The sequence below is a fragment of the Sceloporus occidentalis genome, unplaced genomic scaffold, assembly GCF_023333645.1.
Source record: "Sceloporus occidentalis isolate IW3139 unplaced genomic scaffold, rSceOcc1.0.p SCAF_28, whole genome shotgun sequence".
Lineage (NCBI taxonomy): Eukaryota > Metazoa > Chordata > Lepidosauria > Squamata > Phrynosomatidae > Sceloporus > Sceloporus occidentalis.
This window is the reverse complement of record NW_028317008.1, coordinates 3,867,100-3,939,188: the sequence shown is the minus strand read 5'-3', so window position 1 is coordinate 3,939,188 and position 72,089 is coordinate 3,867,100. Positions and strand designations below refer to the sequence as shown.

The following is a 72,089-nucleotide window of genomic DNA, read 5'->3' as shown; positions in this document are numbered from 1 at the left end:
TCAGGTTTTATTTTTACTGTTTGCAAATTAGATATTTTATTTAAAAATGTAATAAAATATCAAGTTGTATGCCAAATTATTATATTTTATTTATATAGTGCCAAGAATTACGCAGCATTTTTTATAATACATACACTTAAAGTTTATTACCGGCATCCGTAAATTGTTTTCCATTATTATACAATTTAAATGGACTCTTTCATGGACAGATACTTAAAATAATTTACTTTATCTTTATTGATGATAAACAAAATGTTGATAAAACATTAACTGACCTTTCTAGCATGTCAAGTAAATATAATATTTTCTTAATGTTTAACCACATAAAACCAACACGGGATTTTAGGTTCCATGATATCATCCTATCAGTGCTGTCACTTGTGTCACGTGACAATGAACCAGTCCCCCAAAATCGTGAACAAGGCAAAACAAGGCAGAATTATTTGTGCAAATGGTTTAGGCACGCAGCAGCAAAATGAATTTTGTTTCTAAGGCAGTATTTGGTAATAAAAGTCTTATGTTTGGCAGAATCGGTGGAACATCTTTAAGCAGAATAAATTGTTAGTTTGTAGGTCAAATTGACAGATTTAATAAGAGCTGTTATAATATAGAATTGTAAACAACACATTAGAATGGCATGCAGGTGCAGCATTCACCCTGTTTTATTGTATTTAGAGGAAGCATGCCAGCAACCAGTAATGACCTTTGCTTTTGTACTCCAGCACTCCATGAGGTTGACCTCCCTTATACATCATCTTTCTTTGTTTATAATGAAAAACTGATTTGTTTTGTTGATAAAAAAAAACAACCCAGAAATGCAGTTCAGCAAAAGCACATGGCGCATTTGACTCAATTTAATGAGGCTACATGCTTGAGAAACAATCATCTCTAGATTGTAAGCTTTAGAGCAGGGCCATCTTTACCTAATGCATTAGGTTACCTAAGTCTATAGTTTCTAGTGTCGTCATTCCCCTTGAATATATGTATTAAAAGAATACCCAGCCATCAGCAGGGCGAATATTTATTCACTATGCGTCAGAAGTCATTTACTGTACATGAATGGATAGGGGTCATCATCTTCTCCCCAGCATGTACAACGTTGTACTTATCAATGATTAAAAACTAATTTCTTTTAATATAATGAGCACCTGCTATCGAGTGAGTGTACCAAAACTCTTTGTTTATTCACTTATGGGAAAGACAGATGGCCTTATTGGTTGGTTCTGAATACAAGGGAAGAAAACCATTAGCCGGAATTTAACATCTAGCTAAGATCTGTTTTCTTGTTGGAACGAGGCCCCTTGATAGTTGCTAATAGTTTTTATTCTGTTATAGTAATTAACATGCTGTATATGAGTAGGGTATCTACTAATTACGTACACACTAATTCTTATGTTCCTTTTCCCCTTGACGATAATGTTTTGGTACAAGAGCCTTAGTTTCGAAATGTATTTTACCTCTAGGAATGCCAATATGACAGAATGACTGTCCAGCATATAAGGTTCTCGGTTTCTGATGCATGATCAGGTCCTCTTATTATTTGGAATGATTAATTAGTCCAGGTGTGACGTTACATTCTCGCTCTAAATGATCAGTGTTAAATGTAAAAAATGTAATTAGCAACTTGGCTAACTCTGACATGGGCATAAAATGAAGGTATAACACCAGGAGGGTGTGAGATGGCAGTCAGAGATCTACCTAAAGGAAAACGATACTCCCAAAATAAGTGAGATGTTATTACATTTATAAGACTGTTGTCATTGTGTGCTAACAATTTATCCCAATGTTCTGTCTATAATATGTTTTCAATTCTATTAGCATAAGATCTATAAGCATCTACTGTAGATGCTAAATAAGTGATTTTGTTAATTCTAGGTTTGAAGACATTTAAAGCTAAGATTTTGCAATATTATTCTAAGGGCACATTATGTTAAATCCTGACAAAGCAGTGTCTCTAAATGTTGTTTTAGCTTTTTTTTATGACAATAACCCTCAGGCAAACCCAGCAAGGAAGTAGGGAGTTAAAAGAAGGTGCTGTCTACTTTTCTTGGTGATATGTGCTTTTTCAAATACCTTTCGTGACAATAGGTGAATAAGGGTTTCTCACTTGCTTTTGACGTATCCTGTAGAGAATATGCCTCAGGTGACTCACGGGGTCTATTCACTAATGTTTCTGTTGTTAACAGATATAACTTGACCACAAGACAATGCAGGAGCCTGCATGGTGAAATTATTCAAGTTGCAGCCGAGTTCATGCTGGTTGACATAGTGAGTTCATGTAATTTTGGAGTGGACAATAAGGACCCCCTGTTAGCCAGAAGAAAGCAAGAATAGGACACCTTGGTGGGACACTACTACTAATGAGACACACAGCATTACTGTGCAAAGGATCATGAGGTGGCTACTTTTCTTCAAGGTCTGATTATAGGGACCTGATGTTGATATAAAAACCTCAGAGACATTGTTGTTTCATAGTATTTTTATGATTTGAGTTAATTGGGTAAAAGTTAGGTTACCCAGGCAAATATGGTGCGTAGCCTTGTTAGCACATCCTAAAACACTTGCCCAATCTGAGACCAAATAATCTATATAGGAAAAAAAAATATCTTTAGGAAAATAGATTATTAGATAACCAAGGTTTTATTCATAGTAGGTTGAACAAACAACAAAATATAACTATTAAGAAATCTTTTGCAATTTATCACTTTATATTTTAGGAACCTTCAATTTATTGATAGTAGGTTTAATATCAGATCATTTATTAATATGTAGTGGCATTGATGGTGCTATATTAAATATACCTTAAGAGGCATTAGGAAACATTAGGACTACTGACCATTTAATGGAAGAAATGTAGAAGTATGACACAGAGGTTTACATATATATTATATACAAGAGGTAAACCATTTATGCCACAGGAAATAGAACCTAGTCCTTATAGGTATTAATGAGACTTTTTGCACTCTGAGCCAAACTCTTCTTTGTTTGATCACTGAGGTGATTAAAAGCATCCCTAATGACTAAGACCGACAGGTTTTACATTCTTCCTTAGAGATCTTTCAGATTAAACAGAGGAAAGGTGTGAAGAGGAGACAGAATGAGGGATTTAAACCATTAAACTCCCCACACATTAGGTGTTAAATAAATAGTCATCCTTTCTGAGTTGAGTGGTACTACAAAAACATGGCTGTGAGGTGGAAGGTCACAACACAAACATTGCATCTCCTCTTACAATCCCCCTACCAATACTACCCTCAGGTGCTTGAGGCACTAAACGGGATCTTTTACACAGAAAACAAGTTAATTGTCCCAAATGGCTCCAGAGTAACAACACTAACATGCAAGAACGCAAACATAGTCTGAGACTCTCATATCATTCTTAGTTAGCCAAAGAACCAGGGGGCATTAAGGGCCTTGTGTTTGCAGCTGATAAAATAAGTCCCACTGCATCCCAACAACAAACAATGATAATAGATCAGGGGACAGATTAATACTCTGTGGACATTTCCTGACAGGAGTTCCATGGGCATGAATAACCAAGGTACCCAAGGCCAAACACCTATCATTTGTCAACGGCACTAATTTGTTCCTTGTTGCAAGGCTAGGGATCCTCTGGGATTACTGTTACTGTTGACTACAATCCCCATGATGCACATCGTAGACCACAACAACTAGAGTTGCAGAGGCTACAAATCCCTTAATTGTGGTGCCCAAGCCCTATAGAATGTTGTCATTTTATGTATAAGGACACATGTGCATTTGGTCAATGTACAAGCCAACTGCTTTTATTGTTGTCCAAGGGTTTTTTTTTTAATCATAAGTCTTTATTTATGAAAAACAAAAAAAGGTTTATTCACTTTTCATTATGAAGGACCAATACTGGCAAGCTTTCAAATCACAAAACAGCAGAGGTCTATGTCAAATTGGCATTTGTACATACAATTGAAAGAAAATGTATACATCTACATATTAAGACAATTATTACGTATCTTTTGAATGATATATTAACTAACACATAACAGTGAATATAGGCAACAAAAAAAAAGCTGACAAATTAGATACATTACAACAATCTTAACTATTTAATACAGCCTTTGGTCTCAATGCATTTTAAAGTCGCAACAGCAGGACAATTGCTGGGAAACATCACATGATGGCTTTTACATAACACGTTGTATTGTCTGAATCCTATAACACGCTCAAGAAATTAGCAAAAATAGAACAGAAAAAACTTCTTAAGACTTTTGGTATTTTGTGTCATTAAACATTTATTGAAAATCAGGTGAATAATCTGTTTAAATTCATTTCCAAAACATGAAAAATTTATGTTTTCTCTTTGTTGATTAACAAGTACAGCAAACACATATTATGTCCCTAGACTTGTGTTCACAAATTTCTGATAAAATAAAATGAAATATCTCAAGCTTTAGTTACAGATATGGCTGTTGGCTTGGTGCAGCATGAAAATTAAAGCTGGGTGCTAGAGGCCTTCAAATGAAAGTATTATTATTATAATTATTATTATTATTATGGTGAGAGTGATAGAATGATCAGAGAAACCAATATATAAATATTATCTGATTCCCTGCTGATTTTGTACGTTTGCCCGCTGACAAAGACATGATCAGTCCATCATTTTAATGGTAGGTTAATTTGAACACAGAATAACAACAAACAAATCCAGAGTAACCCATTTCAAATAAGTTATACATTGATTTGCATTTTACTCAGTGAAATAAGTATTTGACCCCTTTGCAAAACATGACTTAGTACTTGGTGGCAAAACCCTTGTTGGCAATCACAGAGGTCAGACCTTTCTTGCACACTGGCTTCTTCTTGGGCCATTCCTTTGTTGCCTTGACCGTGTGTTTTGGGTCACTGTCATGCTGGAATACCCATCCACGACCCATTTTCAATGCCCTGGCAGAGGGAAGGAGTTTTTTTTTGACAGCACATGGCCCCATCCATCGTCCCTGTGATGCGGTGAAGTTGTCCTGTCCCCCTAGCAGAAAAAACACCCCTAAAGCATAATGTTTCCACCTCCATGTTTGACAGTGGGAATGTTATTCTTGGGGTCATAGGCAGAATTTCTCCTTCTCCAAACACAGCGAGTTGAGTTGATGCCAAATAGCTCAATTTCGGTCTCATCTGACCACAAGACTTTCCCCTAGTTCTCCTCTGAATCATTCAGATGTTCATTGTCAAACATCAGACAGGCCTGTACATGTGCTTTTTTGAGCAGGGGGACCTTGCGGGCGCTGCAGGATGATCCTTGTTGCCTTGAGATCATTGACAAGATCCTCCCGTGTAGTTCTGGGATAATCCTTACTGTTTTCATGATCATTGACCAAGGGAAATTGACAGTTATTTTGTGTTTCTTCCATTTGTGAATAATCACACCAACTGTCGCCTTCTCACCAAGCTGCTTGGTGATGGTCTTGTAGCCCATGCCAGCCTTGTGTAGGTCTACAATCTTGTCCCTGACATCCTTGGACAGCTCTTTGGTCTTGGCCATGGTGGAGAGTTTGGAATCTGATTGACTGATTGCTTCTGTGGACAGGTGTCTTTTACACAGGTAACAAACTGAGATTAGGAACACTCCCTTGAAGAGAGTGCTCCTAATCTCAGTTTGTTACCTGTTTAAAAGACACCTGGGAGCCAGACATCTTGCTGATTGATAGAGGATCAAATACTTATTTGCAAATCAATTTATAACTTATTTGAAATGCGTTATTCTGGATTTTTTTGTTGTTATTCTGTTTCTCACTGTTCACTGTCTTTGTCAGTGGGAAAAATCACAAGGGGATCAAATAATTTTTACCTTCACTGTATATATATGGCATTTGTGTTTATTTTCTCATTTTCTAATTGTGCTAGAGGGGATATCACCAATTAGAAAATGGTTGATTGTTAAATTTTACAAAAGATGTTTTTACCCAAATCACAATTAAAAAGAACAATCTTGAATGATTTATAGTTTTGCTTTGTAGTCACTAATCTGTAAACAAGATCCCCCAAAGACTAAAACTAGTTTCGCCCAGGATAGCTGGTTCCAGAGCCTTTTGCAGACAATTCAGTAGCACTGCTGTTATCTGAACAAACATTAAGAACATAATCCCCAATCATTACAAAGGGAAGAGAACAATATAAGTTAAGATAAACACTAACCAGTTTCTGCTACCGTCTGAAAATGAGAAATATCATGGATGTGTTAAGTGTCATCATCTCCCCATCAAATGCATTGTGAGGCACATGACGATGAATCCTCCCTTAATAATCAAGAGGGGAGCAACTGAGGCACTATAGAGCTGTAGCTTTATATGCTCAGTATGCCTGGGCCCTAGAATCATTTTTGTTTTCTTGAGCTGACCCTGGGTAGTGCACCAGTTTACCTCCGCAGCTATGTCCTCTTATGTATTTAAAGGACTCCAAGAAAGTTTACTATGGTGTATGTAGTGTATATATCCTAGTTATAAAGGAGATCTCTGGTCTCCCAAAGCTGCCCACGGAGCAGTGGCACACCCAGAGCAGGTTTGGGTATAGCTGGCATAGACTAGAATATGCAACTGGCCATAAAGTAAGCGATCTTATCAACATTCGCTCCTGGTCTGTTGAGTTCAGTATCATTTTGTGACATGTTCTGCTCACAGAAGCTGATACTTCACAATCTGATGAAAGTGCTTATTCCCCAAAAAATGAAAAATACACCACATAAATTATGGTGATGTTTCTCTCTACTTTTCAGCCCTTCAAACTTTTGAAAATAAAGGTATGATCCAACACATCTCCACAATATCATGGTATGAAAGTTTGAAAAGTGTTCCTAAGAGCATAGCAACCAATGGAATGATTGTGCCAAATAGATCATTTCATTGCTTTCAAACATTGCAGCAGAGTCTTATGTTATTTTAAGATGGTATTTTACTTACTGGCTAGCAAAAAGTAACTCAACAGAAGTAGTAATTCTATTAAACACAGTCTCCAAAAAAGACTTAAACCAGACCCAAAACCATCTGTGTGACAGGAGCATTATATTACCCAACCAATGCTGGCATTTATTAGAATCAAAATTTGGAATTAAAATTTTAGATAGAATCTGTCAACTGGTTCTTCCGCAGTGACACCTAATCTCACCACTAATACTGCAAATGATAAACTATTGATATTTTGCACTGTAACCTTAACCATATAGACTATTTTCAGTTGTTATTATACTCTCATATTATATTTTAATAATTAAAAAAAAGAGCTCTATTGAACCGGGGCACAGTGCACAATAGGATAGTAATAGTAGTCTTTACTTTAAACCTGTTTACACAAAAAATTGAAGGGTGCCAATATTCCTGGCATCGCATGTTATCCCTGACCAGACTAGATGTTTTTGCTTGAAACAAACACCAAAGGCTTTGTGTGGAAAGTAATGATAAGGGAACACTGATAATGGGTATTGATCAGCTTTCCTAAGATTTCCATTGTCCTGGACGTGACTGAAGATAACGGAAGAGGTCTATATAAATGTAGGTGTGTGTGGTTAGTCCAGTCAGCAAGTGATCATACAGTCAGCAAGTCAACCTTTCAAATGGGGATGGAGAATATGCTTTCACTTCAGGAGAATTCTGGATCCATGGTGCTCCTAACCAACAAAACCACTGTAAGTATCATCCACAAATTCATTTATTTTAACCAATCCATTCAGGATAACAACAAGGAAAACAATGTACCAAGTTGGGAAAACCAATACTGGGTCCAATAGCTAAAGAAACATACATATCAATTGATTTCTGTTTTTTAAACTTAAAATGTAACTGAATTTCAATGTGGTTTTCCTTAGCCTCAATATAGTGCTTCCATGAAACTGTTAAATGAGACTACACGTTCTCTCTTTACTGGAGTTGATACACTAAATGATTGCATTGATGCTGTTGTCTTGAGTAATGCACTTTGATTAGTGATTTAACTGCAGTTAAGGTATTGGATATGGTACTTCCCATGTTTCTGCATACATACAAGATAAGCATATGTTCATTCACAGGGCCCATTATATCAGGAAGATGCCAAGAGGTAAATTAAATACCAATGTTCCTAGCAAAAATCCACTTCCAAGCTTGGGTATAGTGGGTAAACACAGAAAATAAACTTATTATGACATGCAACAACAAAGACCCCTAGGGTTATGGCTTCAGTTTCATTCTTTTAGAGACTGCTGCTTGTGCACAAGGAGATGAGGTTTGCTGTAGTATAGAAGGTTGTTTATTTGTCACTAAATTTTACTATTATTTGTTTACACAGAATAATCCTTTGCCATTTGTACTTACTATTGGACATTTGCTATTTTGTTGTAACTCACCATTGTGTATTATGCATGTTAATTCACTTCTAAAATTATCTCCATTTTCAGCAGATGTCCAATAAGCTCTTGTCTCTGGCCAGTCCAAGTCCAAGAAGATCATGGAGACTGAGACTGAACACGCCATCGATTGGTGAGTAACTGTTATCCTGTCAACGGAGGACCCACTGCAAAATAAAACACATTAGTAACAGACGTACATATTAATTTATTGTTACTTGTTTTGGTAGAAATGTATTAAAGGATTGTAAGAGAAGTGTTCCCAAGTGAATACAATGTAAATCTTTTTGTTGTCCTGTGGAATGGCCGGAGTATTAGAGAACTTTATCATGATAGACATCTTACATATAGAATATATAACCTAATGATGCCTTAGTGAGAGATTTACTCTGCTAGTAAAGCAGTGTAAAGCTACAAGGTGAACAACCTTGTTTTAAGGCATGGCTATAATTCATCAACTTGAACGTCCATAGCATTCTCTAGCTTTTAACTTGTTTGTTATGCTACTGCGTTAAGGGAGCAATATAAGGGATAATAAGGGTCACATAAATAAATACCAAAAAGTAATTATTTAATACTTAGCAACATTTTAAACATGGAGAATTATTTGACACAAAATGTAAATGTTAAATGTTAATTAAATTAAAAAGAAACATATTTCATATAATATATGGGGAGAATTAATATTTCCTCGTGAGATTTGTATAGTGGTTTTGCCCACTATGCAATATAATTAGTTACTATACTGGCAAAGGAATGTTATAGTGTTTTATGGTGACAGTTTCTGCTGCCACTATTGTAATGAACACTTCTGTTCAGAAGAAGAACATCTGAAAAAACTTCTAAGAATCCCTGGCGCATACAATTATCGAAATCTGTTATTTTACCCATTTTGAGATTTTTCATATAGCCTCTACTAACATGAACCTAACAATATATTCTTGTGTTTGTAACCTATTAGTTTTGGGAGGCATGTATTTATTCCATAGGATTAGCTGTGTTTTCCCAGTAGTTAATTGTCACCATCCTTTAAGAACAGTGAACCAATGTGAGCCTACTCATGTGATCATGAATTACTGAGTAGAATATCTAATCTGAATGCCAGTTTTACAGTGCTTCATGTTTGTTGCCACAGGTATAGTATGGTACCTTCCTGCCAGCTGGTTGTGTCACATTTACTTGGAGTATACATGTGTCCGAGAGATGAATGTCCACACAAAGAGCTGCCTTGTTTCAGGTGAGTTAAACAAAAAAACATGGTATACATGGATACGCATGCTCCTTTCTTTTAACAATATCTTTTCCCGAGTGTGGTTTATGACTAATTGTCTGCATTCTGCCGACCCTTCTGTGGAATATTGTGCATTCTGTATCCTCCCATCAAACTTTAGACCTTTAGTCACTTGCTGTCTTCTTCCTTTCATTCATTTGCATTACTTTTATGTCTGTGTGGTGTGCATTTTTTCTTTATTTCATCTAGTATCCAGTACTTTTGTTCCATCCACTGGATAGCCCACATGTTTGTTAATGTAAAAATGGGAATTGTTTAATTTCATATTATGTGGTACTTAAATAAAATATATAATTCTAATTACACCAAAATGCCATTTTGTTTTATGAAGCTGCCCAGGTGCTGTTGGCGCTTTCTACAGCAGTAATGCTTCTATTCACGGTGTCTGCAGTCTTCAAAATGGAACAATCTAAAGTGGCTCCATCTTCTCAGAGTAAACTACATAAAAGACCAAGATGGAACCATCTTCTCCCAGCACTTAGAAGTCAAAAATATGTCCTTCAAGCGCTGTCAGCATTCTTACTTGCTAACAGTTACCTACTAGTGCAGCTCAGCAGGTCAGCAGTGGACCCACTGGAAAGAGAAGCACTTAATGGTAAGAGATCAAGGCTCTGTTATTCATTATGAATATGGTTCTCAGCTTCTAGGCCAGAAAAGACTACAAAATAACTATGAATATACAACGAGGAGGTATCAGTAATGAACTTGTACATTCGGAGAGAAAACATGATAATGTCCAGATTATCCTGTACTATTTCTCCTAATTTGAAGGGTCAGTCACCACATTTTACAGGGGCCACATAATTTTCACATATCTTAGAATATATATACATTTAATAAAACAATCTATGGCTCTGGATTTTTGTTTGCCATTTAGTTGAAATTTCTGGCATATCAGCTTCCACTAAAGGGGAGCAGAAGCCTAACAAAACAGGAGGTATAACTTGATGGGAGGGGAAATAATAATCTGCAGAAAACTTAACATGGCAGCCTGCATAGTATACATATAAATATGTTATTTAACAAATACTTTGCTTATTTTAGTACAGATATATTATTACATTGGTTTAGTTTGTGTGCAGAACAGTACAACATATAATCTGGGAAAGTGACAAATCTACTTTCAGGCCACATATAAGCAGGAACTGTTGTTTTACTTAAAAAAATGTTTCCACCATTTCATTCTATGGACCGTAGCAACAAATTTTAGGGTAATACAGGAAGGTAAAGCTGAGTCGGATTTGTATAGAATATACAATAGTATCAGAACAATAACAATGGGGGGACCAGTTGTCGATTGCTTTCATTCAAAATTACTGCAATTGTTTATTAATTATTAACTATTTTTATTCTAGGCTCCATGGACACTGACAGGGGCAGACACATTGGAAATAAATCAGAAGCCAATACATGGATGGTCCATCTTTTTCCATCAGAGGAAAGATTTACATATTTAGAGTATTGTGTACATTTTGCTATTCCTTTGATATTTCATTCTGTGCAAAATTCTAACCCGATATGGCAAAAAGAAAAGCTTTGGGGCATCTTGTATTCTACCACCTTATTATTATCAGCCATCAAATATTTGTCATCTATGTTTACCTACTTCCTTATTGGCTGGATGGCCTACCACTTCCCACAAAACCTTCTGTTTCCATGGTCTCCAGTGTGGGCCCCCGTTCTGTATGTAATATCAGTAATCTGTGTGTTTCTGTACACACTTTCCCTGACAATCTATGTGAATCTCAGTTTTAGAGTTGCTGTGTTCAACTCCTCCATAACTAACCTAACGTTGAGAAGGAAGGTCCATTCATATTCATCTCCTTTAGGAGTGATTCTGACAACACTCATTCTAGTATCCTGCGAGATTCCAGCGTTACTACACTTGATCCATTTTCTTTTGCATAGGAGAACAGAGTGGCTACTTATGTGTCTGCTGACATTCAGTTGTGGCCTCTCTCTATTGTTTGTTTTTGCATCACTAATTGTTGGTTTAAGGAGACGCTGTCGCCCTAATAAGGCCAAATCAAAACAAAGGCGAATTGATAGTGGGGTCTGCCTGGCAAACTCCTTTGTGTACCAGTCCAGCCCAAATGCAGGAAAATCCAGTACTTTATTGGGCTTGGTTTAGTAACTGATAGTAGGAATGGCACACATTATGTGTCTGGGCTAAGAGAACTGATTAGAAAAACAAAATACGTGCTTCTAGACCTGTCCATTTTGAGCAACAAATACCATTTCTGAGAGGTTTTAAAAAATATTTACTATTGGTTTAATCAAGTGTATTTCCACTGTAACACGATCCTTCAGTCTTACTGAATATTTTCACCACACATGTGGGATCATAAACTGAGTGAATCAGAATGGTTGATTGAAATATTTATGTATGTGCTTATTGTAAAACTTGAGGCCTAAAGCAATGTTTTGGTGTTATAATGTAATGCATTCTCAGGTATTCTTCCCTGGCATGTGGAATGTGGACACATCTTACTTGTGGGAACTTTTAGGCTCCGGGCTACCTGAAGCCTCCCCTTGCGGGAGTCTCCGGGCGAAACCTGAAGAGTTCCCAGGTATGCTTGTTACGCATCCTTCCGATCCTTGAAGGGTTAAAACATTGCCATCCATGTACTGTTATTTATACTAAGCTGCTGTGTATCTTTAATCTTTTTATTAAATTATTCATTTTATTTAACTTCTTTCCTATTATTATTGACATCATTATGTATTTTTATAGATACAACCTTTGGCGTATGACAAATCTAAATGGATCCGTTTCCAGTTGATAGATATGGAAGCTAGGGCATTAGTAATAATCTCACTATATTAGGCAGTGGACAATTCCACTAGTTACTGTGGTAATAAGACTTTTTTCCCCTCATGGTGGTGGCCCTACCCATGGGCACCTGACCTTCTTGTGTCTTGTGTTGAGTGGTTGCTCTACATTTAATTTGCTTTAAAACGAGTACAGGACAAAATAGATTTTAAGAAAGGAGAGAGTGAAAAGAGGGTTTTAGTACATTCAGTACAGACTGCACAAATTTTGCTCAAGCATAACATACCTGTCCTCAGCACTATTTAACTAGCAAAAATAGGCTGTGAAATAAAGCACAGAAACAAGGGCTGGATTTATTAAACTCTGCAACATATTTTAATGTAATGAAAATTAATCATTCCATAGTCCTTAACTTTAAATTGTTTTTAATTTGTTAATCTAAATACAAACACTATTAAGATTAACAAAAACCCACATGAGGGATGGACACCTGTCTTGATCCTCCTCCTTACTAGTAACCCACCAAATATCATCTATCATAACCAAACCCCAACAGTGGGTCAAGCACTACCCAACAGAATTCTGCAACCATGGGTCCCTTTCAACAGTGCTTGATCCAATCAAACACAGGACTAGGTTTCCCCCACCCCAGACAGGCTGACGTGACCCCCCAAAATCCATCTATTATAGACAGGAGCCCGACACCACAGGGGAGTGCTTGAACCCCTTCTCCATTGCCTCCAATCACCAAAAATAAAGACCTACGTCTGTCAGGAGCACCCAATGATGCAGAAAAAACAGCCCCTACTCTGACTTTCTTCTATTGTTAAAAGTTAACTATTGCACATTTTTTATATTTTAGTAAATAGTAGAAGTTTCTTAGACAAATTCATTATGTAGTAGGAAAATATTTCCTCAAATGGGTGGATCTTGATGGCAGAGGACATTTAGTATAAATCATTGTGACGTATATGCTTTAAGTTACAGTGTAATGTTTTTACAAGGCTCTTATATTTTTCTTAGAGGTAGCCTAAGGGTTATAGCGAGAAACAAGTGTTAGCTTGCATTGGTTACTAAATCATATGGCTTGCATTGGTTACTAAATCATATGCACAGAGTACTGCTAAAATAATAAACACAGTCATTAACCACCTGATAAACATTAGTTAATGTCACAGAGGTGCAAGCATAAGGACTGCAAAGGATGGACCATATATGTTCTTCTTTGTGCCATAGTCTACGAGGAAATTTCTGTGTTTTAACTGCATGAAGCTTTGATGACATTGTGCTGATGGGGCTAAGTATGCCAAGGTACAGTATGATGTCATCCCAATCACATGTGTATGCCTCCACACAATTCAGACCTATAAACCACTCACCAGGGATAAAATGTATGAAAACTGAAAGAGTAAGGATGTTCCTAGGCTTTTAGGTGCCCTACATAAAGAAATATTCAGAACACTGATTTGCAATTACTTTGGACCTAAGTTATTCTTTCATGCCTTGATGTCCCTCTTTTGCAGCATATGTCACAGCAAAAAATATACCTATGTACCCAAATGTATTTTATATTAAACTGTGTAAACAAAATAATTATTCTTCTTCTGAATGCCTTACACATATACATAAATATACATCTGTGACCCTGCTTCCTAGTCATGACCATACCTAGGAGCCTCAGGGAGTAGTCTCTGGCTCCTTTTTATAGTAGTCTGCTGTGATCTTGTATAAGACTCGCAGTTGGAGCTTTTCTCCCAGTATGTTATGGCTGAGCAGGTGGCTCAATTAAGTGTATCTTTAAATAATGACTAGTCAAGGTTTCCATGAAACCCAGAATTAGAGCAATTTGGTTAACACACTTAGTGAGTCACTACATAGAATCCTTATGATGTGTTATTAAAAGGTTAACATTTCAAGAGTCTTAGGGTCAGCTCATTTAGATAGTTAGGTATTGTCATGACCATAACCACACTTTCTAAAATAAATGTGTCTGTATGTGGACATTTAAAATGTTGGACGTGTGTTCTTTTGTAATTAAATTATATATAGATAACCACATGCTGGATTGTTACGGTATTGTGGCCTCTGTTAGCTGCTGGCTGTCTCATGTGGTTGGAAGCAGTCCTTTCAGAAAGACACTGATGTCCTTCAACTAATATTCTGAAAAACCTGTCTCTACAAACAAACTGGGCTGGAAAAAGCACTGAATCAACCTCATTATCTCCAAGTCTCAAAATCCACCAAAAAAGAGGCTATCAGGATGATATACAGTATATGTTGTTTAATAATGAACAGTGTGAAATGCCTATTACATGTTAATTTAAGAATTCCAAACTCTGTCAGGATTGCAGACCTCAAAGAAAGAGTCAGACACATAGGTGTTTAGATGCTGATTTATATGAAGGAAGGTAGTAACCGTGTGGCATGTGAGATTCATTATTTCCTAATGGGGGTCAGCATATTTTTATGACTTGCTTGGGGACAGGTTTTACCAGCCCAGCAGAATGTCACGAGTTTTCATTCAGAACCTGAAATGTTAGAGAAACTTCAAAGTCAACATGTATCTGAACACCTTCGGGGTAACGGGTGAGCAGTGTGCACTGGTGTTTAATTCTGGGATAAGATGTAACATGTCTTACCTGACACATTCTCACTGAGTAATGTCTTCCCTTTATGGAAACATAATGCTGAATTTGAACTTACGCATAAAACTTTGTATCTGAGACTTTAACAACAGTGAATGGAGTATTTATTTTTTTTATGTATTTTTTATATAGTGTTAAAATAAATACAGTGTATCATCCCTCTCCTAGAAGCAATATAAAATTATATATATATATATATATATATATATATATATATATATATATATATATATATATATATATATATTTTACATATATATAATAATAAGTTTTGCTTTTGTTTTGCTGTAGGGTATCAATCTGACAAGACTCTTAAGACTGAATATGTATTGTATAATGGTCTATGAATAAATGTGGGATTGGATTAAAAAAAGTGTTTTTTGTTTGGTACATTTGACAAAAATGTTAGATTCTAGTAGCCCATAAGGCAAGGGCCTTCCTGACCCCTTTTCAGCTCCATTATGGCATGTAGCTTCAAGTTAACATGTTTTCCCACTATAAAACTATGTCATTTATGTGGGTTGATATTACAAATATTAAAAATATTACATTATTTAAACAAAACCCAGAGTTTAACTAGGTCATGGTGGGAGGTTGCACCACAAATGTACACTTCAGCAAGCAGCTCCTGGTTTTCACTAATTTAGTTATATTTTCATTAGGGAACCCAACCATTACACGATACATGGTTGAACTGGCTCCTAATTTAGATTTTTTTTTGTTTGTTTAACAAGTGGAGTTTGTGGGTAACATGTGGAGTCCAAGTTGCCTTGCGTTTGTATCCAACAAGTTTATTTTTAGAAGCAGTAGCATTTTTCACGGACATTTTTATTGTCCCTTAACCTGCAGTACTGCAGTAATAAGCCCTCAAGAAGATTAATCCACAGCTCATTGTCTAGACATTAAAAGTTTCACATCTTACAGATAACCCTGTTAAAAGGCACGTTCTGTTGATCTGTGTAGCTCTGTTACTCAATACCAATCACCAAAGGCATATTATAAGTTTTAATACACTGTAATGCTGCCTTTCTGCCGGTGTTATTATTTATCAGGCTAAATCAATTCGCAACACCACCACCATCAATGTTATCTGACACTCGGCACATGCTTGTCTAACAGTGTATGCATTATACATGAATTCTTGGAGTGTCACCAAGACACACTTACACTAAAATTGGCTTGTAGGCATGTACCAAAACAACAGTTTAATCTAGTATCTCAAACTTACGGTATTTGCTCGATTATAAGACGAGGTTTTTTCCAGAGCAAATGCTCTGAAAAATACCCCTCGTCTTATAATCGGGGTCATCTTATAATCAGACCTCAAATAGGTCTGACTATGAGACTAAGATCCAGATCCTCTGCAGGGGACCTGGATCCTCCTGTGTTATGCCCCCCCCCCCACTTACCGGTGCATCTGAGTCCCCAGTGCTTAGTCTGGGCAGCGTGTAGAGCTCTACGCGATGCGCGTAAAGCTCTACACGCTGCCGGACTAAGCACCGGGGACTCAGAAGCACCGGTAAGTTTGGAGGAGGGGGGGGAGGGAGTGTTAAACGTGGGACATAAGGCATTTCTAGAGGCAGAGTGCTCTGTGAAATGCCTTTTTTAACCCCCTTAATGTCACTCTGCCTCCAGAAATGCCTTTTAACCCTCTATACACCACTCTGCCTCCTGAAATGCCTTATACCACCCTATATGCAACTCTGCCCCATAATATGCCTTTTAACCCCCTAAATGCCAGAGTGGCATATAGGGGTATAAGGCAATTCTGGAGGCAGTGTCACATATGGGGTCAAAAGGCATATCATGGGGCACAGTGGCATTTAGAGGGTTAAAAGGCATATCATGGGGCACAGTGGCTTATAGGGGGTATAAGGCATTTCTGGGGCAGAGGGGCAAGCCTGGGGGCAGATGTGCATAACTGGGGGCTCTCCAGGTTGTAAGAAAAGGAAATAAAAACAAAATATTTTTCTCAATCATAGCTTTTATTAACAAACAATTGTTCACATAGTTTAACTGGTAAAACTTTTTTCCTATAGGGTCGTCTTATATTCAGGCTTTTTCTTTTTTTCCTAAATTAATATTCAGATTTTGGATCGTCTTATAATCAGGGTCGTCTTATAATCGAGCAAATATGGTAATAACTAAGGCTGTCCATGTTAACAAGCTTCCTCTCAATGTTAACTCCTGATCTGGAAGCAAGGCTTTAGCTAGAAAATCAATGAATCAGCATCAGCTCGATAAACAATGTTATGCTGAACTCTAAGTAAGCGCCCAGGCAAAGGCAAGTAATGATCTAACTGGAAAGTGACCTTTCCTTTCTCTATCAGGGGTCTTCACCCTTTATTTTAAATGAAACATACATATAACAAAGAATATATTTAAAATGCAATTCATCTATTACATTATGTTTTTCTTTAACCTGTATTTACAAATATTGAACAATCCAGTAGATTTGAATTCCCCTTTGTTTTCATTATGTATAATAATAAGCATACTAAAAGAAATGTTAATATCCAAACGATGAAGTTGGACCAATTATGGTTAAGTAATATGTGGTGATTCCTGACATTTCTTTTTTCTACATTTTGCAGATATATTGATATCAAACATAACTTTTTGTTCTTTCAGTTTTACAAATGACTTTAAATGTAAGATTTCTTGAAGCAATAAAAGCAGAAAAGTTATGTATCACATTTTTTTCATACCTATTTACACTTCAGCCTTCGTTTGTATACTCAATGCATATATTTTAAAGACAAATTATCACATCTGACATTAAAACCATCTATCTCTTGTGATTATTTAATGTAGCATTTTAAATTATTCCAATGTATGTTAAACTCTGGCATCACATTAAGTACCACAAAAGCATCAAATTTTTTCCTTAATTTCCGAAGATCTCTTAAGGAAAAGGTCTAGTAGAAAGTTGTAACGCAGTTCCAAGACTCTTTGGACTGCAACAGACAGCCATGGGCCTTTGGCAACAGAGATTGTTTTTGCACGTTATCTGTGAAGATATTAAACACTTCTGTCACCTCTCAGAAACAGTGCAATAGAAAAGAGAAGAGATAATTTTTCACTTAAGTGAAAAAAATGATTAATGTGTTGTGTATAGAAATAAGGATAGGAAACCATCTTGAAAGACAGTTCCCCTTTAAGGTCATACTGACCTTTAAATTATATCCTGGGGGTTATGTATAAAAGATGATTCTGAAGTTTTAAAAGTGCCTTTCTTTCCAGAGCAACCAATAAAACATTACTTTGAATGAGATGACAACTGCTCTTTGATTGCATTAGAATCAGTTTTGTAAAGAATGTGATTATAAAGTCTTATTTTTGTGTGTGCACAAAAATAAACACTATTTGGTTTGCAATATGATCACCATGCATGTTTGTCCTTTACACGGTATGTCATAAGCATTGACTCATCTTTCTCAAACATGTGTGTGTTTTGTGTATGTGTGAGCATGCATGTGCAATTGCGTGTGTGTGTGTGAACAGAGATGTGTAATTGTGTGTGTTTGTGAGCATGGAGATGTAAGTGGGTTGAGAAGGAGTATGTGTTAGTGAGTAAATGTGTTTACATTTGTCGGATGTTGGAAGGGTGGGCAAGAGAAAAGCAGGGCAAAGACAAGTTGGTTGGGGGCAATGATGGCACAGGACTACCTGCTGAAGATAGGGGGCCCGGGGCACCAGGGCCCATGGTTTCTAGTTATGCCCCTGTGCTAAGCCTTCCATTATACTGGATAAACAACCTAATTTGTAAGGAGTCAATGTTTTTAGTTAGGACAAATTGATTTAAATTGTAGAGTCGTTAAATTTCAAAGGATACTTTTAATTGCCATAGTTTAAATTTGTGCTGGCTAAAGGCAGTGAATAAGTTAAACTAGTGGAATCCTCAACTTCCCTTCTGCCTTAAGGTCATACTACCCCAAAAAAAGCACATTACCACTTGGACAAAAAATATGGATAATAATGGCCAATACATTTCTTCATAATACCATGCCAGCACATTGCACATATAAAAACTAATTCTATGAGAGAAAACCCTACTAAGCACTGACATTCTCTAATGAATGTTTTCGTCACTCCTGCCATCATGTGAGGACAGCACCATAACCTCACATAGACCAGTGAGTACTAGGACTGCCTCCACCCATGAGACGACACAGCCCCAAACTCACCCATGCTTTCCTTTTTTTTATTGATTGTTACAGCTGCTTACATGGGTGATATCAGCATAGTCTAAATGGACTGGCTACAGGTTGAAAACGCTCTATGAAAAAAGGCATAATTCCTTTTTTATTTATCCACATAAAAACAGCCTTTGAAAACATGGAATTCAAACTTAAAAGGGATTCGTATGTTTTAATCACATTAAAAGGAGTTTTACACATATACCTCAAGATTGTAAGCTTGCAAGCAGGGTTTGTCTTAGTCTGTCAATTTTAGTCTTGTCATGCCCCTTGAATATATATATATATATTGTAAGTGCTGTGTAAATTCTGCTTCTGTGATATGTGCAATAAAACCCTTTGCATGAGAACCTTTTTAAGGAAACATCATATGTTTGCAGTAATGTTATTCATTCTATGCTTATGCATCACATATAGAAATATAGAAAATTCTATATTCTTGTCTGTTATTCTCCTGGTCCTAAATAGTGATTAATAGGGCTTAATTTCTGCAATAGCTGAAAAAGTAATTAAGGGCGTACTTCAAGCTAAATATTACCATTATTAGTTAGATTTTGAGGTGCTAATTTGTATGCAGGTTGCAAAGAACAGAGTGAAACTGTCTAATTTTCTTGTGTTACAATGCCAAGCCCTGCAGCTCAGATATATTATAATTAGCAGAGAAATGACACTTACTCATACCACATTTTATTTTTTCTCACCTCTATACCGAATCCTCTGAGGACATCCTAGTGCAAAAGACACATAAATAACTTAAGTATTACTTATATTTAATGTATTTGGGAAGTCCCATAGTCCACTTAAGATTTATCAACAATTAAGGGGTTAAAAATGAGGTACCTTTTCTATAAAAAAAAGCTGTTTCTTATGTCAGCGAGAAAAAAAATCTTTGAAGCCCGAAAGCAATCAATCTGTCACGGGGGCCCCAACTGATGCACTAATTATCAGGTCTTACCCACACCTTTTCTTTCACAAATTCAGGCTGCATCTGGGGTGATAATGCTTGCTGAGGTAGTCTGGAGAATGATAGCAATATCCCAGCCCCCTTATTTTTACCACTCACAATGCTTCTGGCTTTCTCATGGGTTTCTGGTTTTAGTTAATAACGGGATTTAAAGCTAGAAGTAGATTAAAAAGTTATTGACTGCTTATGGAAAACAAATTTAGTAGGTCTTGATATTTACAGTGCAAAGAATCAACTTTAGAAAGAACTCACAACAATTCAAGCCCTTCTTTTAGTAATGGTTGGGTTACATTACATTAGATATAAATATAGATATATATATATAAACTTTATTAGCTGCAGCAGATTCCGTAACGCTGTTACAATCAGTGGAGTAATGTAAAATCACACAGGATAGCAAAGAAGAAGAGGGCCTTGCACTTGTGAGCTTACAAATCTAGTCGGTGGTTGATGGGGAAGTGCAACAATAGGAGTTTTAGTGTTTTGTTGAGTGTAAGATTGTCACAGACATTCCAGGTGTATATCTTTCTAGGAATGGGGGATCAATTACATGTATGCCAAGGGCATGTGTACAAGCTTGGGACACCCTAATTTTTTTCCATGTCTAAGGATATATGGAGTCTTATCTGACTTTAGTGCCTAGTTGAACCTGACATTTTGCGCATCATACTGTAAATCTACATGTACTTTCATGGCACTACTCTCAAGTAGTCTATGAAATATTCAATGGTCAGTCTGTGTCTGGGTGCCTTTGTCTAGACCATGAACATACAGCCCCCTTTTCATATTAATTTCGGATCTACAAATACAGAAATGAATGTTTTGGACATGAATGGATAGGGCACTCTGAGATTCTACATTGGACTTGATCAGGCCTAGGGCAGCAGAAATGATAAATACATGACTGATAGATAAACGTAGTATACATTTCCCTAGTAAAAGGAAAAATCTGATGAACCTTTCTATATATTTGGAGCAAACATAACAGCCCAAAGCTGTTTATACAAATTACAATATACCACGGATTGAATAGGATCATCCCATCATTTCCTTTCTAAACAGGTTTGTTTTGTAATATATCTTTACTTTCAAAAATTCCATCTGTTCAAGAATTAGGCTAACATTACTTTCTTGTTACTCATTGGTAAGTAGGGAAACAAAGGTAATTAGAGATGTGTTGATGATGTTTAAATAACAAACAAGTCGAACTGTCAGAACTTACAAATAACTGATTGCTAGTGAGAAAAAAAGCCTGTTCTACTCCATTGTCAAAATGCAACATTAACTGGATTACAGCCCCTGACAAGTGGGATCAATTAAGTGCTTTGAAGGGCAGATTTGTGCTAGAGTGGATATGGGCTAGTGACCAGTAACTGGCTGCTGATGAGTAAAGGCCCTTTGCCTGGGGAAACACAGGTGTTAAATTTGCCACTAGCTATTGCTTTGGAAGTAAGGTATACTAGCAATTTTCTTTTCTCTTCTGAAAGAAAAACAAACAAAACCAGCCTACACTGTGTCCAAATTCAGAATTCAGGAAGTAAAGGTCTTCCTATTCCAGTGGCCCTGCCAGGATAAGCAGCCATCCACGAAATGACCTGTTAGAGAAAAACTGAGCCCGGGAGAGCTTTACAAATATATCTCAGCATCTAAGGCTAATAGCTGCTAATTGAAGAGGCATATAATTAGGCAGCTTTACAAAGCATAAAATGGACAACATTAAAATCTGTAAACACGTTCAAGATCTAGAAGAACTTGGAGTTCAACGAAAGCCATATTTAAATTATTCACACATTTTGTTATTTTTAAATAATTGATGAAGATGGCGGGCTTATGCTAAATTTATGAAATTCAGAGAAAGGTTTATGAACTTGTTATTGGGTGGGTAGAGCAGGGACCTCTTCTCTTTCAGTAAAAGTATGATTTAACGTGTGTTAATGTTACATTCATCATAAATTGCTGCAAGCCTCTAATGGAAAATAAACAAATAAAATCCTTTATAATAGCCTACATTTTTCAAAGTACTTCATACCATACTTTTTATATTATTTAGTTGATATGCTATGAATATAAGCTATATACAAAAAGTATCATAAATAGTAACGTCATCATTTATTTCTATGTTTCACATGAAAACTCACCTGCCCGTAATCATCAGCTATTCCTGAAGCTTGTTCTGGAAGCCTATTTGATATCAGAACATGATAGTGAATGTATGAATGTAATGTGATTCAACAATTACGTGAATATTTAAGCCACATCGACTGTGTAGATTCAAATGTGTTGATTTGCACATAATTAACACGGGGTAAACAGGAACAAACACTCATGCAAAACTTTATTTTAGAAACATATAATTTAACCGCTAAATCTTGATGGTACTGTGTGATATACACTATATGAACAAAAGAATTGGGACACCTGACCATTACACCAACTATTTTGACATTGCATTCTGAACACATAGACAATATGTATTTGTTCCCTCATTTGCAGCTATAACAGCTAGCTTCAACTCTTCTGGGAAGGCTTTCCACAAGGTTTGGGAGTGTTCCTGGGGGAATGTTTGCCCATTCATCCAGTAGAGCATTTCTGGGTTCAGGCACTGATGTTGGCCTAAAAGGCCTGGCTCACAATCTTCAAATCTGTTCAATGGGGTTGAGGTCAGGGCTGTGTGTGGGCCAGTCAAGTACTTCTACACCAAACTCATCCAACCATGTCTGTATGTACCTTGCTTTGTGCATAAAGCTTCCCCAACAGAGGTGCAACTGGAAACCACAGGCCCCCAGTGCCAACAATTGCCTCGGGCTTCAACAAGCAACATATCCAACAGTGCCATGTTTGCCCCCAAACAGGTGGTGAGTACCAGCCTTGCACCTCAAACAGCTTGTGTTTGTGTGTAGCGCGTGTATGTTGCACGAGGCCAGAAGGTGCAAGTCCTTGCCTAACCCCAGGCTCCCAGATTGGTATTGGTGCCCCGAGCTCTCATCCTGTAATAGACTTACTTGATTTTTAGTAGCCTGAGCTACTGTACTGCTGTCATGGACTGTGCTGTCATGTGACATGTGACCTAGGTTAATTGAGGAGCTACCAGACACTAGCAGAGAGGAACCAGTTCTACGCAAGTATGTATATAACCTTATTAATCCAGTGCAGCAAAAGCTTCTACAAGTGTCCATCTGCACCCAGTTAGGAAGAGTCCAATGGCTGATAGCATCTCTAGATCACTTTACGGGTGTTTTTCCACTCCTGTGTTGTGTGGTATGTAATATGATGTTGTGCACCACATTATATTTTGGCCAGTTTTCCTAATATGAATGAGACTTCCCTGAGCAAGAGTTCTGGAGAACAGGGTGAGACATCATAAAGTAATTTAGAGGAATCTGCAATAACGGGTTTTTTTGTTTTTCTTTACATTTATTATGTTTCATTTGTGATTATGTGGAAATGTGTGGAACTATTTGTAATTGTATAAATGCTCGAGTGCCCCAAACTCTTTAACCTGGCCTTCCTTGTAGCAAACAGTTCTCAAGAACTGCTTGTGGCACCCAGAGATTTAAAAGAATAGGTCACACCAAATATAGTCATATTTACTGCTTTGCAAGAGGTTCGTTATAATTATCAAAGTAACCAACATTGAACATTTCCAGGGCATGAACAATCTAGTATGTTGTCAATTAGGGGAGCATAATTACTTAATTAAATGTGCAAATCCATACACAGTTAATAAAACAGATTTGGCTGCATTAACATGATTTAAAATCACGCTCATAAGAGATCAAGCACAGAGTAATAACATGTTTGCATTGAAAGTTGAAATTTAAGGCTAGGAGTTACAGCAAACGCCAAATGTGAACAAACCACGCATAACATATTCCATGCTAATTTTGCGTGAAACTTGTTAGGCATGGTTTACTCATGTACAGTGTACGCTATGTACTCCTAGCATTAAATCTCACCGTTGGGTACAAGCACACTATTATTCTTTACTTGATCTCTTATGGATTTGTCTTGGAGAGTTGGAAGCCTGTGCAAGATCATATGCTGGAGTGTGCCATCAATGACTAAGCTGGGTCGGATTTCCTATTCATCTTTCCTCCTATTCATCTTTCATTAATATCAGACAGTGTGAGTGGTGTTATTCTCTCGCTTTTCCATCAAAATCACTCCGTCAAAAAAGGGAATTTTGTCTTCTCATTAAATTAACACCTTGATTAGGGTTGTTGCTTTGTCCTTTTTTTGATCACACAAAAAATCTCCATGCTTCTAATCAATATATGCATGTTATATTAGCAAGATATATCAGTACAAGCAACAGTTAATATTTCTTGAGAGGAACTGTCACACAAGCACCAATAAAGGTTGGTAGGCCACACAATCTCACACTGGTTTTAAGCTAGTCACAGAGGTTATATATAGAAAAAATATTCTGGGGCAAAGATTGGAGTCTTGACTGTTCAGTATTTAATTGCTATGGTAGGAATAATGATAATAATCTTTAAATGAAAATGCATACCTATACTAGTTTTATTTTAGCAGATTATTTTAGAATAGGCAGTGTTTCATTCTTGAAACAACCTTATGTGATCCACTTTAGAATGCAGTATAACTGGGGTGGACAAGTGTGCCTCAAGGTGGGGTAGAGCTAAACCTGGATCTTCCTTTGTGGCCAAGCAGAGATTGATATCAGGAAGGGACAACCTAATGATATCTTGAAGAGCCACGTGATACACCTGTAGGCTATATCAGTAGACCTAGTATAAAACGTAGTTCTCCAGACTGCTTCTGCTCCATTAAATTATATTACTTCCTAAAAAAAGACCCTGTTAATACAAAAGGATATTTTTGACATGGCAGGTTTATTTAGAACGTCTCAAACCTGTAATCAAATATCATTGCATGAACTCTCCAGTACTGCAGGAGGGACATCTCCCTGTCTATTCTAGTGCTGATCTCAGTTCTCATTGAAAAAGTGAGAAAATGTAATTATCTGAAATAGGCACTTAATGATGTGTTAATTAGTGAGAAGATGAAATGCTGGCTTATAAAGTTACTTACTTTGCTAGAGAAATTTGTGAATGTTTAGTACCACTGCAAATCGAATTCTACTGAGGTACAGCCATGGTAATAAGGCCAATAATAAAAGAACCAGAAATAAACACCTCTCTTTACATATATTAGTAACTCAGATCCTCTAACCAGATTCTCTGTGTTCTAAAAACAATACTTGAACCTCTAGTTGTTGAGGTGGAACTACAACTAATGCAAGCGTGGGAAGATCAGACATTTGGGGATGTATAGAGAAATAACTGTGGGATAAAAGTTTGAGGAGAAAAGACCAGCATGGAGAAGTTAAGGGAAGGTTATGTGTATGGGAGGAAGAAAGGCATCTTTGGATAAGTTAGGGGAATTATTATATAGATGAGAGGAGGGGGGCTATGCAGAAGTTGGGGGGACATTATGTGGAAGTAGAAATGGCAGTTTGGAGAAGTAAGAAGAGGAATTGTGTGGATGAGAGAAGGAAAGTAGTGTGCAGTGGACAGACTAGATCGGTCGAATTGTCCTTTTTTGCCACTTTCTATGTTAAAGAAGAAATAATCTGTGTTTCATTGCTTCCCGCATTTCTCATGCCAGCAATTTTGCCCCCAGGCATTTATGCCATCACCCTGCCCTTCTGGATCAAGACCATGATCTTTTAAGCAGAACATGGAGACGCCATGTATACTTTAATGTTGCCACTGATGGCTTTGCACTGTAGTGTATGGGGTTATATACAGTATTTACATTTACAAAGTCTGCTATATCAGGGAACAATTATAATGAGTATGATGCCATAAACTAAAAGACAAAAGCAGAGACACAGTTCATATCTAAAAAATAATTAGTTATAGACACTATCCATGGCAGAAAACAATGACAATTTGGAACACTGGTGTCAAAGTTACCGGTGGAAGGCACAATGAGATAAGGTTTGGATATACCTAATCACATTATAGCAGACAGAATGAGTAAGAATTTATAGAATTTATGGGGATTATGTACCTCTTACAGGGCTAGCATAATAAGCAATGTGACTAAACTGAGCCAGATATAGAATATAGGAAAGAGAGCCATAACTAGGAACACAGGTGCACATAAAGAGAAATGCATAAATACCAGCTTCTTATAATCAGGTAAAGTCTCTGAGGCATGGCCAGACCTGTGGATCGACCACAACAATCAGGCCCATATAGCATAAGGAAGCAGGTTAAAATAGGCCTGAGGTAATGCTGTTAGCTATCAGGTGCGTGATAAACGTAGTGTGTGGCGTGTGGGAAGTGCTTAGTTCAAAACTGACCATGTCTCATCAGGAAACAATCTCTTTAGACAAAGACAGAAACTGTCAGAATGATAATAAACCACATACCTCACTGTGTCTGTCCATAAACCTAAAATACCAGGAGCCATACTGTATTAAATCTTGAAAATAAGAGACAATATATTTTTTCATATTTTACAGAATGCATTGCACTACTGAAACTGCAATACAGGTAATATATGTAGCATACACATCCCTTTAATAACAGTGGGAATTTATACTTAATGGGACCCTGTTTTTAAAGGGTTGGGTATGCTACATATATTACCTGTTTTGTGGGTATATATACGTTAACTTATAGGTGGGTCACTTTTTGATGGGCTGTTTAAAATGGACACAACTTTGTACTTTGTTACTGCGTAAAAACATAAAATAATATGGATGCTTATAATTAATGCTTCTTGCTAAGCTTTATTGGTGCTTTATTGTGCTCTGTTTAGGGGCATTGATAGATATTTGGCGCTACTTATATTACTAGGCGCTTAGAACAATCAGTTGGTTTTTGACCAACTATATGATTGTCTATGTTGGCTTTTAAATTATCTTAATGCAAATTTGAATCAAGTTTTCTCTTTGTGTAGCAATTTAGTTGCCATCCTGATTTACAATGGTTCTATAAACCGTAAACTATCCAATTAGCAATTATTTAATGATTGCATGTAATTCGCGGCAGATAAGGCCAAAGTAGGCATTCATGCATGATAACACCTTATGCTGAGCCACTTACTGATAAACAAATCAATTATTACACAATCCGGTACAGTCTAGAAACAGGTGCTATTGCATGTATATAGAGTGTTGAAATGTAAAATCAGAATACACTTCAGATTAGTACTCCCAACACGCAGCCAGCTGTCACTGTTAAGGTGACAAAATAATTTAACACCTTTGCCAAAATAAATTAAGCAAGGACAAGGGTACATATCATCAGTAAGGAGGATGCAATATTTTACTAAGCTCCAAGTGTGGTCATATTTTAAGAGTATATTTTGATGCACGGTCCTTGTAGAATGTACAGCTGGGACAATTTCCTAAAATGAGAAGTTCCAGGTCACCTGATCTTGTGCTGTCACTAAGTGTTACCTAGGCTTAGTTCCCTCGCTGTCTCATGTCCCAAGGTTTTATTTCATTATTTAAATAAATAAAGATGAACAGACTTTGATTAAAAGTTAAATAGACAGTATAATGTCCCTGAAAAACCTCCCTATGAGGACTAATTTGCATTCTTTCAAAACAAAATAAAAATGGAAATAAAGCATGCAGTGTTCACCGGGCCAGTGCTGGAGATGACTGGATGTGGATCTATCACCGGTAGGGAGATATGTTCTGCCGAAAGGAGCAAATGCACTTAGGGGGATTCTGCACAATTAATATTCATTAAAGTGCATATGATGACTGAAGCGTCTCTATAACCTGCACTTTGTTGTGCATTGCCCATTCATCTATTTCACTTTTCCTTTGAGCATGTGGGATCATGCTTAGAGCACCCATTGGTGGTAAGCACCCATTGGTGGTACCTAGCTGACCTCCCCAACGTGTTATTGTGATCCTGCAACTCACCATTCATCTTCACTGCAACCCAATACATTGTGTTTTACAATTATCAGATCTACAATCAACCATATGCTGATCCATTTTTTAAGCACTTTAAGAAAATGTATATTGTCATATTGGCCCAATATGAAGTCTTTAGTGAAAGTTTATACCTTTTATTAGGCCAACATTGAAACAAAGATGTAAAATTACTTAATCTTTGCGGGCCTCAGAGATTTCTTCTCCAACAATCCTGGCAAAAGGAATAAGATTCTGATCTACGTAAATTAATCATTTTAAACAAATGGTATCCAATCGTTGTTTCATGTAAAACAGTTAAACAAAAGTTAATTTGTAATTATTATGTGGTGACAAATTAGTTTTGCATTTGTAGGAAAAATAGCTTAAAATGTAACTGTACATAATGATAGGAATAAATCTATATAATTATAAGCATAAATAGAAATGGTTGGCTTACTTTATGCCCAAAGTGCATTTTAGGGTAGAAAACAATAACAGGAATGTCACCTTTCCTTTCTTTTTGGAGTTATATAAAGAGAGGATTATGCAGATTAGCTTTTTTCACAGCCAGGCTTTAATTAACAAGGTGATACCTTTTACAATATTTGGTAACACGACAGATGCCTGCAGATGTATAACACAACAGGAACTGTGCTTTGAATTAGGAAATGAAGCTCAGGTGTGCTAATGAACACGCTAGTTCATTTAAATGAGGACAATCTGTTTGGAGACAAATTAATTAGTGTAGTCATTACAGTCAAGGAGAAAATAAATCTAAACCCAATGTTTAGATTCAAATAGGAAAGAATAACATTTGTTTTAATACAATCCACACAAGGAAACAAAACAATATGCAGTATACCTTATAATGAAAGCAAAATATCCTAGCGCTCCCATAAATACTAATGTAATGGACCACCTCCTTGCTCTCTATCTCTTTGTAGAAGTCATCTTCAAGAAGGTAACCATCTTCATGGAGGTTCATTAATCAAGCAATGAACTTTTGGGGCTGAAATGAGCTTGTTCTTCTCATCTTAGAAGAAAAGCCTTATCACAGTTACCAGGCATTATGAATGGCCAACCCCTGTTAGCTTCTCCTGCTAGATGGGTCAAACCGGACCATGATATTGTGTAGTTAAAGTGGTCATATGAAAATGAGTGCCTCTAGCACAATTCAGTCTGTGGATTAGTTCAGGGCTAGACATAGGTTCGGTACATAGAAACACAGAATGTAAGACACAATATGTGCCCAATAACATTTCACCAGGTGTGTGGCCTGGTCTCCTCCTATTGTAGCACTGATCATAAGTAAGGTATATGTAACATACTGGTCTAGGCTGTGTGTTGTCTAACAGTTGCCTATTGTTGTAGAACTGATATGGTATTATACAATATGATGAAATAAAAGATTCTGGGATGATACAAATGATGATGGTCCTAAATACCTTGAAAAAAAAGTAGCTGAAGTTAAACATGCCAAATACCTAAACTGTAGCCAAAGACACAGTTACAGCAAACTTGGGCTCCATGTGCATCCTCCTTAAGGTGCAAATGAACCCCAGTGTATCTAGGAATGCAACAACCACTAATGGGTACATGATTTTAGATAAGTGTGCATGTTTCTCACATTCATCCTATAAATTGCAAGAACTAAATCTTATACCAGCAGACACCCACATATTAACATCCATTAAGTAGACACTGATGGCCTAAGGTAGGCTAGGCAGCAACAGGCTCTGTAGAGACAGGTTCAGTAAATGCCCCATGAGCATCAATGACTTTCACAAGCCCCTTCATAGATTCTTTTTCCACATATAGACACTTGACCTATCCTGTTCAACAGCAAAGCATTAAATTAATAACCTAAATACAGGAGGGGCTGAGGGATCCATTATAAACTAGGGCCAGGGGAGGACTGCCAAGGGGCATAAGAGACAATTGTTCTCTGGCCTGCCTTTCTCTCCAAGACCAGCCTTTGGGTTGATAAGGACTTAAAAAAAAAAACATTTACACTACTGCAGATACTTTCTACACCCCCTTTCTGTAAAACAAGTGAGTTCTATACCCAGTGTGTTTTGGGCTTCAGTATTATTGGACCATTTGCATGGACCTCTTACCATGGTTAAATGTGGTCTCCCCTGCTACAGATTAATATTTCTCCCACCCTACTAGACAGGTGACACATGGAAGCAGATAAATCCTAGATCCTTTTGCTTTGATTATACACCCCCTTCACCCCATAATGAGCAGAGCAGTGGAATATAATGGAATATAATTGGAATATAACATAATAGCCTTATGGCTATTCCAGCAGGACACATTAAACATAGCCTCTGGTGTCTAGCAGACATGAACTGAGTCTAAGCTTGAATCAGTTCACCAATATTTTAAGATCAGAGAAACAGATGTTTCTGTCATGGCTGTCACCACCTCTAAGGGGAAAAAAATGTGCTACAAAAAAAATGAGAAATCACTTTGTCATCACCTGTGTCCATTCCCCCAGCCTGTCGGGAATCTTGATATAACATTACAAAATGAAATTTAGAAAATAAAGAAAATTGTGGGTATACAAGATTTTTTTCTGAAATACAATCTGAAAATAATAGTAGAGAAATTATGAGATATTTGACATAGTTTTACCAACTAATTAGAGAGATGAAAGAAACATAGAAGATGGTTTTGATTCATAGTGTAAAGTTCCCTCAGGACAATAATAAATTATATCAGGCAAAGTGTAGATTTAACTGAAAATTCATATTTATTGTTGTATTCCTTTTTTTACTAATCTATCTTGTATCTGCTTTTTCATGTTGAGTTTTATATTTATATTTACAGTCTGATTTTATGGTCCAGGTTTAACATCGTATTATCTTAGAGATAAATATAAAAAAGCACCGAAAGTTAGGATTCAGATCTACAAATCTAGGTGCAGCGGCCCCTTCCTGTGCCCTGGGATTTTGCAAGCTCTGGTCTAAGAGATAATTGGGTGCTGGTTGGTCCCTGATATTGCATTATTAAGTCAGAAAGTTGCAAGGTTATATTCCTCTAATTACAACCCTTCTAGCGAATAATGCCTTGGTGTATAAAAGTCAATAGTCAACTACAGCAGATAGGAATACAAGATGTCCATTCATGTAAACATCAATAAAACACCAGCAAGTGGTTGTACATAGTTCCCTAGTGGTCCAGGGCTCACATGTCGGAGACAGTCCCCTAAGGTCTCCCAAAAGATGTGACCACATGGGTCAGGGACCACAGATCTGAAGGACCACTGTTATGCAGAATGTTTTTGCAGTTTAATTTGAAATTTAAAATAGAATCAGTGGGTGATTACTGTTCTTTGCTTATCTCTGAATTGATAAACACACAGTAAAAGCACAATTAAAAATACATCAACACTAATTGCAAAACCCTCCAGTCAACATATAGAGACTCAAGTTATGATGTCACATCCTAGCGCAACGTAATAGTGGATATGCACACCTCCACACAAAATTTTGTTGTAACCATTTTGTTTGGAAAATTAGTAATAATGTTAATAAAGGTTTATTTGCATCATTTTCTGATCTTACCTAATAAGTAACTATATCCACTTGAGGAACCGATTTTGCATGTTTAGCAATAACGCTCATGTTCCTATGTTAATGAATTATGCAATAAGACCTTTTTAAGAGAAATGTATTCAGACAAGTTTACGGGTTGAAGAATAGAGGAATTTCACTTATTTTACATTGTGGATTGCTTGAGAGAGATCCCCAGTGCTTGATCGTAGAGTTCTTTCGTGTCCTGTCATTGTGATATTACTAAGCAAATTGGGCTGGCAGTGATACTGCTTGGAAGGACTTAGCAGAGTTTTGGGTAGGAAAACGTAATGCTTCCATTGGCTATTCCGGGAAACTGTATGCAGACTATATATAATGTATCTATAATATATAAGAGTTGGCAGGGCTAAGCCACACCAATGTGATACAAATCAATGGGAAAATGGAAGTATAGATTCTCTCTTTTTTGTTGATGGGCAAAAGTAGCATGTGTTAATAGTTTGCCATGCCATGTAGAAGGCTATTGAGTCCTACAATTGCTCATATATAATATATGAATGAATATATAATTAAGTAACTGTTAAGTGCAGTTCTATAATATCAATGAACGCTCCTCCGGGACAGATCTTTGTGATTTGGATCTTCACGTCAATGCACAACGCAGAGTGCCAGGATATTTTCCTATTGCATAAACTCAATATACAACCAATATGAAATTTAATGACATGCGTTGATAATATTATTTTGCTTTTATGCAAATACAAGCATTTGTTGTTTATTAAGCTAATTTTTGCAGTGGTCACTCATACAGCTCCTCAACAACAAGCTCACCTATTTGTAATCAAAGGGTTAAAAAATAAATGGCTCTTCTCTCACTCCTGTGGCATTCTGAAAAAAAATATTCCCACTGAAGAAAGAAGTATAGTTCTTTGAAGTGAAGAAAAAAGTTATGTATATGTAATTTTGGTTTTCCCCAGGGGACACGATTACATTTTCCTCTTGTCAAAGGACTGTGGACAGATGAATATTAATTGTGAGTATGGACAGCCCAAGCTCAACTACAGGAATTTGTAGAGGTGCTTTAAAGAACCTTAAAAATGAAAAATGACAACACCTTGCTAAGTCCTTAGATATACATTGTTAGTTTATGTTCAATTTAAATCATTGTGAATTTAGTAAATAAATTGGTTTATGAGAAGAAAATAAATGATAAAATGTTCAGAAATGGATTAAAAAAAAAAAAAAGTTATATGTAATGCATTTGTTCTTTAACTGATGTCAAGGGCTGACAACATGTGCAGCCCAGTCAGGTGCCACAGTTTTAGATTGTATCTGTGTTAGAAAAGTATAGGTATTAACTAAGTCATTCCCTTATCCCATTCATCTATATTTCTACCTGCAAATCGGTTGCTAAAAAAAAGGCTAAAGTGGACCTGTCACCAACAAAGCTTTGCAGATTACCAATGCAAGACCAGTATAACTATTGACTTATCTGTCCTGATCTCTCCTCCATTTGTCTCACCCTTCCTATCTCTAAAAAGGAAGAAAAGGTGTCAGGATAAGGATCCGCAATACAGAGTTGGTATCTCCTGGTACACAGCACAGGAAAAACAGGCGGGCCGAGGTCAGGTATACTGGAGCAGGACTTAAGGCTTCAGGACAGAGGAATAAGGCAAGAACGAAGGTCAATGTCAAGCAGAGGTCTGGCACACAGTTCCAGATCCAAAGGAAGCAGTACAACAGGATAAGGCAAAGTTGTGGTCAAGGCAGATCTCCACTTTACTTCACCATTTAAAGGTGTTCCTAAACCTGCTCCACATCATAAAATCCAAGATGCTCCATATGCCACATCAAATGGTTCCCTCTGTCCCCTGACACCATCATGTGTTGGATGTGGGCGATTTACACATTGGGTTTCCCGAAAGATCTTCCCTGTCTTCTACCAACCACTAGCAGGTTTAATGGAGGCCTAGGTATAACACACTACGGAGTATGTAATATGTCAACTGTACCTTACAATTGTTAAAATACATCTCAAAATAAGTTAACTCTTAGACACACTCAAATTGCAAGTAGCTTAATCATTTCTCCCTCTTAACTACTGTAACCGGGTCATGCCTTTCAACTCAATTATTTTCACTGCAATGACAGAATGAAAAGGGGTCTGTACAGTTATAAACTACTAACAAAAAAACAAAATCGTGTCTAAAATAAAATTAACTTTAACCTGCCGTGAAAGTGAAATGTGCATCAGGTTTATATGGGTGATAGGGTAAGAGAAGACAGCTTTGATCCAGTGTTTCTCATCAAAGGCCAGATGGTGTAATTTCAGGTACACAAGAATGCCAGGTACCTGATGCTAGGCTGACTCTACCTTTTTGGTGAATCAGAACGCACTGATTGTGAGGATTGTCCAATAAATAATTCATTGTATGACTCCCCCATATCCGGTATCAGTGTATTTGAAATATCACTTATTACACATATTGTATCACTACTATTTCTGCACGGTGGCTTACAAAGGTTGTTTTTTTCTTACCATTTAATCTAGTTTAATTTAAAGTTAAGTTTTATTTTAGACAGGATTTTTTTTTGTTGTTGGTAGTTTGTTATATTAACAAATACTAGATATATATATATATATATATAGATATGTGTGGATAGGTATTCTGTACTATTACAGTCTAGGATCATGGCATGTACAGCCCAGATTCAAGCTAAAGTCCTGCTAAGACCATGTACACTGATCTAATATAGGTAATAGCCTTGTCACAAAATTGAGAGCTTATAGTAAATTCCGATCAGAGAGCACTTGTTGCACTTTGATTGGTCTCCGTCCCATCCAACATTACAATACCCACAAGTGTCCTCTTCTGCCTCTTCTCAGCCCCTTTAGCACTCCTCTTATCCTCCCAGACACTTCCTACGCACTCCCTCCAGTGTCTCTGTGCTCTTACCCACCTCTCCCTGTCCCCGCTGGTCTGGTACACCCCATTTTTCACATGCTGGTGCATGTGAGATCATAGGTCTGCTCAAGATAAGAGGGAGGGGGAGGGGAGGAAAGTGAGGAAGAGGAGTTGACAGAGTGTGTGTATAGGTGTCTGTGTAGGTATGTGTTTGTGTGCATGGGTATATCTATATGAAAATGCATGATGTTGGATATATATATATATATAGTGTTAAGGTGTGTCTGTGTGATGGGTGGTATGAGATATGAGGGGGTGAAAAAAAACAGGATAAGAAGATGCAAAAGGAGAGAGAGATAGAGAGAGAGGGTGAGGAAGAAAGAGAGGGAGAGAGAGAGAAAGGAACAGAGAGAAGACAAAAGTGCACATCCTCTGCAAAGGCACATGTGAGCAACATTTGAGAGGTGTCCAACTGTGCTATTATTTCACTCCTTCAAGGCTCCTGAAGAATCAGTGTTTTTAATAAGGACAGTAATAACAATAATAAAAGTAATAACAGTATACAAGTTTAATATGCATGTGTGCCTTAGAACTCCACATTTTTCATGTTAAATATATATTTACAGTGGCTCCATTTTGAAAAGAATGGGGATTCCTGAGGTACATGTTTTCAAAGTTCTTAACTAAGAGCCAGCTGTCAATAGAGCTGTCACTCAGTCAAAGAAATTCATTTACAGAAAATAGTAACCTTCTGGATGCAAAATGCGGCAACCAAAGCAGTCAATGATCTACCATTTGCATGACTTAAACCTGACTGGGGATCATCAGGTTCTAGTTCAAGAAAAGCCGGAGTGCCATAAGATAGCTTTCCAAATTAGTGCTTTTAAAGGCATATGTCATAACTTTGCCTTCTGACTAGCACATTGTCCAGGTAAACTTTTGTTTGCAAAGCACCTGCAATTACAAACATGAACGTTCAGATAACCTGGGCATGATTTTTGCAGGTCAGTTGAGAGGGACCAAATCCAAGAGGTGTTCTTTAAGTACAGTCACAGACACAGATTTGTCATGAACAAATCTGAAAAACAGTTACTCGCTCATTTTGTAAAGCAGAGTTTGTCTCTGCCAAAGACAAGTTTGCCGTTTCAAGCCACAATGCAGGGTGTGTTGTTCAACAGATACGCTCTTAGTCATCTGATGTGACATCAATGTCCTTTGGGCTGTCCTGACATGTTGCCATTCTCCATCGGTTGGCATGCTGGCTGCTTTTCCTCTTTTGTTGAGAGTCTGGGCACTCTTCTTCTAGTTTCTGGCGCTTGTGTTTAGTCCTCCGGTTTTGGAACCAAACTTTTACCTGTTTAATATGGAAAAGAAGTTGGATTAAAGGTTTAAAAGCAAAGCAAGTTCATTCACATAATATATGTTGTTCACAGAAAATATAAGAATAAAATGTATTTCTATGTTCTGGTGCAGACAGGCATAGGTATTGTCAGGTTTTGTAACATGCACCATGAGCTTCATAGGCTTTATCACTTAAAAAAAAAACCAAAAAAAAAACTGTGACAACCTAGAGCTCACAAAAATGTTTCATGTTGTTAATTTTATGTTTTCCCTATGAACATTTTTCTGGGCCAGGTAATTTGTTGGATCTGCTCCAATAACCGATGGATTGGAATGGGCTATGCATTAGCCTAATTTTTCCATTGAGTGATCATCCACAGGAATGCAACCAGCTGTGCATTCACTATAATTAAAGTAAAGAGGAATTGCCCTGCCCACAGGATGGGAGCTGTCCTAACCAATATCATCCAAAAGACAAATTAAAAGATTAATAGTAGATTACAAAAACTACATACCTTGAAAAAAATTTAATCTCGGCTGATGATGTCAATTGTCCCCCATATTACAAAGAAAAGCGCAATTGCTATTAAAATCAACAGCCCATCTGTCCTATAACCTTTAAGATTTTTTGGAAGTTCTGCGTTATTGCCGTATAAAGATTTACACAAAGTATTTGCAATTAAAAGTGTCAAGAATTCCGACTTCTGATACAAACAAAATAAAACCTCTGAATTATAAGATGTGAAAACATATTCAAAGCTAATTTATGTCCTGTTTTTGTTAGGCAGTTTATTTTATTTGCATTGCCCGCTAGAATAGCATCACTCTAAATAGGGAGATTGATTAACTGTATGTAATGGATCTGCCAGTAACGGAATGGATTCAGTCTCTTGGAGTGGATTATGCCCTCTCAATTTAAATGGGTATTACAAATAAATAAAACCAGTTTATACTTCACAGACTAGACTAATTTTGTGATTTTGATAAATGCACAAAGAAGTATAGATTGCAAAAATATTTGTATTATAAGCGAAAAACTAGGGGAAATCAAGCCCCTTGCTTCCCCCACACACTTCGCTAGAAGCATAGGCATCGCTACAGGGGGGCAGGAATTGCCCTAGATTATTCTTCCCCCCCCCCTTTTCCCCCTACCAAATTTGGAAAAAAATATGTGGTTATGGGCAGGTGTGTGTATGGGCAGTCGTGTGTAAGGGCAGTGTATGTATATATGTGTCTATGGGCAGGTGTGTGTGTGTTTGTAAGGGCAGTGCATGTGTTTATGGACAGGTATGTGTAAAGGCAGTGTGTAAAGGCAGTTGTGTGTAATGGCAGTGTATGTGTGTGTTTATGGGCAGGTGTTTGTAAAAGGCGGAACTTTTTAGTGGTATCTTATGTGTCTCCACTATATATGGTTTCAGAGTCGCAACTGACTAGTGTAAGCAGTTGAGCAGTCCACACAAGAATTAAAGATGTGTTTTTAATACTTTGGCAAGACAGGGCAAAGAATATGCATCTACAGGAGTTTAATCCCCGATATCAGACACTATATTTTATCTGTTGCTGGCTGGAGTTATATTTGTAAATACTCAATAAAATCTCTTTCAAATTGTTATCCTGAGTTTTTATTGAAGGGGTTGGGCATTATTTATTTAAATGTTGGGTTTATTCATGTGGTTTATAATCATGTCTAAGATATGGCAGTCAAGTATTTTGGGCTCATCATAAAAATAGTCATTAATTAATATGCAGATTTTGAGTAGATCGTCATACCTGAGTTTCTGTCAGACACAAACTGTTTGCAAGTTGTTTTCTTTCTGTTCCCACCACATAATGGTTCTTCTCAAAGGCTCCTTCAAGGCGGAGGAGTTGAGATGGAGAGAAAGCTGTTCTTATCCTTTTGGGTTTGCGGGAAAAGGGTCCTTGAAGTAAATAATTATCTGGAGTATTTTCCTCACCTGAAAAATGAAATGCACCAGTAAGTACACAAAAGAAGACTAAAGAAAAGGTGGTTTCACCAAAAGCCTTGATACTAAGTTTCAAATAAAAATTGGGCGAGTGATGCAGACTATGAACCAATTAAATAATTGTGCAGTCCTTTACATTACTGTACTACAAATCATAGCCAATATGTCCCTGTAATTGTCTGTAAAGTTCAGAGGTCTGTAGTGTGATAAGGAAAAATGTGAACTTTGAAAACAATAAGTCGCAATTGTGTCACTTTTTGTTATTGTATTTGAAATCCTAACAGCAAAAAGGGACAGAGATAAAAACTAGGAGAGGACTTAGAAACAGCATAACAGCATCTATTTACACATCTTGTGTTATGTCTCAAATCACTAACAGTAGTCATCAAATAGTCCTAATATTTGCCTTCATGAACTTAGATTTATTTCTTAATTGAGTCATCTTTTAGAAATCAAGGATTCCACATACACTGCATTAAGGGCTACATAATCAATGTAGTGATAAATATATAGGAGTTCGCTCCTTATCCAAGTAACCCCTGGATATGCTTACATGTATTTTAATTCTGAGCAGCACCAAACATTTGTGATTAAAAAAAAAACCCTCTGTATGTCTCGAGTATGCCTTATCTATTACAGGAGACATCTATGCCTTGCTTTCTAGTCAATGCCTTCAGCCTCTGGGTAGCAGTTTGCTGTGGGCCCTCTGGCGGTATTTAGGATAATGCACTCCGTTTTAAGATTTCATCATCACTGAAATGCTGATAAGGTCAAATAACAAACAATTGACAAGAAGGCAGAAGACATTAAAAAAAAAGCCTACGGCTGCCTTGCTTCTGAGCTTCAAAGCTTACCTTCCAGCTCTAGGAATTAAAGTTTACCATCAGAGATAAAATAATAATTGTACAGATAAAATTACACTACATTCCAGATATCATCTTTCTTGTTAGTTATGTTTTATTTATTATTATTTATTGATGTTTTGAAATGTTACAGCTCACTTTGAAACAGTTACTATTGCCACATCTAATATTGGTTGTCAATAGGCATGGTATTAAATTAGAACAACCTATTCTTATACTATTACGCTTAATTTACACACACAAAAAAAAAAAGACTGGCTGCTAATTTTTGGCACGGTCTCGAAGCTGTTCCATAAACGCTCTATATTTAGAAAAAAACGAATGTGTTAAAATAGGATGTTAAAGATGAGGACAAGGGTGAGTAAATGTATCCGTATCCACAGATTGCTATTTCAGATAACATCATGATTGATAACAAGGGCTTTAACCGAAACTATATGAAAAAAATTATGGTAAATATAAATACAAACACACCTACTTGCTTCACTCGGATTTTATTTTTCTGATAATTGTATTTACTAAAACAGTCCACTCTCTTTGTTCCACACAATTAGTGTTTTACAGGGCTGCAGATAATATATTTACAGCAGTCATTTTGATTTCAGTATTAATACTATTTCCAGAAAAGTAGCCTTCCAGCATGGTAAATCAGTCTTTGGAAAAACTCAAAGACAAATGACCCAAAATAAACATATTTTGGCAGGAAATAATGAACAATTAATTGTAAAAGTGGTCCCTGGCTTCATCTGGGAGGATGTCAGAAGTGCACTGGGCTTATAATTGGTTTGTCATCCAGCCAGCCATTCTTGAAGGAAGCACATTATGCCAGAAGCAGGAGACCAAAGGAATGAATCAGGACAGTCGTCCACAACTGAGTGACTCTCCTGAATTAGGACAGTATGTAAGTATGCTATTTCATAGCTTAAAAAACATATCATGGTTTGTTTCCTTTTAATATTTCTGAGCAGAATTGTCATGGCATTAACAAAGAATAGAAGTTCCAACACTTTGTCATCTTTGCATTACTCTCAGGTAGGTGAAAACACCTATAAGGTCAGAGAATATGCAATTCCGCACATAGCCACAGGGGGCATCTAAAATAGTACAGTTCCATGGAGCACCATGTGCATTCTAATTGGATCCTTTCTTTACTCTGTTAATTGGCTTTTTATCAACATAGTCCAGCCCACTCCTCACCCACTTTCATTCCTATTCTCTGGAAACCCTACCCACTTAAGATTGTCTTGGGCTAGCCCTGTCTCCCTGTCACCACACACCAAAGAGGAAGAGCTCTGAGTAGCCAACCCTGGAAAGTTTCCAGGTATAGTGGCTGTATAGAACACAGGTAATCTTTAGGTAGGCCTAAGAGTTTGTACACTTTGTCCATTAACCTTCATACCGTATTGGCTCGATTATAGGCAGCACCCTAAAGGTTTGGTGCTATCTTAAGGAAAAAAAAAATTTAAGAAAAAATACACATTAATGGAATGGTAAAACAGTACTTTACCTAATACACAGGAATACGTGTATTTTAATATTTTTGGTATCTATTATGCAGTTAGTCAGCATATGTTATATACAAACAGTCATATGTCCCCTGATATACCACTCAGCCCCCCCAGATATGCTTTATGCCCCCTAGAAATGCCAGTATGCCCCCACATATGCCACTCTGCCCCCCCAGGTATGCTTTATACCCCCTTGAAATGCCACTCTGCTCCCTTGATATGCAAACCACCCCCAGACTTACCAATGCACTCCCAGACTCCCTGGTGTCTAGCGGGGCCGGCCGGTGGCTTCTATGACGGAGACGCACCGGGGGAAGTGCCGACAGCGGAGGTTGTCTACGAGCGTTGCTGCAGCCATTAAACGTCTGCACTTAGACAACCTCTGCTGCCGGGACTTCCGCTGGGGCTTCTATGGTGGAGCACAAGAAGGTTATGTCATGCCGATGCTCTACCATAGAAGCCCCAGCGGAAGTGCTGGCAGCGGAGGTTGTGTACGCGTATCAAGCAGACGTGCACTGACTGCCGGAGAGTAGGATCCAGGGCACCTGCACCGCTGCAGGGGATCTAAAATAATATTTTATTAATATTTTAGTAATTATATAAATTACTGGGTTTTTTTTATAAAGGTAGGCATTGGCCTGGAGCACAGATAGCTTGGGGGTGCCTCTCATTGATCACCCTCTAACAACTGGTTTCCCCACATAGCATAATGCTTTTGAACAAAATATCTTCAAATGAATTGAAAAGCAAAAGACGCAAGCTACAGATAATTTAAATACATGAATTTCACATTTCATTTACAGCTTCCCTTTAAATAAGTCATAAGATAGTTAACATTTACTGAAGGCAGTCTCATTCAATAAGATCTAGAAGTAATTTAAAAAAATGCCTCCATAGGGGATACTGGTAAGTTTTCACAGTAAAAAGGCAGAAATGTGCAGACTCTGACATCATACTTCACAAAAAGTTTCCTGAAACACCAAAAAATGGGCAATTGTATATAAGATTTACATCAGTGGAAACCAAACTGCAGAAACATGATTGTTTCGGCAGGAATTTCTCAGAGGTAGGAGCATTGCTTTACGTCCATTTGCAGAAATGAGTTAATTTTGTTCACCCTGCTTTATTTAATAACAGGTTCCTCTGAAAATAATATAATGTAAATTTGATCGCTTTTATTTAAAAAAAGATCAGTAAATACATAGCACCCCCCAGAGGTATGAAAAAGAAGCTGAAATATGTATCTCATTTTTTCTTATAATGGTAATAGGTGTGGACATTATTGGGGAATATGCATGCATGGGCACTTTCTAAATGAGCTGACCCTGAGACCCTAAAATATTAACCATTTAATAACCCATCATGAAAATTATATGTAGTGACCAAATGTGTTAACCAAATGGCTATAATACCAGTCCTCTGAACCTGACATGTCATTATTTAAAGATACGCATAATTGAGTCACGGTCATTCAAGCTGGGATACTAATAATAACATACTGATTGCAAACCCACCATACAATAGCCAATAACATTACTACACTTATCATCAACGCTTTTTCATTGCAGGTTCTTGATTATATTCCATGTTTTGGTCTATGTTTAATTAAATTTTTTGTCATTTATAGTGCTGGAATCCCAGTTTACATACAGGTGACCAAACAAATTACTGGTACATTTTTTTATCATGTCAGGTTAAAGTTTTTATTATTTTATTGATATTTTTCAGGTACTACATGGAATATTCATGATAGAAAATGTTTTTTAAGGGTTCATTCAGTTCTAAAATCCCCAGGAACCCATATGTCGGAGAGGGTAGAGAACGGGAAAGGCCTTTGATCCTTTGCATCCTTATAGCAGCACCCATTACAACCCATCATTCCATCTATAAATCCATAATCCCAAAAATTAAAATGGGCTGGAGAAATAGCTCTCAATGGAGAAATTATTCCCACTGGCGTAAAAAACCATTCAGAAGGTACCAGTTGACGTTAAGGTGTGAGAGCTATATATTTATGTATTGGTTCAAGGAGGTGACGCAATCTGTAGCTATGACAGATACTGACATGTATTTGTCAGACAACAGTTAATTATAGGCCAAAACCTGAACAGTTTACCTGTTAACACTTCAATTAGTTTCTACACAAACCTGCCCCGCAAACCAGGGAGAGTACTATTTCAAGAGAATTAGTATGGGTGAGGTGACCTCAGGCCAAACAGAATCTCCATAGAGGTGGCCACTATGACACACGTTGGAGTTCAGCCATCAGAACGCTGGCTATCGGCACTTTAGTAGAAACGTGGGATAATTTTTCTTGGTGTCGCTTGTGGGTGATGTGTGTGTGATGTATATAGTTATAAGTGTGTCAGTGACACCATTTGAACCATTTATAGTGAGGACAATAAAGGTATGGAATTCACAAGGGAGGTGGTGTTATCCAATACATTAGATACCTTCAAAAGGGTTCTGGATATTTTCTTAGAGAGGCATGACATATAAATAGAATAACATTAATATTTTAGAGCTTCTTGATCCAATGAGAAATCCGATTGCCTCTTGGAGTCAAGCAGGGTTTTTCTTTCCCCTGATGGCAGAATTCGAAGTAGCTTAATTAGGGTTTTTTTGCCTTCTTTTGGATCAAGAATAGGAAGGTTAGGTAGAAGGGTTGAACTTGATGGACTTGATGGGTCTTTTTCAACCTTATGAACTATGTAACACTGATATAATGAACACTGGTGAAGCTACAGGTAGGTTGGGGGTATGTTAAAACCCCTCAGGGTTATAGTAAATTCTGCATCATTACTACCCATAATGCATCATGTGAACCAGCAATAAAAACCTGAGGCACAGGCTGTCATGAATACTCATTAAACAGAAAGAACACATTCTGCATGGACATGTGCCGCCTGAGTCATCCATATATGTTTTAACCCCTTATATGTCAGAGGACATTTCAATCATTGTGATAGCTGTGCCCTTCATGTGAAGTGATAAATGTCAAACTACATATGTATCACTTAATAAAACTTAACATGTATCACATTTTATGTTTCATTCAATGAAAATTTGGTTCAGAGCATGAATGAAAATCATAACTTATATGCCAATATAATGGGCCAATATACATGGTTGTAACTAATATTTAATATAAATGTTTATGAAGTTAATGGTGCATCGGGGTTGTAAACTGCTAAACAGTATGTATTCTGTAAAAAAAATTCCCTCTAACACAATGCCATGTGGAAATCCCGCAAGCATAAGAAAACTAGGGTTCTCTGGTAGAGACCATGCAGAATAATATAATTTACAAATTATGCATAGGTGGTCCACACAAACAATTCCAAGGTGAGGATACAACAAAATAAAAAAGGGAGAAAAAAAGAAAAAGGAACAAACAAATAAGTTAATTCAATAGAAATAATACATTAATCCTGGTACTCAAACTAAGGATATGAAGTTTGGCCAAAGAGGAGAAAAATGTATGCATATTTTAGCAAGAATTTAAAAAAAATGTGTTTCTGCAAAAAAACCAACCACAATGAACACTTTGCAGATGCCACCTGACTATATTCAATACCTGTAAAGTATATCAATGCTACACAGACCATTTAATTGATAGAACTGATGGAATGTTATAAGAATTGGTGGTCGTATAAGTTGTTTACTCTTTAATTTTATAATACATAAAATACACTTTTGCTTTGCATTACATAAAGAGAGAAACATGAAATTGTTATTCTGCAATACAATGAATGACTATGCTTCGTTTAAGATATTTTGATCATTTTGTTTTTTTCTAAATAAGGGTATTACATTAGTTTGGGTGACCAAGCTGTCAAATCTTTTTATAGTTAAGAACGGAAGCATTTCCAGCACTTTTCATATATCGTTATTCAAGCCTAATTTCCATCATTCGTGTTTAGGTTACCCTCACTAATTGTATTTTTCTTTCCAGCACAAGTGTGGCCTTCTTTTGAAATCATATTCATACTTGTAACACTACTTATCAGAATGAATATGTAAGACAATTCATCCAAAATCATACACCCTAATGGGAATAAAAAAGTGTTAATTTACTTGTCTTGAAGTTAGAAAAACGTTATATTCCTGGGATTTCTACCTATCCTTGGCACTGGCAGGCAAACATAAGAATGTGCGCATCACTATTTGCAAGTTGTGTAATTTTTTTTTTTGGTATGCTTGAATTGTAACCTTAATTGATATACATTTCTCAAAACAAACAGCCTATATGCTATTGCGGAGAGCCTTTTGACTTCTTTTCATATAGCCTTTATTCTACCCACCCTTTAGAATGTTGCTTAGGTTTTTTCCATAGGATAGGTGCAACTGCTACAAAAAATATATTCAGCAACATCCTCCAAGTACAGTTATTCCTAGATATTTATGCATTAGTGAAGACATAGGACCAAAATACTCCCTAACACACTACACCCTTTTTTTAAAATAGTTTAAAGTTCACAGGCAGCAAAGGGGCTTACTTAATTTGTTTTTATTTCATAAGTCCACTTTGATTTACACTTTTTATTTCCCACTTATTTAATTACATATAAATGTAACTTTTTTCTGTTAGCACTGTTGTTCAAAGGAGAATAGCGCAACATGACTTGAGATCATCTTGGAGTGTTTGTTCACCTCCAGAATCCCTATTACAAACTATAGGGATCCCCTTAAAATATGTATTATTATTATTATTATTATTATTATTATTATTATTATTATTATTACTATTCTTGCCTGGTGATCACACTGTGTGTCTGTGTAGACTCTTCAGGGCCTCTGTACATAAAGTACTTATCCTTATACTGCAGGAAAGGAACTCAGCCGTTAAGTCTTTTACAATGCAACAGTTCTTAGTGTGAGCATTGTCTTTACGGGGCTAAAAGATCAGTTTTGATGATTTTATAACTGGTATTTTGCTAGGTATTATGTTTTACCTCCTTGATCACATAATCACTGAATTGAGGAATTATAACATCCCATTTTTCTACCTCTTGAAAAACGTAACATCCCGACCACTTCTCCACCACAATGGTACAGAATGAAGTTGTAATTAGTACTTTCATTATAAATATTGTATGCTGCTACTTATTTAGAACTGAGAGACTGGGACAGTTGGTTACTCTTTCCTGATGAAACATCATTCAAGTTCACAGACCTGTTTCAGAGTTCATTTGTGTGATATGCTAAAGAAATGTATGCAGAAAAGAAATGGATTAACATGTGTCATGTAAAAGAAGAATCACTACGCAAGACTTACAAAAGAAATAAAATAGTATAGTCTTTATCCATTGACTTTAACCTTTTGATATGTACAGTATATCTATGTATAATATATATAAATAAAAATAACAAATAGCCCTGCACCCCTACCTAAACATAAATAAGGTGACAAATACCAGATTCCTAGTTCAAAAAACATGGTGCCCAGTGCTTGGCTAATAGCAAAGTAACAATAATCTAAAAGTAGTAAAGCCAGCACTCACGCTCTTCAATAATGCTTCATTTTTATTTGCAAGACGCCAAGATGTCAACGTTTCAGTCCACCACTTGGACTGAAACGTTGACATCTTGGCGTCTTGCAAATAAAAATGAAGCATTATTGAAGAGCGTGAGTGCTGGCTTCACTACTTTTAGATTATATGTATATATATATACACACACGCACATGCATACATTTCCTCAAGATTGTAAACTTGCGAGCAGGGATCTCTCCAACTAATGCATCCGTTTATCTTAGTCAATTCTAGTCTCGTCATATCCCTTGAATATATGTATTGTAAGAAGTGCTGCGTAAATTGTTGGCGTCATGTAAATAAAAGATAATAATAATACCTAAATGCCATTATTAGATTGCATAAAAATAAAAATGTATGGTATGGTAATGACAATAATGCCTTAGAAAATAAAAAGTACACATACATTTTAGCATACACAAATAAATTGTACAGTGTTTTTAGATTTGTTTTCCTCAGTGATATGTATTGTCTTACTTATTGTCTTGGTGCTGATTTTATTTTTTTCTTTCCACCATTCCACTATCTTGTATTTATGATAAATTTGCTTATTTGGAAAACAATTATAAAATTTGAGATGCACGATCAAATGTATTTGTGATTACACATTGAAAGTGAAATACTGGTCGTTAAGGTATCCAGACTTCAAGGTGGCTATCTGGATGTAGAAGGACTGGCATACAGTGATTGTGTGTCTTTAGAAAAAAGCGAAAAAGAAAAAATGAGAAAGCAGGGAAGAGCCGAGTCCATAATGTAATGTTATAAAATTCACCAATTTTTCCACAATTGCACAACTCTATGACCTTAGGTTTTCAATTTCTTGACACATACAAAGTTTAATTAGTTTAATTTTGAACCTTTATATTAATAATATTTTGTTATTTTTATTAGTATGTGTATATATATAAATTGTTTTCTAAAATAAACATGAAAACCAAATGAACAAGACGTTTACAAAATTCAAGACTTTATCTAGATAAAAGTTTTTGCAAATGTTATGTTTCGCTTTGCAATCTATTTAAAACTATGTAAAGATAGAGCATAGTACTTTCACTGCTTGATGCCAATTAGTAGCCTAATTTGATTTAGTAATTGCTGTCGGAGGCTAAACTATGCTAGGTAGGCAATTATTGCTGTAGAACCCCTGTCCTTTGGAAATATGTTTCACCTCTGTCTATAATATCTGCTGATGTGCATTGGTTTTGTTTTATTAGTAACATTTGGGTGGGGGGGTAACTAGAAGAAATGTTGGAAACCATGCTGTATGTATAAGAACATTATAACAAATGTCTTAATGATTGCAATATTCTGTGTTTTTGGACACCTGTCTACAAATAAACAATTATTCAGTTGTCTAATTGTGTATTGCATTTTGCAAAAAAAATAAATTCATTATGATGATGATGATTATTATTATTAATTATCCTTAATGTCTATAACTCTACATAAATTGATACTTTTAGAAAAATGTTAGCAAATGTTTCCAAATAAAATATATAATTCTTTTTCAAATACATTAAATGCCTAAGTCCCAAATAAATTAAAATACTTTTTAATTTTTTTTTACTAAAAAGCAAATATATTCTGAAAGGCAGCAAATTGATAGCTCATAAAGATATTAGATTATATGGCAGGTAATGAATAATGCAAATGTGTGATTTCTTCTTTTTATGTCTCTGTAGATTCTTCCAATTGTTAAACTGCAGTAGACCAGTACCTGTCTCTTGAGACCCATTACAGGATAGCACCCTTAGTGGGGGCAACACTGGGTGTGAAATGGAGTTAATAAGAGAGGGCAAGCAGCCTTTTTCTGTTCCTGGGAGATTGAGCACCCACACAAAACCCTCTCTTAAAACAGATTATTTCACAATCTCTGATGAGCTAAAACAAAACACTTCCAACCAGTCTCACACTTAATAATTCATATACATGCTTATTGTTCAGGAATACTAATCGTATACACCTAATACAGAGTGCCTGTTGAAATAGCCCATTTCCATGTATATATATATATATATATATATATATATATATATATATATATATATACACACATTTATGTTTATATTAATTTGTAATGAAATGCAGCGCAGAGGAAATATATCCTGTATTAGCTGTCAGAAAAGCATAAATCACTAAATCCTCAGTATTATTATTTTTGAGCAGTTAATCTCCCCTAATTCGTTTGCGTCTATCATGTGAAGGAGAGGTGTATAAAGGCATATGTTGCTGTTGGTTTATGTATTTACAGATGTTAATTTATTGTTGCTATTACCGTATTAGCCGTATTATTATTTGTTAATAAACCTATTCCTCTCCTATTCCTCTCCCACACACATATATATAAACACACACACATATATATATATATATATTATACGAAATACGAAGGAAGGAAAGAAAGAAAAGAAAGATCCCTGCTGCAGATAGATAGACTTTGGAATAATATGTGACAGATCACGGTACGGCCACTCACCCGGCAGTCGGTGCCGTAAGATCCAGGGGCAGAAGCTGAGCGGGTCCCGGTGCAGGATCCGGTGCTGTGGGATGCCCAGGCCGTGCCCAAACGGAGAGGCAACCTGTTCCGGGAACACTAAGTCTGGGGCCCCGAGTAGGCGGATCCCCGGGCGAAGGTGTGAAGGGGTCAGTCCGGGTTCTGGGTACTTCAGGGCAGTGGGTCTGAGGGGTTCCTCGGGACTCCTGTCCGGACCCACCAAGGCCTCGATGGAGAAACCCTTCCGAACCGGGGGTAAAAACATGGTGCTGCCCTGGGGCAGATCACAGCAAGAGCGGCACTAGCATTAACCTACAAACAGAACGCTGGCTGGCAATCGGTGCAACTTGAATAAATCCACGAGGATACGTCTCCAGCTGTGCGGAAGTCCTGATCGCTGTATTTGCTCTGTCCAGAGGTAGTTAGCGTTTATTCAGAATGGTTCCTAGAATGTCAAAGGCTTGGCAGTCACAAAGTAGAGGAAGCAGCTTTCCTCTTAGATGATATGCATTTCAGTGAGAGGTCATTGTGATTTGCCCATGCTTGGGGCAGTTCTCGGTCCACTGATCAGTCTCTCTCCCAGTGGCAGTGGGCAGTTTCTGGGTAACTGATTTGATACAGTGGGCTGTGGAACTCGTAACTAACATATACAGTATCTGCCTGTCGGTTTACTGCTCTTTCTCTAATGCAACAGACTATTTCCAAAGTCGGCTTTCGCACTGATCCGGTAGATATATTATTACTCGGTCGCGGTACTGCACAATGTGGCTCTTGCAGCACTTCAAAGAGAGCAGGTCAGTGGCCCGGGGTGGCTGAGGGTGCTCAGGCAGGGCTGGGAGTTTCCTTGGACTCGGGTGCAATACCTGGGCGGGCAGGTCTTGTGCTTACAAGCCCCTCCTACGAGCACGCCCACCGATCCTATGATACACCAATAGGACTAGCTGTGGGAGGTGCCGGCATTGGGAACCGGTTCACAGGACATCTGTCACACGCTGAGAAGGCAGTAGCGATCTACCTGCGGGACCGGCACAAATGGGGCCACTTACCTGCTAATGACTACCATGTGACAGCCACTACAGGCACAATCATGAGCTTCAACGCTGTGGGCAAGGGCTCAAATGATGGGCAGTTTTGAAATCTTCTAGGTTACTCTAAGGTGCGTTCATTGCAGTTACTCAGCCCCGAGGGCGATGGCTTTTTTGCATATGTGCTCCGGGTACTTGATTATCCACTAAACCGACATGCACTGCAAACAACGGGCACATCCTGACACCGTGTACAACACTGATGTGAAAATCTCCGAATACAACTATTACAATCGGCATATAAATCCCAAGACTCCATTCTACACTCTAACAAAAGATTCCTCTACCTACACATGTACATATATATGTAGGCGTCGGGGCCGATGTATGGGAGTGTATAGTCAACGTTATATTTTTTTATATTATATATGTATATATATACCGGTATATATATATATTCATACATATATATATATATGTCCTAGCAGTTCTACGATTAATTATTCCAAAATACGAAGGAAAGAAGAAAGGAAAGGAAGGAAGACATGAAACCCCTTATGTACTAACGTTTACGTATTAACGTATTGCACTTTAAATGTCCCGAGGATTTCCCACTGTGAACAGATTAATAAAATAAACAGCAGGACAATCAGCTGGGATTTAGAATCTCCCGGACACTTACGGGACATGGCTATTTAATTAAAGACCGACCAAACTGGTAAAATAGCGATTGCCCCACTTTAACCATTTTGCGCCAGGACTGCTGCTTCTATATAACTCCAGTAAAGTGGCGATCTGCGTGTTTATATAGTTAATAATAGAAGCTCTGTCACACATCCCTATTGCCACAGCTTATTCACAAGAACTGCATTATTCATTAGTTATAAACGCACGTAAAACAATAATTATTCGTTTTGCTATTAACACTGTTATAATTACATATAATTAACCAGAAGGAGAAAGAAAATCACAACAGCCACTAACAGAGAGGCGTTTGTTCTAATAATTTCTTTAATTGCTCCTTTATTTGTTTCCAATAGAACGAGTATAATCAGAACAGGTTATATTGCTTATTCGTTTCTTTATTGCCATTTTCTAGGATTATAGTTTGATGAGTGTGGTTATGCTTAGATCATATATATGTATATACGGTATATATATATATATATATATATAGAGAGAGAGAGAGAGAGAGAAATATATATATAGATATGCATATATATATATATATATATAGTCTATATATATATAACTATACAGAGATATTTTTTATATATATATTCTATACATACATATATGTATATATATTATATATATATTAAATATAGAGAGAAATATTATATATATATATATATATATATATATATATATATATATATATATATATATATATATATATATATATATATATATATATAAAACACTTTCAAAAAGATGGTCAGCACTCCAGGTCTTTAAATAGACAGTTTCATTTTATTCAAAGTCAAGTCGACGTTTCAGTCATTACTGACTTTCATCAGGACAACATACATATATGTATATATATTATATATATATATTAAATATAGAGAGAAATATTATATATATATATATATATATATATATATATATATATATACATATCCATCTATCTAAATATATTCTACATAGGTATATATATATATATGGAGAGAGGGAGGGATTATAATTATATATATATATATAATTAATGTGACATCAACATACAACTATCATTAACACTTTACCTGCTAGATATGACTGTGTTAATAGCCTTGAAACTGCAGAAGCAATTCTCTGCACGACTTGACCTGACGTTGAATACAATGTCAACTCATCATGTTCGCTACCTATGTTTCTTGTGTTAAATACTGTGGAATAAACTTAACATGTAAACGAATCGTCCTAATCTTTTTTCTTTCTTTAAAACTTGTAATATTACTATTAATAAATAATAAATCTACGGCAGAAAAAAACAGTATTATATAAAGGCTATAAATTGTGCTACGGAAAAACACACGCATATTCTGTGTTTAAAATAAAAATTAAATTAAATGAAATCACGAGTTTATTGCACAAACGTTATTTTACCACTGTATCTTTTGTCAATATTATTACAATTAACAAGTGTACCAGTTATTCAGTGAATGACGTAATGATGCAAAACAATATACAAACTATCCAGTATAGTAAGAAAGGCAAAATCTCATTTTAGAATACTTCTGTATTTTTCTGTTGTAATAAATGAAGTCACCCTCCTTAAAACATACACATCCTTGGAATACCATACTCGACATTTATACATGGTTTTATGTATGACCCTGTAAATGTGAAATTCTGGGTATTCATACTTAAAATATTTCAAGGATAATATCTATATGATATGAAGGAATTCACCGTGTACACTAGGAAGTATAATTTATCAGTGGTATTTAAATGTAATTAAAGAAATTCTAAAAATGTAATTCAAATGCTATCTATTAATTCAAATTAACTAAACACAATAAAGTGCAATATGCATACATATTATACATAAGAATAAAAACTGTTAGTGGTATACCACATAGCTAAAATCTACTTTAAAACAATAATATCATTGAAAAAAGTGAGATCATATTGGGATTTGTTTTTATTTATTATTATTCTTAATAATAATAATAATTATTATTATTATTATTATTATAACTCTATGAGATCTGAGTCCCTGCGCTTCTGGAGAGTGACTGGTTGTAGCGATACCCGACTATTACAAAACATGGAGGAAAAAAAGTATAACCAAAAAATGAGTGTAAGCTCTGCTGGCAAAAAAAAGTGTTGCTTCTATAGCAACTAGACAATGACACTGCACATCCCGATGTGTTTTATTAATTAATTCATCGTTTTCAGAGATTACATAATAAAAAGCTAGGTAGGCACTGCTGAGATTCGAACTCAGGATCTCCTGTTTACTAGACAGGCGCTTTAACCAACTAAGCCACAGCGCCGTACATTCCGCTCAGGACTGACACACGCTAACGGGGTTGGGTAGCTCTTCTAAATTAGAACCTAACGGAGACTTTTATATACGTGATTCGGACGCAAACGTTAAAAAGCAGTCCTATCATCAACCTAAGCAGTGGTTTTTCCTTGCTGATTGGGCCATTACCAGGATGCTAAAAGCACTTTTTTTTTTAACACTGCGTCACATTCCCTTTCTTTACACCTTTTTTTTTTTTTTTTTTTTTTTTTAGCAATGTGTCAATATTACAGAGCAACTGGGTGATCCAAAATGTACTTTCAACTTAAAAGATATAACTCTGCTGATATATTTGGTCAATAATCGTTTTATAGAGAGGCACAGCCAATAACTGTGTCACTGCTGTGCACCTACACAGGCGTTTTTATGCCTGACTGAAATCTATTCCACATCCCGCCATTTTATGTGGCTGTAAACGAGTAATTGCATGAGGATTCTCCTCACACGCATACAGAAGCAGTCATGTCACACCAACCATAAACATATTATTATCTATGCAAAGTTGGAATATATTACATTAGATATATGACACTATATCAAACACAAAGGAGTTTATTCAATAAGGGAGAGTTATGGCTTTAACTCCCTAACCTTACTATCCATTATGGAGGGCCAGCACTTACAAGTTTTAGCAGCAAAAAGGCTGGACTGGCCATGGCTGATGCACTAAGAAACCTCACTGTTTTTTTGCTATACATTATACAGGGCCATATCACTTAAGGGCATTGTCTCTTCATAATGTAAATTGAAATAAAAAAGCTAGAACACGGCTTTAGTAAATAAACTCCACAGTGTTTAACCTTTTTTTTTGTAATGTGTTATCAATACTTGAATGGTGTATCAAGATTTTCATATTTATAAGGAGGTAATTTAACCCATGATATCTGTAACTAGGATTATATATATATATATATATGTGTGTGTACAGTATATGGCATCATCTCCCTATATCAGCATCTCTGCTATCTCCTCCACACTGTGCATATAGGCCTACAAGCTGGCTACTGCCATGATATAAGAGGTTATTGCACTACATTATTTCAATGTTATTTAATATGATATCACATATGTGTAAAATAAAATCAGCCAGATGTCCACAAATCTTTAATTAGGAGCATTAAAATCTAGGGTCTGTCCCTGTCTATGAAAAAAGATGGTCAATAGGAGGTGGGCTTCTTGGCTTGTGAAGCAATAAGGTGGAATACAAAAGCAATTCCAGTCTTTTGTAATTCCCAAATCCATCTTTGATTAAAGCATGTTCAACAGAAGGAACACAATAGAAAAGGGAAACTGTCTCTTCCCCTTTCATTAAGAGCTCTGGTGGAGAATAGGGATTGTTCATGGGCTAACAGCTTCAGGTCAACAGCCAAGCAGCAGGTGCTAACAGGGCACATAGGTCTCTTTATCTTCATTCAGGAAATAGACAAATTAGGGCGTTACCCTGGGGCATCACTAAGTCACTATAACAGTGGTATAGTTAGAACAATTTGTTCTATAGCATTTTATCACAACCTTTTAGTTTTTAACTTTTTTAGTATATGCCTATTAATTTGAGAATGAGAACATGATAGTGAGCCAATGCTTGTATTATTCATTATAGGGTAAATGCAAAGAACATTTGTGGCACACAGCCTGGCTACCTTAATTGTCCTCACTTTTTATGTTATGATAAAGTAGAAGGTAAGAGGTATGATCTCTAAAATGTAACGTTTAATAAAATGATTCATTTAAATTGGCCATTAGAAAATAAAATACCCTAAACAAGTTGGGCAGTAGTGATAAAGTAGTAAACCTCCCACCCCAGGCTCAGTGTACTGAAGAACCAGGGGAGAATAAACATAAGCTAACGCCCCTGACGAAGCTGGTACTTATACCAACATGTCCTACAGTGCCCCCTTTTCCCCAACCAGTGCCATCTTAACCCATAAACACTCTGCCTGTGCCATAATTGCCTTCAAACAGCTTAACAATACCTTATTTTCCCCTTGCAAGACATACTTTGGCACACATACATAGATACACTTACACAAATTTACACATGCTTACACTTCATACTCACTAACACACATCTACACAATCATTCTAACACACACATTCCCACTCACATCACATACACTTAAATGTAGACCGTCATGCTGCCAATAGGCTAGAAATTAATACTATATTTGCACAAGCTATCATCTCTTTGGCAGGCAGGTATAGCTTTATTCGTATCACCCAGACGTATACATTGTCTTTTCCTTTGGTTATTGTTTGTTTAATGACTTTAATTCCCTTCATATGACTAACAGGAATTTAGGCTTCATTCCTTTCTATTAATCATCATATGTAAAACTACCAAACCTAATGTGTGAGAGGCTAATTATTTTTAAGATATTTGGATTAAAGGGAACTATTTTATTCTCAGTGAAGCTGAGTTCCTTACCCTCTTTCTTCTAATTGTTAAATTTCCAGATTTTCAAACAGATATGGCTTATATCACTGGTTTGTGTGGTAGTTCTAGGAGTCTCTTCCCGTTGAACAGAAGTATATAAGTGAAATAATTGCTATGGCCAACTTTGGCAGTGATTGGTGGCCAAAGAGGTCCCAGGAATCAATTAAACAATGGAAAAATTTGGCCTTACTGCTGGTTCTCAAAGGGTTATACTTACATTGTTATCCCCTTAAAGGTGCTTGGGGAACTTTATTTTCAGCACAAGAAATGTTCAGCCAAACATTCCTCCTGACACATGGTTTAATTACCTACAGTCAGCTCCAGCAATGGCTTTGTTAACATCATGGAGTATAATGTGACAACAAGAATAGAATGGAAAGCATGCGGATGCGGGGGGCGCTCCCAGTGCAGCCCCTTAATGGAAATGAGGAAGTGAAAATATCGACTTGGATATTTATTTAATGAGCTATATGTTAGCTGCTAGCATAGAGGTAAAAAAGTTGAAAGTGTCCCAGCCCCCAGGGAGAAAATTTGGACACATATCTAGCAGTTAACTTACACTTTTTTTAGTGCAATATAAGTGTTCAGCCAACACACATCTCCTAGCACATGGTTAAATTACCGTCACTCAGTAAATGTGTGTGTGTGTAAGTGTATAGTGTTAACGTGTGTGTGGTGTTAGAGTGTATGTGAGCATATAATGTTAGCATGAATGTGTGTTAGTGAAAGCTGTTGGACCATGGAGCAGGCGAGTAGCTACAACTATGGAGATGCAGCTTCTCCCAAATGTAAGTGCTTTTTAACCTTTTAAAGAATTTATATTAAAGCACTCATTAAAACTGTTTTGTTAACTGCCATATGATTGTATAGAAGCGCCTGCCTGGAAGATACCATTGTATATCAGCATGGGCGTAGGAACCGGGGGGGATGGGGGGGACAGATCCCCCCCAGTAACTCATGCGGGGGGGACCGATAATGAAGAAATCCCCCCCAGGGCCATAGGACCCCCCCCATAGAAACGCCGCAAATGCGGCCCGCGAGACCTCGAGGTGCGGCCCGCGTAAGATCGGCAGCCAGGGCAACTGATCTTACGCGGTCCGCACCTCGAGCCCTGCTACTTACCTGCTGGAGGGTCTTCTGTACTGCACAGAGGAAGCGGAACCCAGCAGAGTTCACGTGACATCACATCACATCCTGCTTCCTCTGTGCAGTACCAGAGAACGCAGAGGGAGGCCGCATCCCCTGCTGAAGTCTGTGAGCGGCATCGAGGAGCTGCAGTGCAGGTAAGGGGGTGGGAGGGTGTTTGAATCAGTATGCGTGATTGAGGGAATGAATGAGTATATGAATGAATGAGTGTGTGTGTGATAGCATAGATGTGTAAGTGCTGGAACCTAGGCATGATGGGACTGTGATTGCTGTTAGCAATCACAGTCCTATCATGCCAAGTCAGCCAGTACATGCGGAAACCTAGCTAGCTGCCCCCTTGTGTATTGATGCTGCCAGCAGTATGGGGTCTGCACATCACTTACAGCCACCCTGTACCAGCATGTACTGGCTGACTGTGTGGTGTGTTACCTACTTTTTTAAAAAATGTGAGTTTTTATTATTATTTTTAAAGGTGGGGGGTCATTTTCGGTTTTGGCTAAGTGAACCGTGAATGTTTTGGTCCAGAATTTTCATTTTGGTGCATCCCTAGAATAAATAGAACAATTTCATTTTTAATTATCCTGAGTCCTGCATTTGTAGTCACAACACTTTCTAGGCCCAGAAATCAGTGAGAGGAAAAGTAAACGTTTTGTATCATTTACTTTATTTTAATCTGCATATTTTATTAAAGGCCATATTTTCTGACAGTGAAAAATGAGTGCGGCCCTCGCACGTATACAATTCTGATGAAGTGGCCCACTGCAGAAAAAACTTGGACACCCCTGAGGTAGACAGTGAGAAGGGGGGGTAGGGAGAGGGTAGCTAGTGAGAGGGTAGCTGGTGAGAAGGGACGGTAGGGAGAGGGTAGCTAGTGAGAAGGGGGCGATAGGGAGAGGGTAGCTAGTGAGAAGGGGGTAGGGAGAAGGTAGATAGTGTGAGAAGGGAGGGGGTAGATAGTGTGAGAGATGGGGAGAAAGTGGGGATCTGATGGGGGAAAATGCTATCCCCCCAGATTTTTAGGGGTTCCTACGCCCATGTATATCAGTACCTGCCTTGAGCATACCATTGTGTAGCAGAGCCTCTATGGAGGGACTGTTTCACCATTGTGACACAGCACCTCCATGGAGCTCCCTATTGCGTAGCCGTGCCTGCCTGGAGCTCACCTTTGTTTAGTAGTGTCTGCTTACTGCTCATTATTGTCTAGCAGTGCCTGCCTGGACTTTTCTTACAAGAAACTCATATTCCTATTTTGTGCATTAGCATTTAAAACCAGTTTAAACCTAGACAATGAGATAAGGAAAAGAAGAACTTGCATTCAGAAGAAGCTGCATCTCCAGCGCTGCAGAAAAACGCTTCCTGCATGGTCCACAAGTGACAACTTATGTGGCAGGCAGTGCTCCCATCAGGCTCTGAACGTGCATTGTAATTGATATGTATTACACCCAGGCCTTATTAGACCCCCCCCCCTTTAGGAATGCTCATGGAACAAGTGTTGGAGCTGAGTGGAGGTAAACAGGAAGGAAACAGGGAAATGGGCCCTATGGCCCTATGGCCTTACCTTTTAAAACATTTTGGGGTAAATATATTTTTGGGGAAGACATTTCTTTGCGTAGTGTAGAAGGTTAACATTGGTTTATACAATAAATCATAATTTTATGAAACAAATATATTGGAACTTAAAAATTATTTCAATAAATGTCATAATTAAAGCTGTTATCCCACTTATCCTGCTTAATATTTCACTAATCAACTAAAAAGAATCCCAAGATTTTATTTTTGCCCAAACACTAGCCAGAAATGTATAGAGCAAAACCTTTACAGTTAATTGTGATGAGCAAGGGTAATGCTGTTTGTGGGCGGGACTTATGTCATATTGGGTTAGCCTAATCTTTTTGAGGGGGTGGAAATGAACGGGGAGTGGGGTGTACCTAATTGCTCACATAGACATTCATGCTCACATACATATAAACATTCATAACGCCTCCCACCCGCACTCCCTTCCCTCTCCGGCAGCTGTCGACACCCTCGGTAACGTAACGTGACCCATTACGTTCATGTCTCCCCATGCCGGTTCAAAATTGTTTAGAAAGCTAGCTGGCAGAGAGTATCTACGCATGCGCACTCATGAGCAAATAGCTGAGGGAGAGCAGATGGAGATATAGAATTTCTGATTAATTTCTCTATGCATTTGTATGCCAAAAATGCTAAAATATAAGGTGACGCTAAGCTTGTATGCTATAAAGTGCATACAATGGCTGATGCATTATGATGATTTTTTTTTTGTTTAAGCTTAGTACAAAAACAGTAGCTGGGTACATTCATAAGAAAGCAGATAACACTAAAAAAAAAGAAGTGAATCTTCACAATAAACTAGCAATAATAAATATTTTAAATATACAATATTTATAAAATCAAATTGCTTCACATCTATTATCCAGCCTGTAAACATCTGTATTTTCCTCACCACACCAAGTCTCCTGAAATAATTCACTTTTCTTCCGGAATAGTTAACATTTAAATTATATTAAAATTGTGTGAATATGGGAAATAAAGAAAACAAGATTTACAACTAGAGATTATTCAAATACATAAGCATGTTGTAAATAGTCTGTTTCCACCATATGGTTTACAATCATCACATAAACCTGTGATAGTTTACACACATATTGGTGGTGCTAATTAATTTTTTTCTTCCTTACTGCATAATTAGGTTACCTGCACAATAAATGATGTAAATAATTCTCTTAGATCCATTCTCAAACAACTATCGTTACAAATCAATCTAGATGAACGTCAATGAATAGATGAAACTAGGTCTGGCCATAGACAATACCATTACCCAACTGTCAGCCTCACTTGAACCTCTCTTACCTTCCATGTTAACCCTTTCCTGCCCAGACACAGCAGCCTCTTTTTATAACAACACACTTGCTTCATCCCTCGACACCATAGCTCCAATTACTACAAGTTACCCCCGACAAGTTAAACGCCAACCATGGCATACCAAAACCACACGGTTTCTTCAGAAGTGCTGCCGCACGGCTGAGCGTTACTTCAGAAAATCCAAATCCAGCGAAGACTTTAATCACTATAAATTCATGCTCCACACCTACAACTCTGCCCTCTCTCTCACCAAACAGCTCTACTTCTCCACTCTCATATCCTCTCTTTCTTCCAACCCACGACGCCTTTTTTCTACTTTCAACTCCCTTCTCTGTCCCTCCACACCCACACCACAAACCTCTCTCACTGCCCAAGATCTTGCTACCCACTTCAAAGAGAAGATCGAGACTATTAGAAAAGACCTCTCTTCCTTACAACTCCCTCCTACACCACTCAACACCACTCTCTCCACTCCTACTATACTAACTGCCTTTTCCCCTACAACCGAAGAAGAGATAGCCACTCTTCTTTCTTCCTCTCACCCAACAACCTGTCCCCTCGACCCCATCCCTTCACACCTCACAAAGTCTCTATATCCATCCCTTGGTACATCACTTACCCACCTATTTAATCTTTCTCTATCATCTGGAACTGTACCATCTGCCTTCAAGCATGCGCTAATCACACCAATTCTAAAGAATCCTTCCTCAGATCCCGTCTGTTTGACTAACTACCGCCCTATCTCTCTGCTTCCTTTTATCTCTAAGCTGCTTGAACGGATTGTGTACAACCGCCTCATTAACTTCCTCTCCTCTAATTCCCTCCTTGACCCTCTACAGTCTGGTTTCAAACCCCTTCACTCTACTGAAACAGCTCTAACAAAAGTCTCCAATGACTTGCTCTCTGCCAAAGCAAAAGGTCACTTCTCTATTCTAATTCTACTGGATCTCTCTGCTGCTTTCGATACTGTTGATCACCACCTTCTTCTACACTCACTTACTTCTATAGGCATTCGAGATACAGCTCTCTCCTGGATCTCCTCATATCTGTCTAACCGTTCCTTCTCTGTCAACTTCTCTGGCAAGACATCATCACCCCTTCCACTTTCGGTTGGTGTCCCCCAAGGTTCAGTCCTTGGCCCTCTGCTGTTCTCTCTTTATACTTCCTCTCTTGGCACACTAATCAACTCATTTGGCCTCCAGTATCACCTATATGCAGATGATACCCAAATCTACCTGTCTTCTCCTGATCTCTCTCCATCTCTCCTGTCCCGTATTACCAATTGCTTGTCTGCTATTTCTTCATGGATGTCACAACACTACCTGAAACTTAATCTTTCTAAAACTGAACTCATTATCTTCCCTCCCTCCATCTCCACTCCACTACCTGAATTCTCTATCACCATTAACAACACGACTATCTCTCCTACTAACCAGGCCCGATGCCTTGGGGTCATCCTTGACTCAAACCTCTCCTTCATCCATCACATTCAGTCCCTCGCCAAATCCTGCCGCTTGCACCTAAAAAACATCTCTCGTATCCGCCCATTCCTCACCCAAGAATCCACAAAAACACTCGTTCATTCCCTTATCATTTCCCGTCTTGACTACTGCAACACTCTTCTGGTTGGCACTCCACTGTCTCGACTCTCTCCTTTACAGTCTATCCTAAATGCCGCTGCTAGGCTCATCTTCCTTGCACGTCGCTCCTCTTCTGCTTCCCCCCTCTGTGAAACCCTCCACTGGCTCCCAATTACCTTTAGAATTAAATTTAAGATCCTGGTACTGACATATAAGGCCATCCATAATACTGCTCCTCCGTACATTTCTGACCTCATTAGCAAATACTCTCCTACTCGATCCCTACGTTCCTCCCATGGGCTAAGGCTCTCCTCCTCACTCATCACCTCTTCCTTTTCCCGTCTACAAGATTTCACTCGAGCTGCCCCATATCTCTGGAATCTACTCCCAAGGAACCTTCAGCATTGTCCCTCCCTCCCAACTTTCAAGAAACATCTAAAAACCCACTTCTTCAGAGAAGCATACCATCTTAGCTGCTAGAACTTCCTTGTCATCGATACAACCCCCACAATACCTCTCACCCTTTCTCTATGCCTTATGTTTGTCACCCCATTTCCCTCTAGATTGTAAGCTTGCGAGCAGGGCTCTCTCCACCAAATGTATCGGTTTGTCTTAGTCTGTCAATTCTTGTCTTGTCATATTCCTTGAATTTATGTATTGTATTAAGCGCTGCGTAAACTGTTGGCGCTATATAAATAAAGGATAATAATAATAATAATAATAATGGTGTCTCAGCGCAGAGCTATCAAACAAGGTCTTGTATTTTCAAATAGAAGATGAGGTAGTAGCTTTGATAATAGAATTAAACACAGACAGATATTTCTAGTTGTAGCTGTACAAATGTAGAATTTGGGAAAGGAAAATAACTGGAACACATTTCATGCTGCTTTCACAACAAATAATTTTAAATAATTTGGACGCTGTGTTGTTATACATGGACACTGGACAGAGTTAATGTGGCAAAGTGTGGCATGCTTTAAGTATTTCTAAGCATGGGTTGGGCAACAGTAAAATGGATAATGTTGCTAATGCATTATAAGCAATTATAAATATTTTAGATGGGTGTACGTGGGCTATTTTTTCTTTTAGTGTATTTACAGAATGTAGAAATGTATTTTGTTTTTGCCATTCACAGATATACATGTTTAGTCCATGTATAATCAGTGGTCTGAAAGGAATACCGGTATGTCCAAGCACATTTACCCTAATGAAAAGTACCCCAATGTAACATACATGTTTCCTAATGTAGCATCTGAAGCGTAAAAGTGAATTGTATGCACCCCAGAGATCTCCGTTTTCTGATATCACGGAAGTTCCTTTCTGTGCAGTGGTAATAACAAGCATCTACTGGAAGCTATTTCTCTGGGACTGTTCTGACCCCTTAGACAGCTAGACAAGCAAAATTAGGTCTATTTAGTAAAGTAAGTTAGCAGGATAGATGTGGTTTCAGTTGCCTCAGCAAGAAGAGCTCCCACACATAGTTTAATGGGAGAGGAGACATCTCAGCAACTTTTCTATACAATACATAGGGCCAACCAAGATTTACCTGCAGCAGAAACTCACAGGGTTTGGCTCTTTGAACACATAGTGAAGTCAAAGAGTTGAAGCAACTCACCCATTACTGCATATACCTCTGTATCTTTTTATATTACTCAAGTATTTGTCTTCTAAATGCAGTTAGCAGAGCATTCCATCCCAAAGTATTACAAGCACACTACAGTGCATTATCAACTTACTATCTCCCACATAGATTTTCCTGGTTTGGAAAAAGATACTGTGCTTTGGATTGTTGAAAATAAACCGTAGGACAGATGCATCTGTATAGGCAAGCTATCCTATGTGGTTTTTCTCTGTACGTTTGCAGGATTAAACAAGGTTGACAGATGTGTGTAGCGCATAGAAGCCTGTCAGTCATACATAGAACCTGGCAAAAAAAAATCTATGGATAATACAGTAAAAAAAAAAAAAATTAGACGCTAGCAATAACATTTTTAGGAGGAATGGCTCCTAGGGACTGTCAAGCCCAGACACGATGAATCAAATGAGGACAAGGTATGATACATGGGAAGAAATGCATTAATAGTGCAGAAATTGCTAAACAACATGATAAAAGAGCTCCAGCCTAAGTGAACAGAACATTATTATTAAATATTCTGAAACTGTTGGTGGGGTGAGAATAAAGCAGTTCACACTGTAAGGCTTTCTAAACTGCACAGGCTTTGGCACAATCTTTACACTTCTCCTTGATCTTTTGTATTACACCTACGTGCCAATATGTGGACATCTACGGACCGTGCAACTTTAAACAGAGCTGTACAGTATATTTACTGCAGGATTCTCATAATCTGCCTTCAACTCCCAATCTGATAAAAGTCACGGTAGTCGTTCATAAAACACTAGGTTCCAAAAAGAAGTTACACAGTTCCCTCTTAAGGAGTTCACTTTAAGTGACATGCTAACCCTGCGTGTTCCCAATCTAAGACATTGGTGCCCTCTGGTGGAAAACAAAATACATGCCATTTTTTTGCCAGCACGTTCTCCATTAGAATTACTTTGATGTATATCCTGAGGAAGGACTTGTTACTAGTGGGGTACCTCAGGGATCAGTATTTGGAATAATATTTTTATTAGTGATATTACACAAGGTCTAAATGGTATCTTTTCGTGGATGAAAAGTCTGCAACAGGCTAGACCTTCCACGTGGAACAAGTCAAATGGCAAATGATTTAAATAAATTACAAGAATGGTCAAGAGTTTGACAGCTGCAGCTTAATGTTGATAAATCTAAAGTAATGCACTTGGGACACAAAAATCCCAAGGCAGAATTTAGCATTGGGAACATTGCTCAGTCAGTGACAACAGAAAAGAGCGATTTAGGAGTAATTATTTCTGAGGACTAAAAGGTAAGCTGTGCAATAAACGGGCAGTAAAAGGCAAGCAGGCTGCTGGGTTCTTTAGTAAGAGGCATTAGTAGCAGGAGGAGTGAGGTGGTTACATCACATTACAGATCTCTAGTCAGGCTTCACCTATAGTATTGAGGACATTTTAGGAGAACCCCATCTCCAGAAGGATATTGATCCTCTGGGGGAAGTTTGAAGTAGTAATAAACGGGACAGTCTCTCGGCAGAAGTGGTGGAGATTAATACAGTGAGGGAATTTAAACATGCATGGGATAGACATAAAGCTATTATCACTATGGGACCTGACCGAGGACGGAAAATGGGCAGACTAGACGGGCCGAATGGTTATCTGCCTTCAAATTCTATGTTTCTAATTTGACAGCAGACAAGAACCACTTGGCCCATCTAGTCTGCCCATGTTCCTGCTGTAAAGACTCAGCCCTTGGTCTTGTCCTACGATCAGGATAGCAATGTCTATGCCATGCATGTTTCATATTCCTCACTGTATGAACCTCTACTGTATCTGCTGGCAAGATGTACCACTTATCTACCAACCTCTCAGTAAAGTAAAACTTCGTTACATTATATCCAAACCTCTGCCTCACTAGTTTTAAAAACCCCAACATGGTTATAATAGCACTATTACTGTAAAGAAATACATTGTTCTACAGCATTCTAGTTTTACAGACTATGAAGAATGCATGGCTATTGAGCAGATACCTGATAACTGGACAGTAAGATTGCGTCCTTTTTCCCAAAGGTCATTACACATCATGTGATATGGAGCAGTAGGTGAAGTGTCAGCTGGCTTTGTATTCCAAAGAGTAACATTTTTGCACCCAACATATTTATCAATGTTTTATTATAATATATAAAAATTCTAGTACTTTGAATATTGGTAGCTACAGATTCACAATGTGCATCTAGGAAGTGACTTTACTCAAAGCCACTGGAGAGTTTAAAAAAAAGAAAATCAGTTCAAGACACACCATGGAGTCTCATTTAAGTCACATTCCAGTAGCACATTTAACACAGTGCAGGGTGCACCACCAATGGTGATCTCAGTACGAGAATCCACGCGATACCGGACATTGTGAAGACCTCCCTCACGGTCGACTTTAAATTGTTCCTGTCACAAATAATAAGAACTTTGGGTTAACAGAATATACGCAGAAAAAGCAAACTGTACGTCTGATCTCCAGAAAATATCATGAAAATGATATATTCAAATACTAACACTTAATTGCAACATGATTTATTGAAACTGTATATTCTAACCACAGATATTATCAATAACCACATCTTACCTACCGCCCATCTAAAAACACACATACTCAACATCGCCTATTGTTGGTTGTAACATGTAAACAAGTGCCTGCGTCACACGCTATGCTAAAAAGTAAATCTTCATAATTTCTGCTCATACAAAACATGTTAGCTCTCCATAGTGACCTGTTTTTGAGATGCAATCCTTTTCTGGTCTCGTTTTCTCCAAGCTGGATCATGTATGTGGCGGAAAGTTTGGTATCCTGTGCTTATTCCAGTAGGACGCAAAAGCTGAAAAGAAATATAAATTACAGATGAAATGGTAATGGCCATGGATAATTATAAAACGGTGAACACTGAAGAATGGTTGGGATATGCATAAAGCTACTGTGGTGACTTGATTAGCTAAAGGACATACAAAACTAGGAAATACCTGAAGTCCAACTCCTTTAATTCTGCGGTAAAACTCATCATCTTCACGACCCCATCCCCAAAACCGGTTAGACATCCCATTACACTGCAGAAAATCACATCAACGTGCATCAGCTGAGCACACAACACATATACAATACATAAACTGGAAATACAGTCGTGTAGAAGTCCACATTAAGCACACCTTATGATTCAATAGCTTGTAGAACCACCTTCAGCAGCAATAACTTGAAGTTATAGTTTTCTGCATGACTTTATCAGTCTCTCACAAGTCGTAAATGAGTTTTGGGCCACTCTTCTTTACAAAGTTGCTTCAGTTAATTGAGGTTTGCATTTGTTTATGAACAGCTCTCTTAAGGTCCCTGCACAGCATTTACATCAGGTTGAGGTCTGGACTTTGACCGGGCCATTCCAACACCTTGATTCTTTTTTTTCCCAGCCATTCTGTATTAGATTTTTAGACATTCTGGGCTTGGGCCCAATTTCGGACAAGCTTTAGCCATGTGTTAAACACAAATGTGTTTAACACATGCAGTACAAAAATGCCAGTTTAAGCCATGCACGGATCAGACTAGTCTATTGTTAGCCAGGATGTGACACACACAGAGTCTGGACCTCTTACTCTTATTTGGCACCAAGAATGTTAACATAATATAAATTTGTAGCTGTACAAGGTATTGCCACGGTACATTTCATCTCCTAATTCATGGCAAACTCACATTGGGCAAGTTTCTAACCACATCTAACACCGTGCAAACAACACAGAATACGGATAGCTTTATAAACTGATATGGGAAGGCATAATTAAGCCCAAACCCCTATTGAGCATCTGTGGGGCATCCTTAAATGGAAGGGGGGGGGGCGCAAGGTCTCTAACATCCACCAGCTCTGTGATGTCGTCATGGAGGAAAGGAAGAGGACACCAGTAGCAACCTGTGAAGCTCTGGTGAACTCCATGCCCAAGAGGGTTAAGGCAGTGATGGAAAATAATGGTGGCCACACAAAATAATGACACTTTGGGCCCAATGTGGACATTTCCACATAGGGGTGTACTCACTTTTGTTGCCAAGGTTTAGACATTAATGGCTGTGTGTTGAGTTATTTTGAGGGGACAGCAAATTTACACTGTTATACAGGCTGTACACTCACTACTTTACATTGTTGCAAAGTGTCATTTCTTCAAGGTTGTCATATGAAAAGGTATAATAAAATATTTACAAAAATGTGAGGGGTGTACTCACTTTTGTGATATACTGTACACACATTATATATATAAATATATATATATATATATATATATATATATATTAGTGGAAATGTAAATAAATAAGTACTATTTGCAGACCCTTGGTAAATATGATGTAAGCCTAAGGGAACAAGTTTCCAAACATATTAACTAAAAGAGAACTTACCATTTCATAATGCTGCTTAGTAAGGAGTAGAATCCCTCCCACATAGGTCTTGTAATGATACAGGGGGTGCAGCTCTGGAGAGGCTACGTGGAAGGGTCCCTTCTCTGGGAATCCATAGTCCAGATCAGGGTTAAGAGGTAGCAGGTCCACATCATGCATTGCAATGTAGTCTGTCTCATTCCCACTCTCTAAAAAGCCCACATTTATCAGTGAAGCTCTATTAAATCTGAAACAAAAAAGGCGGATTTCTCTGTTTTAGAGCTAGAGGAGGCTCCTGCCTAGTTATGTACTTAACAAGCCTATACGCCTAAACAGGGACCTAAGTGGTTCCCTATTTTTACATTTAATCTGCTAAATTTCCAGGATAGTTCTGATGAGCTAATCCACTAGACAACAGGGCTGAAAATTTACATTCAGACACATCAATCAAATAATATACCAACTCTGTCTCCCTTTGTTTGATGGTCCTATATTCGTGAAACAGGAGATTTTCTAATAAGCTAAAATGAAATCATTTAAAGTACTTTAAAGTAAACTTTTTATTTCTAATAATATATGATTTATTATGTGAAGCTCTTGCACTCAGGACAGCAAAAGTTGCCATGATTATAGGGCGATCCAAGTCAGAAAATATTGACAGATGAATTAATAAACTAAAATTTTGTATAAGGGCTAAAGTTGCCCTTAATATCTACATTTAAAATGACAGCAAAAGATACTGAGGAGATACAAACCTAAAATGATCCACTTGATTGATAACAAAAATATGATGGAGAATTTTCTTCTGGGACAGGTACTGGTGCATGTGGGGAACAAAGCTCAGGAGTTCCTCAAATCGTTCTCTAAAGGGAATCAGTAGAGCAAGACGGTGGGGACCCCATGATGGATCTTCATTCACGGTCCGCGGGGCCTGTGGACAGGACTTTGGGGGTTCTTGCTTATTGATATCACCTGTGCAGCTAAGCTGGAGCCAAAGCATGGATAGGAACCCAAGAAACAAGCAGATCAGGAATAGGTTGAAGATGCTGCATTTCCTAGGCAGAATCCCCAGAAATAAGCCAGACCTAATGAAAAAAAAAAAGTCCTGAGTTATTTCAGCACATTTATTAGATCATTTCAGCAATATAGAAAAGACTGTGTTCTTGTAGGTGCAGGACCCTCTTCTCCCACTGTACCAATATGTCTTAATGAGTTGCTGTTAAATCGTCAGTCATAGCATTACTCTTAATTTTTATCGTCCCCCTTCTGTAATAGCATTACGCAACCAGCTGGCACTATAGACAACTATAATGTAAAAATGGTACCTGGAACATTATATTATATGCCTTCCTGCACAAAAATAAGGTAAAATAAATACAGAATAGTGTCTTGATGTACATTGCAGCGAATGTGGTTGTATTAATAAGCAGAACACTCTGCCGCGCTACTATTGTCTCTAAGTGAAAACTATGGCAATACTAATATATATATATATATATATATATATATATATATATATATGTATATTATAAACAATAATATATAATTAACTCCCAAGATTAGAGGTTTTACCTGCTGTCCTCTCTGAGGTACAAAGCTGGCTTCCTACGAGTCAGATACATCTCCTTCAGATCACTAGAGTCTTAAAATGCCATAATTCACTAAGCCCAAAACCTGTAACATCCCAAAGAGCCTTCTACGTGTGGCTGCGCATCATAAATAAAAAGCCCCTAATGCCCAATAAATATCAGCACCGTGCGCAGTACCATACATCTCCATAAAAACAATCCTTAGCTAGCCTTTGTCATGGAAGCCAGGTATACCTCCAACTTTAAGACTGAATAAAACTTTAAAGCAAGTACTGCTAGCATGCACTCGACCCAACAAGAGCTAATGACTTCTGCTGTTCTTAGACGATAGCTTAAATCTATATGTTATCTAATACAAGCTATAATGGCGCAGTATGTATCCGCTAGCCTTTTCTATATGTATTTGCTCGGGATTTGTGTAGCAGACGTATTCTCCATGCCGCTAGCACCCAGTACAGTTGTTAATTTGAAATTCCGGGGATCTACACTACACTAAATATATATAAGACAGAAGCGATGCCTTAAGATATGACCGCCAAGCCTGCAAAGGCTCCACTGTAGGCAGTACAGATGTTCTCCCCGTTACACGCTGGCTTTCAAAAGCTCGCTCCTTCAGTATTTAAGTTCCTCCTGGAAACAGGGCAAGGGAGAAAAAGGTTCCGGTGTCATGCGTTCCTACAGCGAAATATTCATCTCTGTACCTACATTCCCACATCTTGTAATTAACTGGATACTTATGTAAAAATGCAGCCGAGTATTTGCTTCAGAAATGTTGGGATGAGGGAAAAGTTCCCAGGAGCAGAGCTGATTTTCAGCAGGGTCACCGTTGGCAGGTTGGGTACCTGCCAACTGCCCAATAATAACGTCTGTGTTTTCTAGGAGCTCGGAACGTTTTCTGGTTATGAATGTATCGCAGTGTTCTATAGGCTTAAAAGTCACTGTAACATGTATAGAAAACAAAATAAATATGTTTATAAATGAAAAAGTTTGAGTGACATGAGCCATTCTTCTCCTGATTAGTTTACCTGACAGATTAATGGACAGCTAAATAGAGACAAGACATGTACCTAGGGATTTTGGCAGCTGGGCAACATAAAAAAAGCATTCCCCCACAATTTATGGGCCTAATAGCTTTTAATAGATCAGTCACATAAAAAGTCAATGTAAACCTCTGCCTTCTACCCACACCAACTGAAATAAACGTGTCCATCTTTGGCCCTTTAAACCCTTACAAATAAATACTGCAGTTTTTCTGAAGTAATACTGCAGTTTTTTGGACATGAAAAAACTGCAATACTGCACTTTTACTGCAGTATTACTGCACATTTACTGCAGTTTTACCGCATTTGTACTTCACTGTACTGCAGTTATTTTTGTACGGAGGTACAAATGCAATAAAGCTACAGTACTTTGAAGTACAACTGTAGGTTTGCAATATAAAAAAAAAGTGCAGTAAATGTGCAGTAATAATGCAGTAAAAGTGCAGTAAATGTGCAGTAAAAGTGCAGTATTGCAGTTTTTTCATGTCCACAAAACTGCGTAAGGGAAATGTTGGAAAGTATGATTAACGTTTTATTTAACAAAATTATGACATACAAAAGTATTTGTAAACAAGGTAAATTGCAGAAAGCTGAAGGCCCTCAAGAAAGCAAAACTAAACGGTTAATGAAAAAAGAAAAGGCCCTGACAGCTGCAAACAGGCCACGATTTATTCATATTCATATTATTATTATACTTTATAAAGCGCCGACAGATTCCGCAGCGCTGTACAAGTTGAAAATTGTACAGATAATGACAAATACAATAGAGCAATTGACATACAGATACAAGAGGAATGAAGGGCTCTGTTCCCGCAGAAACTTACAATCTAGGTCACAAGCATATCAATTAAAAATGAATTAATTATGTTTAGGCTAGGAATAGGATAACATAATTTTTTGTTTGTTTACTGCCTTCCAGGACTGGAATTGTGCACCACTGTGGAAAACTCCGGGCCTCAATTTAATATTCCTGATATTCAAACATTCCTTGTCTAATTGGAAACCTCGTTGTTTTAGCGATGCATTATTCAGGGCCAGACAAGCTCTTTTAGCTAGAAAAAACCTAGCCATGTTAGGGCTCTGTACTGCATAGTTAAGTAAGTGAGCTGAAACATTGCAACATTTTGGTAAATAAACTCAATTTCCAGGTGGACCACCACTTAGGGTTGGGTGATTGTCAAAGATGGAGGACGGGGTGGAAAAGCCCAAGAAGTTACATAATATAGAGAGTGTAGGTAAAGACCTGACTGTGTACTTTAGACAAACGGTATGCCGGGTGCAGAGAGAACATTTTTATTATGACCTTTGGGAATAAGGGTTTTTATTTTATTATAGGGGCAACATTGGGCTTACATGCCTTTAATATTTTATTTTTGCAATTTTGAAGAAGACAGCCTTTGACCTCCCTGCTGGCTAGTACACGCAGTAATCAGGAAGCAAGGTTCTATATCAGTGTATTCTGATCCCTCACTAAGTGATCAGATGGCTAGCAAGGTTGAAAAATGACCAGATTGATTAAATACCTTGTTGATGCCTTGAACATCCCTTGAATGTAACAGTCTTCACTTTAAGTAAAAAATGCCTGCCAGTGCATCTAACCAAAGGCATGGCAGCACTATCATTCGGAGTTCAGTAGAATAGGACGTGCACAAAAAAACATGAGATAGAGAAAAGAATCTCGACTGACTTCTCTGGTTCCCCCTGGGCCAATAAGACATTGTTGCATTAACAGTATTCCCTGAACTGACAGGAACTGTTGCACTGGACATGAAGACATGAAGTCCATGATTACCCTTAGGTGATGAGAGACTCAACAGTGACAGTAATAATACTATAGTAGCTGAGACTCATAGGCCAACTAAGAATGACACATTAAAATAATGATTACTATGTACATTTTCCTCAATGTACTGGGGTTTGTTTGAACTATGGTGCCAATAGCTTTGTGTTCCTAGGTAAAGATGTGGGGAGTGGACACCAATGTCAGAATGTGGGACCCCCAGGGCCCTTATGCAGCTGTATTGGCCGTAGTGTGTAGCTGCTAGCTGAATACGTGGGCTTCACAGGACAAAAGGGACGAGTGAGTGTTCAGGAACAAAGAAATGAGAGTGAGTGTCTTAATAGAGTTTTGTACAGCAAGAGAAAGACATGTAAGGAGAACAAAATTGTGGTGATGAGAGAAGTGCGCTTCATTTTTCATATAAAGTCAGAACATCAGCATTGCTTATGCCATATTGACTTCTACAAGAAATGATACTGCTATACACCATTTGAAATATGTTCACACTTCACACAGAGGTATATATATATATATATATATACTGTATAAATGAAAATACATACTCACAGAACGCTCTATACCTTGTCTCTGTCATATTCAGGTGACTTGTTCCTCATGTAGATCGTATGCGTAAAGCTAGTAATCCATGGACAAAACAAAGCCACTTCTTCACTGCTATTTAATATGCGCCTCATCACTATTACAAAGTGAGCTAAATAGAAAACTTTCCAGAAAAAGTAAAAGAGGGCACGCTTTACTTAAATACTACATAACACATTAAACACATTAGATAGATGTGTGTGACTAGGAGAAGCGACACAAAAGTAGAGTCATAAAAGAGGTCTAAAGTCTAGTCATGTTACAGCTGCGGGGAGGGTTTATAGCAAACAGCCCCTTTAGAGAAAAACTGATACCTTAAAGGGACAGTGTGTCCCTGACAGCGTACTTAATTTTTTTTAAATAATGTACAGCTCCCCTCCTCCTGATTGGTCTGACAATTCTTGCCATTGTTTGGCTGCTTCGAGAGCATGTGCCCGAGGGGTTTTGTTTGACCCCTTACAACATTCGTAGAGCCAGAGATGGAAGAAAGTAAATCACATGGCAGGAAATACATTCGAGCCAAGAACATCTCCTGCACAAGCTGCGGGTGGTAGAGGATCAAATGCATTTAGGGGGATTCTGGAGATTCCCCCTATGCATTTGCAAGGGCTACACCATGATAATTTCTCAGCTATCATATCCATTAAAGTGTTTTGATGGCTGGAGTGTCCCATTAATTTAACTTAGCTGGCATAGAGCCATTCTTAGTGCTAGCTGCCTGGGGTGCTTG

The 72,089-nt window shown here is 37.5% G+C and overlaps 2 protein-coding genes and 1 non-coding gene across 3 annotated transcripts; all 3 read right to left on the bottom strand.

Moving 5' to 3' along the window:
* Window positions 1-35,762: 35,762 nt before the first annotated feature.
* On the bottom strand, window positions 35,763-48,545 carry LOC149299677 (homeobox protein EMX1-like). Its single transcript, XM_089486001.1, has 3 exons — window positions 48,263-48,545; window positions 37,688-37,872; window positions 35,763-35,930 (listed from the first exon to the last, which is right to left on the bottom strand). Exons 1-3 carry the CDS (start codon window positions 48,543-48,545, stop codon window positions 35,763-35,765), a joined length of 636 nt encoding a protein of 211 aa, XP_089342127.1.
* Window positions 48,546-52,212: 3,667 nt separating this feature from the next.
* TRNAT-AGU (transfer RNA threonine (anticodon AGU)) lies at window positions 52,213-52,286 on the bottom strand. Its single transcript has one exon. It is a non-coding gene; the product is annotated as a tRNA-Thr (tRNA).
* Window positions 52,287-64,234: 11,948 nt separating this feature from the next.
* On the bottom strand, window positions 64,235-67,972 carry LOC149299675 (beta-1,4-galactosyltransferase 7-like). Its single transcript, XM_089486224.1, has 6 exons — window positions 67,923-67,972; window positions 67,106-67,435; window positions 66,372-66,597; window positions 64,961-65,044; window positions 64,714-64,818; window positions 64,235-64,390 (listed from the first exon to the last, which is right to left on the bottom strand). The coding sequence occupies exons 1-6, from the start codon at window positions 67,970-67,972 to the stop codon at window positions 64,235-64,237; spliced, it is 951 nt and encodes a 316-aa protein (XP_089342350.1).
* Between the last annotated feature and the right edge of the window lie 4,117 nt (window positions 67,973-72,089).

What these genes read in the sequence shown, in the direction of transcription:
- LOC149299677 (XM_089486001.1), bottom strand. Translation starts at nt 48,545, where the DNA reads ATGTTTTTACCCCCGGTTCGGAAGGGTTTCTCCATCGAGGCCTTGGTG. An exon ending in CTTACGGCACCGACTGCCGG is followed by an intron (nt 37,873 to 48,262) that starts GTGAGTGGCCGT and finishes TTCATTTTTCAG; the next exon opens with GTGAGGAAAATACTCCAGAT. An exon ending in TGTGTCTGACAGAAACTCAG is followed by an intron (nt 35,931 to 37,687) that starts GTATGACGATCT and finishes CATATTAAACAG; the next exon opens with GTAAAAGTTTGGTTCCAAAA.
- LOC149299675 (XM_089486224.1), bottom strand. Translation starts at nt 67,972, where the DNA reads ATGTATCTGACTCGTAGGAAGCCAGCTTTGTACCTCAGAGAGGACAGC. An exon ending in CTAAGCAGCATTATGAAATG is followed by an intron (nt 65,045 to 66,371) that starts GTAAGTTCTCTT and finishes GATTTTCTGCAG; the next exon opens with TGTAATGGGATGTCTAACCG. An exon ending in GGATTGCATCTCAAAAACAG is followed by an intron (nt 64,391 to 64,713) that starts GTCACTATGGAG and finishes TATTTGTGACAG; the next exon opens with GAACAATTTAAAGTCGACCG.